The 62,957-nt window shown below is 32.1% G+C and overlaps 1 long non-coding RNA gene across 1 annotated transcript; it reads left to right on the plus strand.

Moving 5' to 3' along the window:
• Positions 1–2,407: 2,407 nt before the first annotated feature.
• On the plus strand, positions 2,408–11,504 carry LOC114331689 (uncharacterized). The gene is made up of 2 exons (XR_003652694.2): positions 2,408–2,726; positions 11,414–11,504. It is a non-coding gene; the product is annotated as an uncharacterized LOC114331689 (long non-coding RNA).
• Positions 11,505–62,957: the final 51,453 nt, after the last annotated feature.

Raw genomic sequence — 62,957 nt, forward strand, 5'->3', positions numbered from 1 at the left:
TACAGTATGTCTGCGTAACTTGGAACCTATTGATAACTTTTTTAATATCAGTTTTAGGAAAAAAAGTTATTCTTTATAAAATACTCTGCATCGTATATAACATAAGATGCAATCATCAAATATCAAATTTTGTTAATTTTGTACGAGGTATATTAAAAAATATGAATTTCACTTTATATTTCACAATATCGAAAAATTTTATAAAGAAAAGTTGTTTAGAATTAAAAACTATGTTCCAATATGTAATTATATCCTTCTAATCGAAAATATCTTTTTTTTTAATATTCTTTCTAATAAATTTTAATTTTTGATATTATTGTAAAAATTATTTGTTAATCTTTTTTTTAAGAATGAAATTCCATATTTGTTTGATTGGATTCTACTTGTTTTTCATTTAAATATCCGCCATTTTGGATCCCATTTTGAAATTTAAATTTTTAATCTTTAATTCAGATTCAACAACCTGTTAAAAATAAAGACCATAAATGTTTTAGAAAAATGTTCTTTTTTATGTTCTTTTTAGAAAATCCGCATTTTGGATCCGCCATTTTACAGTTTATAATGTTAACATTTAAGTTAGGTTTATCAAAGCTCTCAAAAATAAATATATCTAGAAATAAATACATTTTGTAAAGAAATTATGATTTTACAACTATTTTTTAAGTTATCCGCCATTTTGGATCTGCCATTTTATAATTTAAATTATCAAAATTTGATTCAGGTTCAGCAACCTCCCAAAAATATTTACATTTATGTAAACAAACACGTTTTATAAAAAAATTCGGATTTTACAACTACTTTTTAAGGATTTTTAGGAAAAATCCGCCATTTTGAATCCGCCATTTTGAATTTGCAAATTGTAATGTCAGATTCGGGTTCTGCATAATCAAAACTAAAATAAAAACATTTTTTATATAAAATGTTGAATTCACCCATATTCTTAACATTATTTTTTACAAAACAATTGTTATTGTTTAAACAATTAATAAACAATTAGCGGCGAAATTTGTGAGTAGAACTTTTTACTTTAACATATTTATAAACTAACAAAAAAAGTTTTAGAAAAATATAACTTTGTTTGATTTTTTCCGAAACATTGTATCTTTTCGTTCTAATTGCACTCCCCTATTATTATTGTCTACAATCTGCTCGACCGATTGGTAGCATCAAATCTTTTGCACACATACTACAGTCGAACCGGCTTACTAGAGTACCGGTTATAGGAATATCCCGGTTTATGGAATATAAATTCGAGGTCCCGAAACGTTTCCATTTACCCTTTAATAAATTTATCCGTTTATTGGAATATGGTTAGTAACCTAATACCGCTTTTTAGAATAATTTTTTCAGGTCAAAAAATAAATTTTTTTATGTAAAATCTCCTTAAAATTTTAAATTTGCCTGTTTGTCGGTAAGAGCTTCGAAAGCCTGCTGTTTTGTATATTATTACGGTTTGTCAGGTAGGTACCTAATAAACACTTTATTACTGCGTTATGACTAAACTCTCCTTTTCCACAGAAAATTCATTCGTATGCCGACAATATCATAAAATAATTCCATTTGTTTACAAATTTCTATAGGTACATTGCCACACACTTGGCTGTTTTTAGAAACAGCATTTTTCTATAAGAGTATTTTTATTACCAATAGTTGATCGTTTGTTCGGAAGTCTTTTCTAAAACCCAATTCCAGTTTATTGTCTAATCGTTTCATGATTATTTTTGTAAATATATTATAAATTTTAATTGACATAAAAAGACCTAAAACCATATGCATATACATATTGACATTGTATGTACTATTATAACGTATATTCGGTACACTTATTTCAGCTAGCCACCAATGATCGATTATTAGAATATCCCGCTTATAGGAATATTTTTGCTTGGCACGAAGGCTATTCTAATAAGCGGGTTCGACTGTATAGCAAAACGTGTTTTAAAAATTAGTTTTAAATGTTTTTATTGTTTTTTGTATAAAATTATCATCCATTGAAAAAAGTGCGTAATTTTTTCTATATAACCATTTTTTAATTTATAACAATTTTAAGTACATTTTCAAGAAAGTCGTCTGTTAGACGATTCCACCTTGAGAACGTAGTTTTTCACGATATTGAAAAGAATTTAAAAAATCGCTTTTTGCTTAAATGTGAATAAAAAACAATGACGCAGTAAAAAGTGTGATTCCCACGAGTTGATTCGTCTTTTTTTTGACCAGCTCCAGGTACTCCATTTAAAAAATTGCAGCCAGCAATTTTTCAATTTTTTTGCTTTGTTTCTTGGTGTACCTAATACTGGATTCATTTCAGATAAACTGTAATAATATATTAAATCGTCTACGCCACTGCTAGTCTTTTCTTTTCGATAAGATGTAAACTATTTAAGAAGAAACTCAATGTTCGAAGGCAACAGTTCATTATGAGTCGTTTAATATTTCAGTCGTTGTTGGTTATCTTCGTGTTGTTCCAAATAATTTCGGCGCAACCCTACCTTTCCCAATATTTGAAAAGAGCAGCAAATGATGTAGGCGAAAATCATGGTTTGGATAAGCGACAATCAAATATAATAATAGGAGATATTCGTCCTTTACTCAAAGCAGTAGACAAGCGAGATGCCAATATTAGACTAGAAGGAAGACGTGTGGTCAAGAGAAGTCCGTTGGTCCTCTATAGTAGTTTTCCAGTAGTTGATGGTCTCATTAATGGGCTGCAACACTAAAAATTGCAAGTATATTATTTATACTTATTTTTATATTTACTATTTTTACTAGGAATAACCCACGAGAGTTTAACCAATTTTAATTTTTAATACGTTTATTTTGACGCTTAGCATTCAATTTCGGAATCTTTCATAAATTTTACTATTTCTTATAATTATGCGCCGTTTATTTTATTATTTTTGGCCTTTATTTTTTAGAGGTACTTTATTATTTTAAGACCTATTTCTTTTCTTATTTAAACTGAGGTGCAAAATTAATAGGGCACTTTAAAAATGGGTCATTTTTTATGTCCCGAATTTCCTAAACGTCCAGAATTTCCTACACCTGTTTCGGTAATCTTTCATAAAATTCACTATTTCTTATAAGTATGCGCCATTTATTTTATTATTTTATGGCCTTTATTTTTTAGAGGTACTTTATGATTCTAGAGCTATTTCTTTTCTTATTTAAACTGGGGTGCAAAATTAACCAGGCACGTTAAAAATGCGTCATTTTTTATGTCCCGAATTTCCTAAACCTGTTGTCCGATTTAAGTGATTTCTTAATATCTTATAGCCTTATTCTTTAGCAATATCACGTTAAGAATATTGGGCTAAATAGGTAAATTTTCATTTTATACCGTGTGTACCAACCAACGAAATTGTGTTTTTTTCTCAAACTTCGCATCACCCTGTGGAATATTCTAGTATTTATAAAATACTCAAATTAAAACCCAACTATAATAGCCTCGTGTTTTTTTAACATTCTTTTTTTTACTAATTCACTTATGTTGGACCATAAAAAAGTTCGGTACTTTAACAATTAGCCATGTTTTTCATCAATACAGGGCTTTTTAAAATAAGTATGGCAAATTTCAAGAGATTGAAGTGTGCCATACATGAAAAAATAGTGACAGTTCGCTTTAAAAACCTATATCCGCAGATGCTTCGTTTCCGGGATAGAGGGTGTTGAAATTTTTTTTTTTCAAGCTGACGAATTATTTATCGCTTTAAAACCGGTTGAGATATGAAAAAGGAATTTGGTGGGTTTTAAGACGTAGTTATTGTACAGTTTTTGATATACAATTAGAAATTTAATATTCACCATTGGTGTGCATACGGGTAATATGAGCCGTCACATTATCCGTATGCGCGCCAATGGGGAATATTAATTTCTTAATTGTACGTCAAAAACTACGTCTTAAAACCCGCCAAATTTGATTTGCATATCTTAACCGGTTTTAAAGCAATAAATAAATTTTTGTTCTATTTTCTTTTAAGACGTTTTCGTACTAGTATTTTCAGTCTACTATTGAATTCAGGTTCATTTCTTCAGTATTTCTATGTAGTTCTGAAGCTATTTTCTTGTGGCATTTTTATAATCAAGTATATTCAAATGGGAAATAAGCCACAATTTTACCTAAAAATTATTTTATTAACGTTTCGACGCCCAAGTCAGGTGTCGTTGTCAAAATACAAAATAATACTAAATAAACAAAAATGTTGTTGCTTAGTAAAAAATTCTTCTAATAATTTATTTAATCTGACTCATTTATATCGGCAATTCAGACACGTATTATACATTTTAAAGTAGACGACTTTAAAATGATATTGCCAATATTGATGAGTTGCGTTCCTGGGACGACTTTACTAAAAGATAGTTCATTCGATTACATGAAATCAATCCCAACTCAAGAATATCCGCCACAAAAAATCATAGCATGTGATCTGTCTTTAAAAAGACAACCAAATGCAACGGTGGCACTGAAATTCTCGCGTTAGAGATTCCATAGTAAATCACGAGGGAAAACCAGGAAAAACCTCGTGATACTATCCCGAGATCGCAAATATTTGGGTTTACATTTAGTTTACTCTCAAAACCAATACCAAATTCTGACTTGATATTTTAAATTTTAAATAATACTAAAATACTAAATATGTACTAACTCGATATGTTACTGATTTACTAATTGTGGTATTTTCTTTCTATTGACTTCCTCCTTTAATATGGGTAACCACATTCTACTGCATTCTACCGAGGAATTTGCGACACAATTGGTTTCATTTAGCATAATTAGAGCCGCTTCTTTGATTTTTCTCTTTTTACTATCTGCTTCTTTTCGGACTATACTTGAATCTCTCCACTGAACTCTATGTTCATTATCCCATGCGTGTTGACATATTTGAGATCTATCAAATTCTCTGTTTTTTATATAAGACTGATGTTCATTTACTCTAACGTCTAATGGTCTTGACGTTTCACCTATATAAAATTTTAGAAGAAAAACAATTGTTAACATCTGTTTTATTAAAAAAATGATTATCCCATATCGTTTATAAATAAGGAATTGTCAAGATTGGATCGAATGGAACAGAACAACTTAGAACGGGATCCTACAACATTCAGAAGAAATAATACGAGGAAAATATCAATACCATATGTAAAAGGACTATCCGAGAAACTTAAAACAATAGGAAATAAATTCAACATATCAACAACATTCAAAACAACAAACACATTGAGATCTATTCTATCTAAAACTAAACCTAACAGTGAACAAGAAAGAAAAAAGAATTGTATTTATAAAATACCTTGTGAATGCGAACAATTTTATATAGGTGAAACGTCAAGACCATTAGACGTTAGAGTAAATGAACATCAGTCTTATATAAAAAACAGAGAATTTGATAGATCTCAAATATATCAACACGCATGGGATAATGAACATAGAGTTCAGTGGAGAGATTCAAGTATAGTCCTAAAAGAAGCAGATAGTAAAAAGAGAAAAATCAAAGAAGCGGCTCTAATTATGCTAAATGAAACCAATTGTGTCGCAAATTCCTCGGTAGAATGCAGTAGGATGTGGTTACCCATATTAAAGGAGGAAGTCAATAGAAAGAAAATACCACAATTAGTAAATCAGTAACATATCGAGTTAGTACATATTTAGTATTTTAGTATTATTTAAAATTTAAAATATCAAGTCAGAATTTGGTATTGGTTTTGAGAGTAAACTAAATGTAAACCCAAATACTTGCGATATCGGGATAGTATCACGAGGTTTTTCCTGGTTTTCCCTCGTGATTTACTATGGAATCTCTAACGCGAGAATTTCAGTGCCACCGTTGCATTTGGTTGTCTTTTTAAAGACAGATCACATGCTATGATTTTTTGTGGCGGATATTCTTGAGTTGGGATTGATTTCATGTAATCGAATGAACTATCTTTTAGTAAAGTCGTCCCAGGAACGCAACTCATCAATATTGGCAATATCATTTTAAAGTCGTCTACTTTAAAATGTATAATACGTGTCTGAATTACCGATATAAATGAGTCAGATTAAATAAATTATTAGAAGAATTTTTTACTAAGCCACAACATTTTTGTTTATTTAGTATTATTTTGTATTTTGACAACGACACCCGACTTGGGCGTCGAAACGTTAATAAAATCATTTTTAGGTAAAATTTTGGCTTATTTCCCATTTGAATATACTTGATTATTTCTATGTAGTTTTCACATTCCCCCGATCACCTTTATGCCTTTTATTTTCATCCTTGTGTTCCCTACTTCTAAGACGATTTGTTGACATCTTTCGTCAAAATACTTATTTTGAAGAGAATACTTATTTTTTACTCTTTTTATATATTTCCGTATACTTGTTTTCTTGCCGTTATTAGCCCGATCAGGGAACGCAAAATTTTACGAAAACCTCCAAAAAAATAGAGGAAGGATGAAAATTTGGGAATAGGAAGTTGAAATCGTCTATTATTATACATATAAGAAAAAGTTTACAATTCTACATTCCCTCCATTTTACAAAAATTGGAAAATACGGGGTGAAGCATTTTTCTCGGGGTGAAAAAATATACGTTCAAAATAAGTCCGGAATTGGATAAAATGACTGATTCTAAGTAACTTTTGTTCTATAGAGTTTTTTTTACTTTTCAAGTCAATACTTTTAAAGTTATATGCGAGTGAATGTGTTCATTTTTTCACAAAAAGTAAGTATTTTAGCGAAAAAAATATTCTTAGTAAAAATATAGCTTATAAAAATTGAAAAAAATGGTGTAAGCGTGAGGTCTGCAGACCCAGTAGAAGCAGAGTTGCAGCTAATGAAATGTAGGTTCTTTTTCGTCAAATTACAAATCGAATAATTCAATGTGAAATAACCAAAATCGGAGCACTTTTCAGGGAAAATTCATTAGAACTTTTTTAAAGTGTTTAAAAAAAGGTTTATTTTTGTTTTATAAAAAACTTCTAACAGTAAAGTAAGTGAGTTACGCTCAAAATAGTGTTGGTCCCTTTTATTTTTTTGGTAAAAAATGGCGAAAATCACCTCTTAATTAGCTTATCAAATAAAGTTAATCGTAACCGCTTTACAAGTTATTTTACTTATGTATTGTTTATATTATCTATAAGTTTCATTGGTTCATAGTGCTCAGTTTTGAAAAAAATTGGGTTTAAAATAAAACATTTTTTTTATTTGAAAAAAATCGTAATTGTTTATGGAATTAACTTAAAAATAATTAGGAATACCAAAAATCTCAAAGAGTAATAAAATGTACGTTTTGCTTTTCTGAATATTTTTGATTTTTTGTTTTCTTTTTAGACAAAAATTGGTTATGCTATGCCTGTTAAAAATTTGCCTAAACTCATGATAAGTTACTCGTTGAAGCTATTTTAACTACAGCTTCTTCAAAACGAAGCACTTTGAAACTATGAAACTCACAGATCATATAAATAATACATACACAAAGTAGCTGGTAAAGTGGTAATATTAAAATGTATATGTGATGCTAATTAGGGGGTGATTTTCGCGATTTTTTTACCAAAAAATAAAAGGGACCAACAATATTTTGAGCGTAATTCACTTACTTTTAATAGTAAAAGTTTTTTTTTTAAACAAAAACAAACCTTTTTTTAAAGACTTTAAAAAAGTTAGAATGAATTTTCCCCTAAAAGGGCTCAGTTTTTGGGTTATTTTACATTGAAATATTCGATTTGGAATTTGACGAAGAAGAACATACTTTTCATTAGCTGCAACTATGCTTCTGCTGAGTCTACAGACCTAAGATGTACACAATTTTTTCAATATTTTAGGGGCTATATTTTTGCTAAAAATATTTTTTCGCTAAAATACTTACTTTTTGAGTTATCTCCGAAAAACCGTCTAAAACATGTTTCATTTTATTAAACATGAATATATTCACTCGCAAATAACTCGAGAAATATTGACTTAGTGAAAAAATTCTATAGAAGAAAAGTTGTTTAGCATTAGTCATTTTATCCAATTCTGGTCTTATTTTGAATGTATTTTTTTCATCTTTGAGAGGGGGGTATATCCCCTCCATTTTACAAAAATGTAGAATTGTAAACTTTTCTTATATAATAAGAGACAATTATTTCATCTACCTATTCCCAAATTTTCATCTTTCCTTTATTTTTTTTGGGGTCAGATTTTTCTTTAATCGGGCTGTATAGACTATTCTATCCCCAATAGGTTTTTTCTTATCTATATTTTGTATACAATTTTCTTTTCATCTATAAATTGTCACACTCTTCATTTTGTACAAGTCTTTAGATTTGCGTACCATATATTTGGTTATCGTTCTCTCATTCTCTGTAATTTCGTGGCTAGTCTCATCTTGTTTATGAATTTCCAAAAGTCATTTCTCATCCTCTCCATATTATATATTTGATGGTTTTCGTTGAGGTTCCATTTTCCTTAGCTAATCTACTTTTGTATTTTCGTTTACCGTTGTCTTTTATAGTAGACCGGGAGATATTTACATAGGTAAAACGTGGGGCAAGGAGAGGATCATAATTTAAAAATATTTTCCAATATACAGGGCTACCCGTATTGACAGGGTGACACAAAATTATGTTATTTTTTTAAATGGAACAACCTATATATAATTTTAAGATTCCTAAGATAATTTTAAGACAATTTAACACAATTCACAAAATTCACATAATCCAAAAATGTTTCCTAAGGGAGCTAGAGCTCTTTGAAGATGGCGCCTTGTAATTAGATTTTTTTATCTCCAGAACGCTTCCATTTCGATAGACAAAAACTGGTCCGCCTTTTTATCTTCCAGAGATAAATCGATTTCATCAATTGCGAATCTCTAGTACCGGTCATAGAAGTCCGTTTTGGGTAGGGCAACGGTTATATTATCGCATAACTTTTTTGTCTTCTTTTGGGCATTTTTGACACTATATTTTAGATTGTGAAGTATTCTAGTACTAAACGGTACTCTTGATTTAAGTCGGTAGGATGCACCGTTTTCTAGAAAACACAAATTTAAAATTTTTCGTGTTTTGAATTTAAGAAAAATTTGAAAAAAACCGTGTATTTGCCGACTTAAAGCAAGAGTAACTTTTATTACTAGAATACCTCATAATTTAATATTCTACTGTCAAAAATGCTTAACAATTAAAGCAGGTTATGAGATTTCGTTGATCTACCCAAGACGGACGCCTATGACCAATACTAGAAATTGACAATTGATAAAATATTCATCTCTCGAAGAGAAATAAAGGTACCAGTTTTCGTTTTTCTAAATAGTTTTTTTTATTTTTTTTTTCAAATTCAAAAACCGAAAAATTTTTCAAATCGATTTTTCTAGAACACGGCCTATCCTACCGACTTAAAGCAAGAGTACCTTTTAGTACAAGAATACCCCATAGTTTAATAATCCAGTGTCAAAAATGCTTAAAAGTTAAACACAGAAAAGTTATACTATAAAATATCCGTTTCCCTACCCTAAACGGACGCCTACGACCGGTACTAAAAATTAACAAATGATGGAATCGATTTATCTCTGGAAGAAAAATAGGTCTACTAGTTTTCGTTTTTTCTTAATAGAAGGTTTCTGGAGCTATTTAAAAAAAACTAATTAGAATACGCCACCTTTAAAGAGCTCTAGCTTCCTTGGGAAGCATTTTCGGACTATGTGAATTGACTTAAATTTTCTTAAAATTATCTGAGGAATCTCCGGGCTTTGATTGTTATAAAAGTTTCTGGACACCCTATATAATCCTGTATAATAGGTACAATCCCTACTATAACCAATTATTTGTACAATTATTGATTTTCTTCCTATTACTTTTACTACGTTTACTTAGATACAAATATGATCTAATCGCTTAAAATAAATAGGTTACAGTTTGGTATTAGATTTGAAAGGTGTGTAAAAATCCGAGACATTATTCAGGAAAATAATATTTAATACCGTACGATTCTTTTCACGATATAAAAATTAATTTTTATGTATTAAATATCTTTGCGGTTATCCTGCCACGTTGTAAACGGTTTTAGATTAGTGTTTTTAAGCATACTTGACATGGCATCACTCAGAAATTTGTGGTGGTATGAATATGTTTGTATAACAACCTGCAATAATTTTGCTGACTTAAAATTTTATTTTTATATACGAAATAACTACACAACCAACGTTCCCTCTTTGTAAACAGCTTTATGTTAACATTCTTGAGATATTTCCAAAATGGCGTGACTCAGAAAATCGCGTAACTTTCCACGAATTTCCTTACACATTTTTAACTATGTGTAGTGAATAAGGTGTAACTAAACATCCTGCCATTTTGAATAATGTCTTCTTAAATTATTTATTTCATAATGCAATTTATTTTATGACTCAGAAAATCACGGAACCAGGGTGAAAATTTTCCACAGAATTTTCCAAGGGACAAGTGCAGTTAAACATTAGGAGACGTCATGCCAACATTTTTTTCGATCATTCTCAAATAATTACGTTTAATTTATTAAGTTGGCAGGACTCAGAAAATTATGAAAATTTCATTATTTTCAATACATGTTCAAATACCTATATACACTCTTAGTCCTTTTGCAACCCTCCTGCCCAAAAAATTTTCTTCATAAAATTGATAGTATCCTGTCATTCTATGGATATGGCAGGGCTCAGAAATTCATCGCAACTCCCCATTTTTTTCCTCATGGAAAATCTAATTTTCACAGGAAAATGTCACAGGAAACCCGTGGATTTTTCCATAAATTTTAAGTATTTTTTCTATCCTTCCAGTATTGCAAAGGGCAGCAGAAAATCGTGGTTGAAGTTCTGTTAATATCTCCCTGTTTATAGAGCTAATATATCCATATAAAATGGAATATTTCACATAAATTTTCGTAGAGATATTTTAATTGTTGGTGTTGGTCTTATTTTCTAATTGTCTATATCCGAGGCTTTGCTGAAACATTTTGGGATATTGTTTTTTTTTTACAAGTGATGAGCTGTTGACTGAAGGCTTCAATCCCAAACCTCATATCTTTTAATCAAGGTACTATTTCTACAGTCTTTAACGAACCCACGCCAAAAAATAAAGTAGCATCTTCAATTGTTCCCTAGATAGAACTTTGGTTTTTAAAAAAACGAAGGTTTTGACGATGTTTTGGCTAGCTCATACTTTTCATTCTCATGTCAAATTAGTTCTGCGCTTTCCAGATGTTTTAATCAGTGCCCTTCATCCTCTTTTTATTCCTATTTCTATACAGATGTACTATACTATCACACACACGGTGTATAAAATGTGCTTTATAATTTGAAATAATCTTTGACTATTGAACTATGGCTAAACCATATGTCATTGAGGCAACATATAGGCGAATAAATTTATTAAGTCTGTATTTTAATTATTTGTTGTAGATTTTAAGTACACCTTTTCATTTGTTTCAGGTTTATGGAAATTTCTGTAAATTTAGATAAACATATTATACAATAAAAATCCTGTTACTTTTTATATAAAAATATAAAAATATTTTGCTTATTTGCGACTATTATTTATTGTATTTCCCACATTATTGACCCGTGTTAAGCTGCCCCCAACTTGCAAAAATTAAAAGACAAATAGCACTGATTTATAGCTTTCACATATTCCGCACATCAAAAATTTTGAGCTCGTTACACTGAGCAGGAATTTAATATTTTAGTGGGGTGGGCGGTGGGGGCTGATCTTTGCGATAGAATTAGGAGCTATTTATGAGCTCTTGAAATGATATAGTTTCAATTTTTGAGCTCATCCCCTTCACCTCCAGACAACCCTTTAATTGATTTAACTTAGGAGAAACCTGCTGAAAAAAATTAAGGTATATCGTATCGGGGATATAATTCTTACAGCTTATTTATTCTAAGATTAAACTATTAAATCACGCGCATTTCGATTTTTGAGCTACAACCTCTTTCTCAAGAAAACCACCCCATCTTCCCGGCTTAAGAAAGAGTTGTACTTAAAATGCATTAAATTAATTATTTGGCGACTACATATCAATTAATAATTTATGAGCTCCCAAAATACACGCATTTAGATCATTAAATTGCAATTCCTTTTGTACAGTGCAGTCAGTTTCGATTTTTGAGCTCATCGCCTTCACCACCAGACAACCCTTTAATTGATTTAACTTAAGAGAAACATGCTGAAAAAAAATTAAAATATATCGGATCGCGGATATAATTCCTATAGTATATATTCTAAGAATAAACTCTTAAATCACGCGCATTTCGATTTTAAAGCTACAACCCCTTTCGCAAGAAAACCACCCCATCTTCCCGGCTTAAGAAGTAGTTGTACTTAAAATGCATTAAATTAATTATTTGGCGACTACATATCATGTAATAATTTATGAGCTCCCAAAATACGCGCATTTAGATCATTAAATTGCAATTCCTTTTGTATAGGGCAGTCACTGAAGGTAAAAATCAACTATTACCTTCAGTTTCGGTGAACCTTCATCGATTTTCACGAAAATTGGTGAGTGGTTATAGGGTACCTCAAGAAACAAAAGTAGCATGGTGCTACATTGCGCCTTTACCCGGAGGGTGGATACCGCGCATTCTCGGGGGTGAAAATTATTTTATTATAAATAAATCCACAAATCTATAAAAGGACAAAGCATAATTTGTTATATAAAGTTAATACTTTTTGAGATATTAAAGTTCAAAAATTTTAATTATTCGTGGAAACAATGCTTGTTTTAAAGCGGTTTTTCGTGAGTCACTGAAAAACTGTAGGTTTTTCCCACATAGCTAATAGTAGTTTAATTCGTACAGCTTATGTTCTAAGAATAAACTCTTAAATCACGCGCATTTCGATTATTAAGCTGCAACCCCCTCGCAAGAAAATTACCCAATCTTCTCGGTTTAATAGAGAATTGTACTTAATAGTTATTTATGATATAGGTGTTAAAAGTACACGTTTAAGGCACGCATGTAAAAGTTTGTAGAATGAGCGATAGCGAGTTCTGCAATTCAAATGAGTGCCTTAAAAATGTACTTTTTAACACGCATATCATACAATATTTTTTCTACAAACATAATTACAGGACAATATCTACAAAAGCTTTTACTTGAACTTGACTGACATTCCATTTTTATATTTTTTTGACATAACATCAAAATTGCCTATACGGTCAATACGAACTGCAGTCCCTTAAAAATATTTTTTCTACGAAAATGGAATGTCAGTCACGTTCAGGTAAAAGTTTTTGTAGCTTTGTGCTGTAATTTCGTTTGTAGAAAAAAATATTGTATGATATGCGTGTTAAAAAGTACATTTTTAAGACACTCATGTGCTTTCACATGCGTGTACTTTAAAAGTAACTATTAAAGCACTAGTGCCTTAAAGTAGCATTTTTAACGCTCGTATGGAGTGATAAAAATTTCATTTTTAACACGGTTGTAGAAAAAATGAATTTAACTAATTTGGCGACCACATACCGTTTAATAATTTATGGGCTCGCAAAATACACGAATTTCAATTATACTCTGGGCTAATTAGCAAAATTCATGGAAAAGTTATTTACCAGCAATTTTATTGCTGGAATCGAATTATAAGATCCTATATATTAATAATATAGGCATGCAAAGTCCGCAGATAGTGTGCTACTTTTTTTATAAACAAAATGGCGCCGACAAATCGTATTTTTTTCAATTATTGCTTTATAACTCCGAAGATTTTAACTTTACAACAAAAACACCCAAATAAAAATTCACCGCAATTAAATTCTGCATAGAGATATGTTTTTTCCGGTTTGATCCGACGAAAATTTTCCTCAGAAAATGCGGGTTTTCCCAACAAAATCTTTAATTTTCAAATAAAGTTTTAGGTAAGTAATTATTAATCAATAATTAAATAACTTAGTGACGTCAATGCTTTCTTAGTATAGATTGTAATTCCAGAAGCCGGTGAAAATTAAACGAATATTTTAGCAACAATTCAATTGTTACTTAACAATTTACGATCGCAATAATAACCAAAATAATCATGATACATTGATCAAACTTATAAATATTATAAAGATGAGATGCTTATTTAATATTTTATCGACAAAATATAAATTTTTCGTTTTTTTGCACAATCTTTAAATTTTAAATAAAAAATAGTTATAATACGCTGGTCTAATTAGTAAAGTACAAAGAAAAGTTATTTACCAGCAATTTTATTGCTGGAATCGAATATTATGATCCTATATATTAATAACATAGGTATGCAAAGTCCGCAGATAGTGTGCTATTTTTTTTATTAACAAAATGGCGCCCCAATTCGTGTTTTTTTTTCAATTATTGGTCTATAACTCCGAAGATTTTAACTTTACACCAAAAACACTCAAATAAAAATTCACCCCAATTTAATTCTACATAGAGGCATGTCTTTTCCAAATTGCGCCGACGAAAATTTTCCTCGGAAAATGCGGGTTTTCCCAACAAAATCTCTAATTTTCAAATAAATTTTTTGGGCAAGTAATTATTTATCAATAATTAAATAACTTGGTGAAATAAAACTTTCTTGGTATTGGGACCGTGCAAGTTCGGCAAAGCGACCTCTATTTCTACGCTCTGTACTTTTATTCGCACTTTTAATTATATTGGCCAATTATATTAGTCCTGGTTGCTGGATAATTGTCAAGACCATAGTCCAAAAAAATAATAAGAAGAAAAAAAATAAGATGCAGGTTATGTTTAGCAAACGTAAACAATTGTATGTAGTAAATAAAATCCGTTATTAAAATGCAGTACTGCATGCAAAATACAATTAATTAAATTTACCTTTATATAATAATTGCATATCATATCAATATTGTGGAGCAATATATAATTTTTCTGAGTCAATGACAGAAGGTATGAAATATACGTCAATTTGACAATTTCAATTGACAATATGAATTATTTAAGATAGTTGCAATATTTCTCCGCGACTCGCGCACGGTCGTTTCTCGTTTCCCTTTCCAAGTACTTGCACACCGCGAATAGATTATAACTGCACAAGCCGGTGAAAATTAAACGAATATTTTAGCAACAATTCAATTGTTAATTAACAATTTACAGTCGCAATAACAACCAAAATAATCATGAGACATTTATCAAATTTAGAAAGATTATAAAGATGTGATGCCTATTTAATATTTTGTCGACAAAATATAAATTTTTCATTTTTTTGCATAATCTTTAAATGTTTAAAAAAAATAGTTATTAACAAATTAACATTTCTCAGAAATTGTTTATTATATTATAATTTAAAAAAATATATTTAAAATGCGTATTTCAAAGGTCTTGAAAATGAATGCTTTAAAAATTTTTTCCAACCATTTGCAAAAAAGTTATGAAATAGCAAAGTAAACATACGATTATTCCGTTGTTTATAATTTGTTTTCATTGTTTCAAAGCTTAAAAGTGAGTCTATGGTACAAACTAATTACTCTCAAAAAATATCAAATATTAGTTCAATGGTTATAATATAATCAAAGATTAAAATTGTTTTTTTTTGTAATTTTTAGCGCGAAAGTAGGCTTGATACAGAGCCGGAGATAAAATGTTCACTCGAAGCGACTGACACGATTTGAACTCGCGCGAGTTGTGTATGTGGACGGGTTGCTACGGTACTGTATTATTCTACCTTCGCGCGTGTAAATTACAAAAAAATATATTTATAATCTTTAATTAAAATATAACCGTTAAACTAATAATCAATATTTTTTGTAAGTAATTAGCTTGTACTTTAAACTCACTTTTACGCTTTGAAAAAATTTAAAAAAATTATAAACAACGCAATAATCGTATGTTTAGTTTGTTGTTTCATAACTTTTTTGCAATTGGCTACAAAAAAATTCTAAAGCATTCACTTTAAAGATCTTTGAAATACGCATTTTACTTATTTTTTTAAAATTAGAATATAATAAAAACTTTCTGAGAAACGTTAATTTGTTTATAACTATTTTTTTTAACATTTAAAGATTAATCAAAAAAATTAAAAATTTATATTTTGTCGACAAAATATTAAATAGGCATCTCATCTTTATAAGATTTCAAAGTGTGATCAGTGCATTGGAATTATTTTGGTTATTATTGCGACCGTAAATTATTAATAAACAATTGAATTGTTGCTAAAATATTCGTTTAATTTTCACCGGCTTCTGAAACTATAATCTAAACCAAGAAAGCTTTTATGTCAACGAGTTATTTAATTATTGGTAGATAATTACTTATCTAAAACTTTATTTGAAATTTAATGATTTTGTTGGGAAAACCCGCATTTTCCGAGGAAAATTTTCGTCGGAGCAGATCAGGAAAAACATATCTTTATGCAGAACTTAATTTCGGTGAATTTTTATTTGGGTGTTTTTGGTGTAAATTTAAAATCTTTCGAGTTATAGAGCAAAAATTAAAAAAAACACGATTTTCGGGCGCCATTTTGTTTATAAAAAAAGTAGCACACTATCTGCGAACTTTGCATACCTATTGTTACGTTTTTAGGAAATATTACGCGAATTGACTTTTAATTATTATTAAATAAATAAACGACTTACTTGAAATTGTTTATTTATAACACTTACAATTAACACTTATTTAACAACAATATCTAATTTATTTTACACTTTCTAACATTTAATTTATTTACAAATACGACTTATCTACTTTAAAAATACATACATTTCAGCAACCCGATCAAACAATAAAACAATATATCGCGTCGAATATATTAACTGACTCCTAATTCTAAAAATGTCTGTTTATATAGTTACATACAATTTCTACTGAGTTCCAGAAACATCAAAAAAAGGTAAACATTAGTTGGAAAGCAATTGTTACGTTGAAATGGAATATACCAGAAAAGGATGGAACATCATAAATCAAATTAGGTAGACACGCTTCTCTCACCCGCAGACAGTTCGTCGCGACAGCTTCTGTTGTGGACAGAGCCGGCCTGGGACCGTGACATTGCCCCCTCCTCAAAAGATGGTTCCTCCTGGAACCTTGTCGGGACTGGAACTGGATGCTGGTATCTGCAACTGGACCCTCTTTTACAACTCCCAGTTGTATAAAAGTGACAGGGGACGGTCTTCGCTCCGCACCAGTAACTATGCGGATTGCAACAGACTAACACCCGGACCTCGGTGTCTTTAAAAATTTCTTCTACCATATTTCGGATAACTCTCCAGTCTAATTGGCGGCATTCTAACTTTGGCATGGCTAACTTTTGCACGTCGGACTCCAACACGTGCTCTCTCAATTGAATTAATGCATCCCATACATCTTGGTAGGTAGATTGGTCATGGACAGTGTCTTCTGTTACCAGATAGAATAGGTAACGTGATGCATCTTGGAGTTTCAATGCTTTGCCAGGAGCTGGCAGTTGGCATTGAAGTTCTGCAACTCGACCAAACTTCCTTCGGAAGGCGAATGCCAACCCTCGTGCGTCTTTGATACTGGCCGGGATGGTATGGGCCAGCGAATAGTCATCGGGAAGTGCGAGAAGATCTCGCTTTTCTTCAGTGGTAACACCATGTCTTGCTTTACCGGTACCTCCGTAGGCACCCATGAACTCTTCAAAGGTAAGGTCAGGTATTCCTCGAATTTGGTTGACTTCCACTTCTTCATCTACGTCGTGGTCTCCCTCGTACGGCGCCAACCGGTTATGGTGGACTATCATCGGCTTTCCCCTAGGAATCTTGCTTATTCGGTAGATAACGTCATTGATTTTCTTGACAATGAGGTACGGACCTTCCCAGAACTGCTGCAACTTGGGAGAACAACCTGTTCGCTTCTTTGGATTATAAAGCCAGACTTTGTCGTTCTCCTTGAAACATCCCCTCTCGGCTTGGGTATCGTATCGTTTCTTCATTCGGTCACTAGCGATCTGAAGATTAGAACGGACCAACTCATGTATATCGTCCATTCTTCTTCGTAATTCATTCACGTAATCCTCACCAGCAACATCTTCTCCAGGTCGACATCCAAACTCTAGATCACAGGGTAGACGCATCTCACGTCCAAATAGAACTTTTGTTGGTGTTTGCCCAGTTGATTCATTAACAGCAGATCTATAGGCCATTGCGAAGAACGGAAGGTACTGGTCCCAGTCTCGTTGATGATTGGACACTATCTTTGTCAAATACTTGCCGACTGTCCTATTCATACGCTCCACCATTCCATCCGATTGCGGGTGATAGGCCGTGGTTCTCGTCTTCTTCATGCCTAGTTTATCACAGATTCCTTGAAATAGATCGCTCTCAAAGTTCCTTCCTTGGTCACTATGGATCTCCAGAGGTACTCCAAATCGGCTGATGCAGTCTTTGATTAACACATCTGCAATAGTGGCGGCCTTCTGGTCTGGAATTGCGTAGATCTCCACCCACTTCGTGAAGTAATCCATTATCACCAACATGTATTTGCATCCATTGTCACTTTCTGGAAATGGCCCGGCAATATCCAAAGCTATTCTTTCAAACGGACTTCCAACATTGTACTGTCTCATAGGAGCCTTTCTTTTCCGGTAGGGCCCGTTACTTGTAGCACAGGTAGTACATTTCTTACACCAGTCCTTCACATCGTCGGAACTATTCATCCAATAAAATCGTTCCCGAATTCTCTGAAGGGTCTTCTTTACACCAAAATGCCCTCCTGATGGACTGTCGTGTAACTGACGAAGTACTTCGGCTACTCTGCTCTTTGGAATCACCAACTGTGTTCTCCTCACCGAACCATCATCATTTTCTATTACTCGTTTAAGCAAGCTGTCTTCCAAGATAAATGAGTCCCACTGGGCCCAATACGTCTTAACTACTGAGCCTAGGCTTGATATTTCTTGCCAAGATGGTCGACGATTTTCTTCTTTCCATTTTCGAATCTTCTGTAAAACTGGATCTTTTTCTTGTTCTTCCTTGATCTTGGTAGGCGTCCACTCGTCGTTGACCACTGTTGTTCTTAGTACTGCTGCTTCCTTCGACTCTGTTTTGTTGCAATGGGAACATTCTGCTGGACACGGTCTTCTAGATAGAGAATCAGCGTTTCTGTGGCTAACTCCGGCCCGATGCTCGATCTTGAAATCATATTCTTGAAGTCGTTCAATCCATCTGGCTATCTGACCCTCTGGATTCTTAAACTGCATTAACCATTTAAGGGCGGCATTGTCGGTTCGGATTAGAAACTTCCTTCCGTAGAGGTATTGATAGAAGTGTTCCACTGATTTTACTACTGCTAGAAGTTCTCTTCTAGTGACGCAATAATTTCGTTCAGGTTTTGAAAGCACTTTACTAAAATATCCAAGGACTCGTTCCTGTCCTCCTTGGATCTGCGACAGCACTCCTCCAATTCCCACATTGCTTGCATCCGTATCTAAGATGAACTCTCCTTCTGGCAGTGGATACCCTAATATTGGCGCTGTAATTAAATGCCTCTTCAAAGTTTCAAAGGCCGTTTGGCAGTCTCCATCCCAGCAATAATCCCTTGCTTCCTCTGTAAGTCGCGTTAATGGCTTAGCGATATCTGCAAACTTCTTAATGAATCTCCGGTAGTAAGTACATAGTCCCAGAAAACTTCTCACTTGATGTTTATCAGTTGGTTCCGGCCATTCCTTAATGGAATCGATTTTTCCTTTATCCACGGCCACTCCTTCTTTGCTGACTATATGATCTAAATAATTGACTTTACTTTGAAATAACTGGCATTTCTTGGGATTTAACATTAACTGGGCAGCTTTAAGTCGATTAAAGACGTCTTCTAAATTCTTCAGGTGGTCTTCAAACGTCTCCCCCTAAACGATTATGTCGTCTAAATACACCAGGCACGTCTTCCAAGATAACCCTCTCAACACATTTTCCATAAGCCTCTCAAATGTCGCAGGAGCGTTACAGAGTCCAAACGGCATAACGTTGAATTCCCATAATCCAGATCCTGTCGTAAAGGCCGTCTTCTCTTTGTCCACTGGATCCATTTCTACCTGCCAATATCCAGACTTCAAGTCCAACGTAGAAAACAATTTACTTCCAGCCAATGTGTCCAACGTGTCGTCGATCCGAGGCAGAGGATAACTATCTTTCTTGGTAACATTGTTCAACAAACGGTAGTCCACACAGAACCACGTAGTTCCATCTTTCTTCTTGACCAGGACCACCGGAGAGACCCATGGGCTCGTAGAAGTTTCTATCACCCCGTCTGTCTTCATTTCTTGAACAATCCTTTCAGCTTCCTCTCTCTTCGCCTGTGGTAATCGTCGAGCTGATTGACGAATTGGCCTAGCGGTACCAGTGTCAATTTTATGTTTGACAACTGTCGTTCTTCCTGTCTTTCCTCCTTTCGGTACGAATATGTCACGATATTGCCTAAGAAATTCCCTTAATTTCCTTTTTTCCATTTGATTTAGAGATTGGCCTGCAACTGCAACCATTTGGTCGAACTTGTCGTTGGAATTATCTGATGTTGTCGTCTGACGGATTATGGACGTCACGGGTACACAAGTTCCTACTTTTGTCTCCTTCTTGATGGTCACTGGGTAGTCATTGACATTAATCAATCTCACGGGAATTTCTTTAGCAGAAGTAACCAATTCCTTTCCAATTATGATTCCTCGGCCAACCTCCTCGTCGTGGTTCCATGGCTCCATCATAATAGGTGTTCCTTCTTCCACAATTCCCTGTAGCCGCGCTACGATGATCGTTTCACTCCTCGCAGGCACAACTGTATCTTCTTTAATGGCTGCTAGCACAGTGATGTCATCATGTGGATGAAGAAATACCTCCTCGTTGCCAACTTTGATTACCCGGTTCTTAAAATCCAACTGAAATCCATGCAAATTCATTACGTCCATTCCTAATATAACATCTTCTTCGATGTCTGCAACTATGACAGTATGGACGAATTTTTCTGCTCCAATCCCTAATTGTATCTGGATTTCTCCGTGGATGTTGGCATTTTCACCGGTGGCAGTCCGCAGTCGCAACCGCGTTGGTAAGAGCTTCTTATGACTGTTTATAACTGATGGTCGTATAATGGTCCTGGTCGCTCCGGTATCCACCAACAATGTATACTTTTTACCATTTATTTCTCCATCTACATATACACTATCTTCACGACATTTCAAAGAAGCTATTAGTATGAGAGGGTCTTTGGAAAAGTTGCGGGTCGAAGCTGCCCCCCTAAGGCCGACCCGTTCTAGTTTTCCTGCTGGTGAGTCTCTTGACTGTTATTGTACCTAGGGTACTTACATGAACTCCGTACGTGTCCCATTTGCCCACAATTCCAGCACCTTATGGTCTTTGTTTTCTTGTATGAAATGCCCTTTATCATATTGACAATCTGGTCCAGTTTGTCTTCATCCTCTTCCTCTTTCACAGTCCTAACTTTACTGTACCCGCCAGAGGCCTGGGTAGCTGATTCGTATTCGAGAGCGGCAGACAAGACATCAACCAGCGTCTTGTGACGAGCTAATCGCAGTGTTCTTTGCATTTCATGATCACGAAGGCCATCAATGAATGTTTGAACAGCCAACTTTTCCATCATGTCTTCGGGAGCTGTTGGATATGCATATCGTACCAACCTGGCAATATCGACCTCGTATTCTTGAAGAGCTTCATCTTTCTTTTGTCTTCGATTTTTAAACTGCGACTGATAGACATGCTCTAAATGTTCGTGTCCGTATCGCATATTCAGTCTCTTTTTAAGCTGCTCGAAGTCATCTGTCTCCTCTACGGCTATGGTCTGGAGGACATCCAAAGCGTCGCCTCGAAGAGCAATAGTGAGGTTTACAGCTTTTTCTTTTTCGGACCATCCGTTCGCTCTGGCCGCCGATTCGAACTGTTTCATGTAGTTGTTCCATGATGACTTTCCGTCGAAATTTGGCACCTTAACACGAGCATGACCTACACTCCCTTCAACTATCGACCGTGGCTCCAACTTGTATTTGGTTTCATCATCTTTAATATCTGTTAAGATGGGTTCCACCACTTTGTCCACTTTTTCCGTTTCCTCCAGTTTCTTTTCTATTTCCTTGATCTTTTCTTCAAAGGTAGATTTTATGGACGATATCTTGTCGTCAAAATCCGAAGTGACTTTAGAGATCTCGTTAGTCATTTTGCTGTCAAGGGATGAAATATCACCCGAAACTTTCTTCTCTAATGATGCAATGTCTCTCGAAACCTTCAAAACATCCGAGGAAACTTGGGAAATTTCACTAGAAACCTTTTTCTCTAACGATGTGATCTCTGTTGAAACTTGGGAGATTTCACTAGAAACTTTGCTCTCTAACGATGTAATGTCTGTCGAAACTTTAGAAACATCGGAGGAAACTTGGGAGATTTCGCTAGAAACTTTGTTCTCTAACAATGTAATGTCTGTCGAAACCTTCGAAATCGACGAGATCACAGCAGCATGCTTGTCTTCAAACAAATAGGTTTCTCGATCTTGACCCTCTTCTTGAAGAGCGTTCTTTAGACGTTCGACTAGATCAGCCTTTTTCCCAGTAGTGTCCATGTCTCTCTCTTCTAACTAGTTGCGGAGCTCCTTAACGATCAATTCAGTGATTTTCTTATGTTGTGAACACATTGTCACACACTTTATTTATTACGATTTATATTTTATTTATTTTTAAAAGTTCCACACTCTATTTAAACCGAAAATTTACGTTAAATTTATGTATTTCAAGTATCCTCACTTCTGCACCATTTTGTTACGTTTTTAGGAAATATTACGCGAATTGACTTTTAATTATTATTAAATAAATAAACGACTTACTTGAAATTGTTTATTTATAACACTTACAATTAACACTTATTTAACAACAATATCTAATTTATTTTACACTTTCTAACATTTAATTTATTTACAAATACGACTTATCTACTTTAAAAATACATACATTTCAGCAACCCGATCAAACAATAAAACAATATATCGCGTCGAATATATTAACTGACTCCTAATTCTAAAAATGTCTGTTTATATAGTTACATACAATTTCTACTGAGTTCCAGAAACATCAAAAAAAGGTAAACATTAGTTGGAAAGCAATTGTTACGTTGAAATGGAATATACCAGAAAAGGATGGAACATCATAAATCAAATTAGGTAGACACGCTTCTCTCACCCGCAGACAGTTCGTCGCGACAGCTTCTGTTGTGGACAGAGCCGGCCTGGGACCGTGACACTATATTATTAATATATATAATCGCAAGCTTCGATTCCAGCAATAAAATTGCTGGTAAATAACTTTTCCCAAAAATGGCCTATTCTCCGATAATCAGCCCAGACTATTATTCAATTCCAATTTTGTTTCTATATTGCAGTCACTGAAGGTAAAAATCAACTGCGACCTTCGATTTCGGTGAACCATTAATTTTCACGAAAATTGGTGAGTGGATAGAGCATACCTTAAGAAACAAAAATAACATGGTACCAGCTTGCAGTTTTTGCCTAGGGTAGATGTCACCCCTTCTCGGGTGTGAAAATTACTTTATTAAAATAACTTCACAAATCGATATTAAATAAATCAATACCTGTTGAGTTATTAAAGATCAAATGTTTTAATTTTTGTTAAAAAATGCATGCTTTAATGCGAGTTTTCATAAATAACTCAAAAACTGTAAGTTTTTACAAAATACTTTTAAATACTTAAAATCCTGTATTTTGGATATGTGTGGGCAATTTTTTAGCTAAATCGGAAGAAAAATAATTTTAGGAATTGAGGGACATGTAAAAAACTTCTACCTTCTATTGAAACATTATTTTTTCCGTTTATCCTTTATGCTAAAATATACAAATTTATTTAAATAAATACCAAATTACGGTAAAATTGCTGAAAATTATATTTAAAATACTCAAGAAAAGCAATAAAGTAGGAAAAAGAAGAAGAGAAAGAAAAAAACGACTGTTCGCGCTTAAATGTCTTATTTTTTATGTTAAACAGAAGCTATACCAATTTCAAAATAATCTGGGTATCAAGAGTTTTTTGGATCCAAAATTTAGTGGTTTGAAATGGAATTTCTTCCCCATATGCATCTTGATTCCATATAACAAAATCCTTGTAGGTATTTTTTTTAAACAATATTTCAAAAATTGTACGCACTAGGGCGTTTACCTGGTTTTCTCTTATCTAGATTTCGTGCTAGTTTTAACGATAATTTTATATTTTTAAACAAGAAAAGGAAACGTGAGAACTAAATTAGTTAAGAGGAAACAGTAGCGATCAACAGGTAGCGAAAACGCGTTCCAAGATTGCGGCTGTAATTTTGAATATTTTTTCGAGATATGTGGCACACGTATTCGTAATATAATAAAGAATGGCGGTACAGAGCCCAATTTAAAAAATATATTAATATGTGGAAATTACTCTGTAATTAAATACAATATTAAAAAAACGAGCCTGTACCGCCACTAAGAAGAACAAAAAAATACATTTTCTTCAAATAAACTTTTTTATCCGATGCCTAGATTTTGTGTCATTTTGGAACTACTAAAATTTTTTATTTCATTAGTAGTTCCAAAATGACACAAAATCTAGGCATCTGATAAAAAAGTTTATTTGAAGAAAGTGTATTTTTTTGTTCTTCTTAATGGCGGTACAGACTCGTTTTTTTAATATTGTATTTATTTACAGAGTAATTTCCACATATTAATATATTTTTCAAATTGGGCTCTGTACCGCCATTCTTTATTATATTACAAATACGTGTGCCAAATATCTCGAAAAAATATTCAAAATTACAGCCTCAATCTTGTAACGCGTTTTGGCTACCTGTTGATCGCTACTGTATCACCTTAAGAAAATTGATAAAGATTTTGCAACTTATAATCTGGCAGATAATATTATATGTTGTATAACTATATAATTAAACATTACCAATGTAATTTAGGATATCAATTAGAACCACTGTCGCACTAAAAATCGTTATTTATTTCATTTTATATATATATATATATATATATATATATATATATATATAATTTATACACACTAAAAACACTTATACACACTTTAAAAGAGACTAAAAGCCTATCTACATTACCAAATACCTCAGGAACAAGAGGGGTTTTTAAAGGGTAAAAGTACAAGGCAACAAATCCTGAAACTGAGACAACTCATTGAAAAGTCTAGATAATTTCAAGTACCTATGATTATATGCTTCGTTGACTACCAAAAGGCATTTGATTGTGTAATCTGGATAAATCTGTGGTCAATTTTATAGGGGAGTGCAATTAGAACGATTATTTCATTCATAGGAGATTCTGACCAATAGAAAGCTACAGAAATCTGAATTAAATCGATAATTTTTGATAATCTCCCGTCGTTAAGTATATTACGTCAGATGCCCTTCGTTGCTACGAAAAAATACATTCAGTGATATTAATGACAATTAATGTTTTAAAAATTATAAAAGTGATGACTTTCAATCGTCAAATATTTATAAAAACTGTGTGTTTAATGGTACTTACATAAATAAATTGCAATAAAATTTTGGTTTTGAACAGTTTTATTCATGAAATAATCGCAACAAAATGCACTCGACCTTTTTTGAATATAATTTCGACAAATTAAAACTGTCAAAATGTCACTCGGGAAAAATCCAATAATTTTAGAGCTCTTGTGCAATTATTACTGAAAACATGAATTTTTTCTGAAAAATTCAAACAAGCTTATATTTTTCTAAAACTTTTTTTGTTAGTTTATATATACATGTTAAAGTAAAAAGTTCTACTCGCAGATTTGGCCGCTAATTGTTTATTAATTGTTTAAACAATAACAATTGTTTTGTATAAATAATTTTAAAAATATCGTTGAATTCATCATTTTACTTTAATAAAATATGTTTCTATTTTGTTTTTGATTATGCTGAATCCGAATATGACATTGCAATTTAAAAATTCTTATACAAAAGCTCTTATACAGTATATCTGCGTAGCTAGGAACCAGATATGGAAAACTTTTTTATTATCAATTTAACGAAAAAAAGTTTTTCTTCATAAAATGCTCTGAATAATCAAAAATTTAAAACTCAACCGGCATATATCAAATTTTATCAATTTTATACGAGTTATGTCAAAAATATAAATTTCGTTAAAGAATAAAGTACCTTCATATTCCAGAATATCAAAAAATGCTATTATGAAATGTTGTTTGAAATTAAAAACTATATTTTAATATACAATTACATTATTCTAATCGAAAAAAAAAATATTTCAATTTTTTCTCAAATTACGGATAGGTACCCATCATCATTTTATTACAATCATGATAACTAGTGTATTATCAAATTTACGAAAAAAAGTTATTCTTCATAAAATGCTCTACCTGGTTTCAAATCTAAGATAAAACTACAGATATCAAACTTTTGAAATTTTATACGATGTATGTAAAAAACATGAATTTTATTGACCTTAATATTTATGTTAAATGCCTTTATTATTCACAATATTTTAATTAGAAGGATTTAATTGAACACTGAAATATATTTTTTAATTCCAAATAACTTTTCTTAAGAGGAAACAGTAGCGATCAACAGGTAGCGAAAACGCGTTCCAAGATTGCGGCTGTAATTTTGAATATTTTTTCGAGGTATTTGGCACACGTATTCGTAATATATTAAAGAATGGCGGTACAGAGCCCAATTTGAAAAATATATTAATATATGGAAATTACTCTGTAACTAAATACAATATTAAAAAAACGAGCCTGTACCGCCATTAAGAAGAACAATAAAATACACTTTCTTCAAATAAATTTTTTATCCGATGCCTAGATTTTGTGTCATTTTGGAACTACTAAAATTTTTTATTTCATTAGTAGTTCCAAAATGACACAATATTTAGACATCGGATAATAGCTATTTGTATAACAAGGGAGAATGACCAGGAAAAACCTACGCTTGACCGTTGGTTTTTTAACTGGCCATTGTGAACTAAGAAAACACCTCCACACACTGGGGCTAGTAGACACATCTCTATGCAGGAGGTGTGAACGAGATGACGAAACTGTCGAGCATGTCCTATGTGAATGTTCGGAGTTATCGTCAATACGAGAGTATACGTTCGGCGAGCCTTGGCCTACACCTGCCGATATAAAGGAGATGTCACCAGGTGATTTGTCCACCTTCCTGGAAATGGCAGGATGGATAATGAACTAAGGACGACAACCCCCTGGGAGGATGTACAATGGGTCAATTGTGGCCTAAGTGCTGTGGGACTTGACTCACACTCCCTACTCTATAGACAGAACAAGGGAGGAAAGTGTTACTTTTCCTCCCGAGAAGGAAGTTTACTGCCCGACGCGTAGCGGAGGGCAGTAATAATTCAAGGGAGGAAAAGGCACTTTACTCCCATGTTACACATATGGTTTTTTCACCTTCCTCAAATAACAAGTCATTTTTTCATTTTACTTAATTTATTTATGTAACTAACCAACAAAATTTATTAGAACTAAAACTAACAAGTAGGTACAATATAACTGTCAACTGTCAAATATAAGTCAAATTATTAATGTAAACATTGTTAAATCAAAATAACAATTTATTGTTTTTTACCATTCTGCAAAATACAGGATGTTTTATAAATAAACGTTAAAATGTATAGATACTTCGTAATAGAAAATAGATATTGTACAGGGCGTCAATAAGTTATATTTCATGAATGAAATACTATGACGTCACTTTTACTTTTCCTCCCTAGGGAGGAAAAGTACAACTTTGCTCCCTACAATCAGGTCCGGAAAAGTATACTTTCGGTAAAGGTAGGTGGAAAAAAGTTTATTTGAAGAAAGTGTATTTTTTTGTTCTTCTTAATGGCGGTACAGGCTCCTTTTTTTAATATTGTAATTAATTTTTTAACTTCTATGGTAAAATTGCGATTTTGACCAACTTGATTTTTTAATAAAAAATTAAGTAATCGTGTGGGGAAAAAATAAATACGCCATTTTAATTGCCTATTTGTCTAATTTGCAAAATTCATATTAGAGTTTTCAAAAAGCGTATACAGGGTGAAATTTTTTCTAGGACCAAAACGAACTATTTTTTTTTAAATCCGGGCCTGATTTTTTTCTAGTTTGAATAAATCAGTTGATTGGGTGGTAATATAAATTAAATATTTGTTCAAAAAATTAATTTTTGTAATAAAAATTAACTTTTATTACCGGATTGATAATCAGTCGTCAATTGTCAATTCAGTCATGGCTTAATTAAAATTTAGATTAATTTATACATCTAAAATAATTTGCTCTGAAAAATGAAAATAAATAAATAAAACTACTTTTTTATGTAAATGTAGTAAATAAAGAAAGAAAATTAGTAATAAATTTTATAAAAAAACACACAAACACAAAATACAACATTTTGTGAAGACAATTAAACATTACTTTTGTATGTAAATGTAACAATGTAACAAATAAAGAACGAAAAATAATTTATCAGTAATACATTTTGCAAAAATACATGTTTGAAAAAATTAGAAGCTACTTTTAATAAAATATTTTTAATATTTAATTACATAAGGTGTTCAAAATTACCTCCTAACATATTTATGCACGCCTAAAAACGACCATTGAATGAGCTACTTACTCTACGAAGCATTTGTAAATTAACACATCGAAATACACTTTTTATTCTATTTTTCGTCTCATCCCTTGCTGTTGGAGGTGTTTTATAAACTTCATTATTAACGTAACTCCAAAAAAATCAGTCCAGTTTATTAAATTCTGGTGATTTGGGTGGACACGCTACCTACTTATCAATTGAAAAATGAAAATATCACGAAAACTAATAAATTCAGACATAGGGAATGTTATAGAGAATATAATGTACTTGCGTTTTGACTCACCATGTATTTGATATAAAGAAAATTAGCAATATCAATCATTCTTGAAAATTTTGACAATACGTAAAAAAATATGACATTAATAAACCATTGCTGTTTTGTTTATTTCTATTTATACAGGGAGTTGAACTTGTTACGATTTTCATTGGTAAATTGGTTATAACTTTGTAAATGCCCTGTATAACATAACAAACCTTTATATTTTTGTAATGAAAAAGTCAACAGGATTTCGAATTTAAAATAAAATATAGGGTGTTCCATTTGAAAAAAACAAAAGTTTGGTCTGCCACTGTGTTATCGAACACCCTGTAACATTCTAGCTAATTTTGTAATCTGGAGGTCAAAGGTGGCTAAAATTTTTGTTATTAACTTTTATTGCTATCTATTACTATAGCGGATCTATTGAGCTTTACCCTACAAATCAACCACCCTGTTTTAGTAATTTTTTATTACATAATTATATGTATGTTATCGGCCAGATTGTAAGTTGCAAAATCTTTATCAATTTTGTTAACTACTTTATATTTTAGGTCTAACGTTTCCTTTTGTTAATTTTAAAAATATAAATATATCTTTTAAATTATCATGAAATCTAGATAATTTAAAATAAGGTAAATGCCCTATATTACTAGTACCTACGTGTAATTTTTCATTTTTCAAAAAATATATTTTACAGAGAAAATGTACAAAATGATTTTATTTTAAAAATTATAATATTCATGTGGATGAGAAATTCTCCCCTAAAACTCGTGGGAAAATTCAATTTAGCAATATATTTTTTATTATTTTTATATTATAATAGGGGAGCCCAATTGGGGAATTTTACAGTTACTCGAGCGCGTCAGATTAGTACATGGGGAGAAACCTTTTACCCTGAAAATATACCCCTACCATATATTGCCTCTTAATGCAGGGGAGTTCGTTAAGAGGGCCGAAAAAAAATCTATCTTTAGAAAAACTCGAAATTGTCAGATTAAGATAAGGTAAAACCGCATCCCTGAAAAAGTAGAGTGCACAGCACATGAGGAAATGACATATTTCTCCCTTGCTTGATTTGCGGCCCTCACCTCGTGCCTAGGCTCGTGCCAACACACTTCTGCGCTCGTGAGAAATATCGATAAATATCGAAAGAAGCTCGTGAGAAATATCGATCGAATATACTCCCTAGGGAGTAAAAGTAAAAGTGACGTCATGGTATGTCATTGATGAAATAATTCATTATACGCACTATACAATATTCTATTATCTATTACGTAAGTATGTAGGTATATGTTACGGTCAATGATGTAAATTGGACATTGACGTTAATGGCCGGGTATTGTCGTGAATGTCCATTTTCCTTGGTTATTAACGACAATGCCCGGCCATTAACGACAATAACCTTAGCTATTGGCCAATGTTGTAAAAGCTTAACGTAAAATTAGATTTTTCATCAATAACCGGTCAATAACGAGAGTGGCCAGAAGCAAATGGCCAATGTTTATAAATCGATGCCTCAGAAGATAGTAAGTGTGAGTCAATAAGTGTTTAAAATGAGATACTAATGTGGTTCTGAACGTAGTTGCAGAAGTAGAAGTAAATATTAAAAATAAATAAAACGTCTTTATATATATATATATATATATATATATATATATATATATATATATATATATATATATATATATATTGATACATGTATCCATGTGACTTCCAAAGTAGATTCTCGTAATACGTTGTTACTTCATATATACCGTTATGACTTCCGATTTCGGAAGTCACAACGTTTTGCCTATATTTTTACGAATTTGGCTACTAGATGGTATCAGAAGGCTTATATTAAAAATTTCGCTGGAAGTCATATCGTATCTAACATACTCATAAGATCAGATTTTAGTTCGACGGTATATCACCAGCGCTAGTGTCGCTCCCGTGCTACTATACAGGTTATGTACACAACGCGTAGCGTCTTCCGTATACCACACCGCTCGGTGTGACTTCCGTTTTTTGGCAACCCTGTGTAACGGTTTCCAGACATGCATTTGTTGTAGATTCGCGGTCCTAATCGTATTTAGTATTTTGTGTATGAAACATGAATAATTTCATACTTTTGTGTTAACATTAATAATAGCTTTCTTTTAAATCTGCTTTACTTTTAAAGTTAGCCTTAAATGAAGCCAATTATATCTCTATAAATATATATTATCTGTACTTATTTTAGTCTATAATATTTACTTACCTCTTTATTTATAGAAATTCATCTTTCTCGTGTTTTTGTTTACTTTCTTTTTTACAATGAACTTCTAATTCAATCTACACTAACCGGCACGAAAAACGGGCAACCAAAAAATTGGTAATTTTTGATGTCTCGTATCTCCTAAATTTGTTGTCCGATTTAAGTAATTTTTTAATATGTTATAGCCTTATTCTTTAACAATATCGCTATAATAATATTGTTGATAGGCATGTAAATTTTATTGTATACCAAGTGTACCCATCAAACTGGGTTTTTTTCTCAATTTTCACAACACCCTGTGGAATATTCTAGCCTTTTTAAAATGTTGAAATTAAAACCCAACTATAGCCCCAGGTTTTCTTAACATTCTGTTTTTTTTTATTTATTAGCTTACGTTGGATAATAAAAAAGTTATGGACTTTAGACTTTAACAACTGGCCATGTTCTTTATCAATACAAGGTGTTTCTAAATAAGTGCGACTGACTTTAAGGGGTAATTCTGCATGAAAAAATAATGATTGTTTGGCAAAAGAATTTTATTTTTGCTATCATTATTTTTTCATGCAGAATTACCCCTTAAAGTTTGTCGCATTTATTTAGAAACACCATGTATCGATAAAGAACATGGCTAGTTGTTAAAGTAACTAACTTTTTTATTATCCAACATAAACGAATGAATAAAAAAACAGAATGTTAAGAAAACTTGGGGCTATAGCTGGGTTTTAATTTCAATATTGTATAAAGGCTAGAATATTCCACAGGCTGTTGTGGAAATTGAGAAAAAAACCCCGTTTGATTGGTACGCCTGGTATTCGGTATATAATGATAACTTACATGTCTAGAAATAATATTATTACAGCGATATTGTTAAAGAATAAGGCTATAATATATTAAAAAAATACTTAAATCGGACAATAGGTTTAGAAGAAACGAGCCATCAAAATGACCCATTTTTTGGGGTGCCCGTTTTTCGTGCCGGTGAGTATATCTATTAAATATTCTAAATTAATTTTAAAAATCTTATTAAAAGCTTAAGGTGATACAGTAGCGATCAACAGGTAACCAAAACGCCTTCCAAGATTGCGGCTGTAATTTTGAATATTTATTCGACGTATTTGGCACACGTATTCGTAATATAATAAAGAATGGCGGTACAGAGCCCAGTTTGGGAAATATTTTAGTATCTGGAAATTACTCTATAATTAAATACAATATTAAAAAAACGAGCCCGTACCGCCATTAACAAGAAAAAAAAATACACTTTCTTTAAATAAACTTTTTTATCCGATGCCTACATCTTGTGTCATTTTGGAACTGCTAATGGAATAAAAAATTTTAGTAGTTCCAAAATGACACAAAATCTAGGCATCGGATAAAAGTTTATTTTCTTGTTCTTCTTAATTGCGGTATAGGCTCGTTTTTTTAATATTGTACTTAATAACAGAGTAATTTCCACATATTAATATATTTTTCAAATTGGGGTCTGTACCGCCATTCTTTATTATATTACGAATACGTGTGCCAAATATCTCGAAAAATATTCAAGATTACAGCCGCAATCTTGGAACGCGTTTTCGCTACCTGTTAATCGCTACTGTTTAATCATAAATAGAAGAAATGTAGGTAAATGTTCTCATTTAACGAAATTTCCGAAAATTGTGTATTTTTTTGGACCCAAGTAGGCTGAAAAATAGATTTTATAGTTATTGTTATTTCGAAAGTAATAAAACGTGTAAAAATATACAAAAAAATTGAATGTACAATTACAATTGAATGTAATTAAATACACGATAAAATGAATCAAGAGCGATAAAAAGTTTAAAGTAATAAATTCTAGTAATAATATAAAATACAGTAAACTCTCTCTTAAGGGGGTGGGCGCAAAATCTCTGTCCAATGCTATTTAAATACATTTATTTTTTTCGAATCCTGAGAAAACTAATAAATATTTTTTAAAACATACACTCAGAATGAAAGATAACATTATTACGGAGGACCGAAAGTCCCTTAGAATAAACAAAAAGTTTCTTTTGAATGAAATATTCGAAATTAAAAATCACACTAACTTTTCTCTTGTTTTTTCATCCCATTATCTTTATTAAAATAAACATATATTAGGTATATAAGTTATTAAAATAAACATTATATAAGTTTTCAGGGACTTTCTGCCCTCGGTAATAATGTAAGCTTCCATTCTGCGTTTAAATTTTTCAAAAATACTTATTAGTTTTCTCAGAATTCGAAAAAAATTAATGCATTTAATTAGCACTGGACCAAGATTTTGCGCCTATCCCCAACGAACACCTCCTCTATACGGACGGTATTTAAAACAAAATTCATTTGCCGATATATTGAGCCTGTACTCTTCCGGACAATCCCTTAAAATGATGTGTATCTAAATGAAAAAAATACATAGGTATTTTTTCCAAATATTTTAGAATACAAAATTACAATATTTATATTTTATTATTTCAAATTAAAACAGAGATGACAACGAATGTTATTTGATAACTCTTTACCTTATCAGCAGTATGTAATAAAAATCTGGTTCTTGTGTGGGATCCGTCATTAAAATATTTTGTGTCGGTCATTAAAAGAAATGTGACACCATACCGCGTTGCTCTAATAATACTTTAACATTGATATCTTGTGACTAAAAATGTTAACGGAATGTCTGCTTGATTGAACATATCCAATAAAAATTGTATTTTCTTTTAAAAATGTTTGGGATTGAAGGGAGACTTTGACTGTATGAATTAATAGAGATCGGTAAATATGCACTTAAAAAAACCTTAAATTATGCAAAAAACAGTTGAATTGAAATATGTACTAAAATATTATGCTTTTATGCATTTATAAAAAACGCAATAATAATTATTATTGGTGTATTGAAAGTAGGTATTCCAGGTTGTATCTTAGTCGATAGGAAAAATATTCTGATTCGCTTTTTACGATCTTACGGAGATAGTATTGTTCATTAACGGTTTTTGCTCCAAATTTTAAAGAACGGATTGACGTGAAATTTAGCTTACACATAGGTAACATGTAAAAGAAAAAAGTGAAAAGAAAACTTTGCCCTGGGGGTTGAGTTTCTCCTCTTCTCAGAGGGGAAAAATATACGTTCAAAATAAGTTCGGAAATGGATAAACACACTAATTCTAAGCAACTTCTGTTATATAGAATGTTTCACTAAGTTAATACTTTTTGAGTTATTTGCTAGTCAATATGTCAATTTTTCAACAAAAAACACTTTTATACGGTTTTTTGCCAATAACTCAAAAAGTAAGTAGGTATGTTATCGGGAAAAACATTAAAAATATAGCTTATAAAGTAACAAAATTGATGTACGTATAACTTTTTAGAATCAGTAGAAGCAAAGTTGTAGCTAATGTAAAACAGGAAACAGGTTCATATTCGTCAAATTTAAAAATGAATAATTTCACCTGAAATAACCAAAAAATGATAGCAACTAAAAAATGATGCACTGTTGTGAGAAAACTTATTACAACTTATTTAAAGTTTTAAAAAAATCTTTTTTATGTTTTCTAAAAAAGTTTCTAGCGTTAAAATTAAGAAAGATACTTTCAAAATAAAGTAGGTCCTATTTTTCTTAAAAAACTCCGAAAATCACCCCTTAATTCGGGTTAAGTAAAGGGCTAATTTTTGAAAAAATTGGGTTTTAAAGTAAAATTGTTTAAATTTTGAAAGAGATGTTTTTTTTTCCAAATGACATAAAATTTATTAGTGCTACCAAAAATTACGAAGAGTAAAAAATGTAGGTTTTGCTTTTCTGAATATTTAGGATTATGTTTTTTTTTTTGAGACAAATATTGGTTAAGATATGGCTGTTCAAAATTGGCATACACAGTTGGTTAGTGACTAGTTCAATCCCTTTCAATTGCATCCCCTTCAAAAATAAGCACTTTGAACCAATGAAGCTTACAGATCATATTTATAAACAATACATACACGAGTAAATCAACTTCTGAAGTGGTGACGATAAATTTTATTTGCTAACTTCCTTAATTTAATGCTAAAAACTTTTTAACCTTTTTTTAAACACTACAAAAATGTTGTAATGAGTGTTCCCCAAAAAGTGCTTTAGTTTTTGACACTTCACGTTGGAATATTCAATTTGAAATTTGACGTGTATGAACCTATTTGTCATTAGTTACAACTCTTCTTTTACTGGGTCTAGGGATCTCATACATAAGTACACCATTTTTTCACTTTTTTATGGGCTATATTTTTCTTAAGAATGTTTTTTTCGATAAAATACTTACTTTTTGAGTTAATTGCAAAAAAAAACCGTTAAAATGTGTTTTTTTTTGTTGAAAAATGAACAAAAAGGAACAATAGTTCCTTAGAATTAGTCAGTTAATCCATTTCCGGACTTATTTTGAACGTATATTTTTTCAACCCTAGACGAGGTGAAAGTCACCCCCATGGCAAAAGGAAACATCGGCACAATATCAATTTTCTTCTTTGATATGTTACCTATGTGTATGCCAAATTTCATGTCAATCTTAAGTGGTTTTTTAAAATTTATGGGTTTTGCAATATTTTACCGTCAGCGAACTGACTAATAGAAGAGGATCCGATATAAGGCCGATCTGCATCGATCTATTTAATAGATAACAATAATTATTGGATATGTAATTTAGTATGTTAACAATTATAAAAAACAATGATAAAATAGATATAATATAATAAAATAAATATAGAACAAAAATAGCATGATCTAATTTTCTTCTGACTATAATCAATTAATAATTAATAAATTACTTTTATCTACTCTATGTCATATTATGTATAAATTTTTAGTTTGTGAAAACTGTCATTATAGATAGCAGTGCTTTAAAGTAAGCATGAAGTAACAATGTATTTTAAATGGGATTTACTTTTTTTCACTGTTTTTGACACACTTTCATATAATCAATAGTATATTGTACAACAAGAGAGAAAAAAGACATATTTCTCACGAGCGCAGAAGTTTGTTGGCACGAGCCGAGGCACGAGGCGAGTGCCGCAAATCAAGCGAGAGAGAAATATGTCATTTTCTCTCGTGTTGTACACTGTACTTTTTCTATGGATGCGTTTTTGTCAAGAGTTCAAACTTCAAAATTAAATAATTTAGGTGCTTTTAGGTATATTATATGCCTAAATTGAAATAAAATACATATATACACATAGGTATTTACTATTCTTAATATTTATATACTCTATTTATTTAAAATTATAATTCACAGTTGAACAGTCTTAAAAGGTAATTTTTGATAAGTTTTGACAAGTTGTTTGACATTTTTTTGACAAAAATAATAATTGTATTTGTATTGTGCATGTTACCATGGAAATGGCGATCATATGTATGTAAACCGGCGGTGAACCCGTGAGAAAAAATATTTCTCACTGCAATGGCCGACTTTTCTCACTGCCTGAGAAATTGTTCGTTTTGAATATATGTAAGTAGTGAGATAAGTTGCACATTTTATAGCATCCATAGAAAAATATTCTTTCTTAACTTTCGCGTTGTCATGGTGATGACATAATGAGCAATAAATTACAAAAAAAATTTTGACAGTTTTGTGGTTTGAAAGAAATTAGAATTTTTATATGTCAAAGTTCTAAAAATTGTAGAATAGAAATGAATTCCAGTGACGAAGAGTTACAGTATTTTTATTTGTTTATCGTAGATAAAATATTGTATGAAATTGTGCGTGAAGTACTTTTTGCGAACTTACGCGATGTATAGCACTCGCTCCGTTTCATAAATAACTATTTTCATATATTAAAAAAAAATGTTTCGACCCGGGTAGATATTATTCCAGATTTTCAGATTTGGGCACAGAGTTGGATTGTTGGGGCATATATGGAGAGCAGGTAGCGCAACAACTATAAACTCAATTTTACAATGGAAACCCGGAGTTAGAAGGAGACGCGGAGGAACTAGAATAAATGGTTACAGGAATTAAAGGAAGATTTATATAGGGCAGGAATTAGAGTCTAGCAGAAAAAGAAAGAGGATAGAAAGAAATGGAGAAGCATAGTCAATAGTATCGAGTAGCAGACTGGGAAAAATCTGCTCGAAAAAGATGGATCTAGATAGCTTTTTAGTGGCTAATCCCCACCTGGAGTGTTTAGCCATTTAATTTCTTTATTACATATTATTATTGGTACATCAAAAATTAAAAGGACGGTGCCTGTAATAAAATCTAAAATATTAAAATTTTCTATAAGTTCAAATTTATTTATTAACATTTTTGATATAATTTTCATAAATAAATGACTTACTATTAACACTTTTTTAATTAATTCCAATAAATCCATTTTACAGCAATAATAATATATTAGTATTTTTGTAAAATAAATATCAATCATATTATCATAAATAACACAGGTTTACAAAAAAAAAACTAAATTTCGGACAATTTGACGAAACCATATGACAAGGGGGTTTTTGGAGTGGCTGATCACAAATCCGGGGTCTGCTCACCTCTATCGCGTCAGGTAAAGGTCATTTCAAGGTCAAATCAAGATAAATCGACAGTCGCTCTGAAAAAGTATATTAGGGGGTTCTTGGGGTCGCTGAAGACGAATCCGGAGTCCGCTGACCTCTATCACGTCTAGTTCAACGTCATTTTAAGGTCAAATCAACATAAATCGACACAATCGCTCTGAAAGTATAGGGAGTTTTGGGGTCGCTGATCATGAAAACTGCGGTCCGTTGAGCTCTACCACGTCATGTAAAGGTCATTTCAAGTTCAAATCAGGAGGTGTTAACAAAACTGATTTGACCTTGAAATGGCCTTTACCTGACGTGGTTGAGCTTAACGGGCCCCAGTTTTGTGATCAGGGACCCCAAAAACACCCTAATATACTTTTTCACAGCGATTGTGTTGATTTATCTTGATTTGACCTCGAAATGACCTTCAGCTAGACGTGATAGAGGTCAACGGATCCTGGATTCGTTATAAGCGACCCCAAAAACCTCCTAATATACTCTTTCAGAGCGACTGTCGATTTATCTTGATTTGTCCTTGAAATGACCTTTACCTGACGTGATAGAGGTTAGCGGACCCCGGATTCGTAACCAGCGACCCCAAAAACCCCCCTAGTCATATGGTTTTGTCAAATAGTCCGAAATGTATTTTTTTGTAAACCTGTATAATCAGAAGAATATCAATCTTTTAATTTAAATAGACAACTTTAAAACACAGACAACTGTATTCACAGTAAAAGTTTCAAAAGATCACACATTACGCTGAAAATAGGAGGTAAATCTAGCAGACGAGTCGTTGTGACTTCCAAAATATGACAACACCGCTGGAAGTGACAACGCGCCTTGAACTACCCTATATATGGAAGCCATAACGTATGCTGTACGTTTCGGTATATACGTATATATATACAAAATTTATTTTGGTAAATCCTTTCCCCTCAATAGGTAGACCCATTTTATAAGCCCCCCTTTTACCAAATACACAATTTTTAAAAAATAATTCCTAGTAGAAAAGGTGGAAGTCGGACAGCCTGTTCTGTATACCGGAAGTCACAACTTAACGTGCATCAATATATATATATATATATATATATATATATATATATATATATATATATATATATATATATATATATATATATATATATAGGATGAGGCAGATAACTGGCCTATTAGAAATATCTCGAGAACTAAAGGCAACAGAATCATGAAAATTGGAATAAAGGGGTTTTGAAGGATGGTCTATTAAATGAAAATATTTTCATCTCTTTGCAACTTCCGGTTATACCGGAAGTTGCTTATAAATTTGTTTTTTTTAATGGGACATCCTGTATATTTTTACATTTTTGGATTCTCTTCGATGTCTTCTTTCTTAAAATATAAGGTTTTGTAATATTATACAGGGTATTTTAAAAGATAATTACGTTTTCTTATTAATTTCGTAGCAATATTCACACCCTGTAGAATTGTAGTAGTTTGACATCTAAAACTCTACTTACGTTCAAATGACTTTTAATATACTCTACTATTGTTAAGAATCATTAGTATTGCTAAATTTTTAATTTTAGTATACAGTGTTGGTCGAAACTCGGAAAGACTATTTTCTGAGTTTTCTTAAATGGAACACCCTGTATTTTTGTATTGTAGTGAAATGATATTTTATAGTACTTTTTTATTTCTTAAGCATTCCCTATACCTAACTGCTTTAATTTGTGAGTTATTGGTGATTCAAGCTAAACATTAATTGCAACAAAAAATACGTAAAATTTTATTAGGTTGGCCGTGAAAATACTCAATCCCAAATAATTTTTCAGAAATAAATACATATTAATCCAGACTGGTCCTTAAAATTACCAATAATGGTTTAGCTATCGAAATACCTACTTAGTTAAGATTGTTGGTGCGATTAACAATTAAGCACAAATTAAAGCAGTTAGGTATAGGGAATGCTTAAGAAATCAAAAAGTACCATAAAATATCATTTCATTACAATACTAAAATACAGGGTGTTCCATTTAAGAAAACTCAGAAAATACTCATTCCGAGTTTCGACCAAACCTGTATACTAAAATTAAAAATTTAGCTATACTAATGATTCTTAACAATAGTAGAGTATATTAAAAATCATTTGAACGTAAGTAGAGTTTTAGATGTCAAACTACTACAATTCTACAGGGTGTGAATGTTGCTACGAAATTAATAAAAAAACGTAATTATCTTTTAAAATACCCTGTATAATATTACAAAACCTTATATTTTAAGAAGGAAGACATCGAAGAGAATCCAAAAATGTAAAAATATACAGGGTGTCCCATTTAAAAAAACGAAATTATAAGCAACTTCCGGTATAACCGAAAGTTGCAAAGAGATGAAAATATTTTCATTTAATAGATCATCCTTCAAAACCCCCTTTTTCCAATTTTCATGATTCTGTTGCATTTAGTTCTCGAGATATTTCTAATAGGCCAGTTATCTGCCTCACCCTGTATATATATATATATATATATATATATATATACGTATAGGTAACATATTCATAAATACAAACAAGGAAATAATAATATTTTTATAATATACAGTTGTAGCATAATATAATACTTTAGACTGGGTGTTTTCGTCAACTGGCATAATCAGTCGCTCTTTACCACTTATTGTAATTGCATCATATTTACAAACCATTCTATAGTGCTTTGTTGTTTTTTTAGCACCCGGTGTTCTCAAAATATTTTTCGCTTCTTTAATTTCACTTAGTCGGCTATTGTATTGGTCACATTTTAAAAATGATTTATTGTCATCACGTTTTTGACTTGACTATTGCGTTTATATAATTATTAAAAGGAGTGCGTACGATATCCATTAACATTTATTAAATAAATTTACGAGTAATTTCAGCACGAAAACAAGACACAATATACACACATGAAGTAAACAATAGTAAACCTACACATAACCTATCGTTTAGTCAAAATTTCAACATTGACCGATTAACAACGTGCATTGTCGACTAGGGTGGACCGAAAAAAACTTTTTATTTTATTTCGTGTTGCTATACCGCGGACAAGTTGCTACTAGGATAGAGTTTTAAATTACAAAAAGGATTTTTCAAATTGGTTGATATCTTCCGATCGCGCATTGGTCGTATAACTTAAAAAAATTGGTTGTTTTTGAAATTTTTATTGCAATTTTATTGCAATTCAGTTGTTTTTTTTTTTTATTTAAGTCTTGTGCCTGGCACATGAAAAGTAGGGCCGTTAGCTTGGTTGTATATTGTTAAAAGCGTTGTATTTTCAAAGAAGAAAATAGCAAATAACAATATTTTTTAGTATTTATGGACGATGCGCGACCGGAATATGTCAATATATCTTTTTTTCTTTGCCTTATTTTAATCCTGACACAAGGAAAGATGTACGCGGTGTAGCAAAAAGGGATAAAACAGTTTTGTGTTTTTAAAAAAATTTCAAAAACAACAAATTTTTCAAACTTTACGACCAATGCGCGACCGGTAGGTATCAACCAATTTGAAAAATTATTTTTTTAATTTAAAACTCTATACTAGTAGCAACGTTTCCGCGGTATAGCAACACGAAATAAAAAAAAAAGTTTTTTTCGGCCCACCCTATTGTCGACATTGGCCGGACAATGATAGAAATAATATCAAGAATTTAAAATTATCATCAATGTCCAGTTTCTATGGACAATAACGTTAATATCCGGCCATTGTCGACAATGACCAATTCAACCGGCCATTGTCGTTATTGGCCGGATTTGCGTCATTGTTCGTAACATATACATTTTAACGTACCTACAGTTATAGAACACCCTGTATTTTGCAAAATGGCAAACGGTTATTTCGATTTACATTAACAATGTTACTCCGCTACGCGTAGGGCAGTAAAATTCATTCTCGGGAGGGAAAGTAGCACTTTCCTCCCTTGTTATACAAATAGCTATTAATTATGTACTAGTTCGCTCCGAAAACAGTACACTAGTTCGATACCATGGTTAAGCGGATTAAGTATACCCAGTGGCGGCCCGTGAGGTAGTGCCATAGAGCCATGGCACTACCTTGCTAACTATGCAGAAACATATTTTTTATCTTCAAAACTATTTAATTCCTGTTAATTTTTTTGTGTGTATTTCTATTGATCTTCATAAATTATATAAAATATGGCAACTATGGACGTAATACAATCCCTGCTGACAGCGGAGAGTATTCGACAGGAGAATCTCCTTCGTGCCGAAGTCAGTACTGGCACGACTAAAGAGAGAAAGATTTTACGAGCATTCTATGTAAGTGACAGAGAAAGAGCTATATTGGACTATTAGTATACCTTAAAATTAGAATCTCTGTGTCAGGCACGAGGGTATGATGTCAGGTCTATTTATTTTGAGTTTCTTTACGTGCTGGTTTGTCGCTTTTTTTATGTATATTTTCTGTTAAAAAGTTTTTTATTTATAATTAAACTTTTAGTGCATCATGATCGTGGGTATTTTGATAATATTTTGATTATTTCTCAAGTTTAATTTATTATTTGACAATGAAGATTAGTATCTTAAAAAAATTTTTTGGTGGTTTTTCGCTAGAAAAAAAACTACAAATGTTATAAGGTGTTGTGGAGCTTTCGAGTTAGCTTTAAGAGGTCACGACGAAAAAGAAAATTCAGAAACTAGAGGCATATTTAAGGAGTTGGTCAATTTTAGCGCCGAATTAGACAACGAATTAAAGGTTCATATTATTCAAAGTACCAGATCTTTCAAAGGTCTACCTTCTCCGGACATTTAGTTTCTTCTAATTTATTTATGTCGGAGAAGTTTTCTGCGTATAAGCATAAGTTTTTCGAATCATTTCTTAATAAAACATGGAGACAATTTTAATTTTTAAGCAAAACTCGGTTTAAAACTGAATTAGAAGTAGGTACTGTATTAGCGAGAGTATTACTGGGGCTGTTTCGCTATCGGTTTTATTGTAGAGGGAAGGTTTAAAAAGCACATTTGAAGAAACTATTAAACTTTTAAGTATTTTAGTTACCATTCCTATATCAACATCTGAAGCAGAACGCTGTTTTTCGATGTTAAAACATAGTACTTTAGGTATGCTATCTGCAGAAATGCATTTTGTAAATTGTATTGATAATTTTAATTATAAAGTCATTGAAAACTTTGCAACCAAAAATAGAAGAATGAACTTCATATATCGTAAACTTTAAAAGTGACATTACAAAAATTTGTGCATGTGTGTGAATAATGAAATATTATTTTTATAAATTGGTAAATAGAGACTAAATCCTAATAACAATTTTCTATCACTATCAGCAGTAAATGCTGGTAGTAGGTTAAGAGGTTTTTATTATTAATTAATTTACGGAACGGTTTTGATCAATGTTGGACAATTGCTTGGCACCTTAGATCAATAAACTTAAGATACATAAGATAAAAGTATCCGCGCATATTTTTTTTTAGTTTTTGTTGTCAGTATACCTTTCTTTGACAATATCGTGAATCCGTCACTAAAGATTTTGGCGGCTGCCCGAGTTCTGGCACTACCTTCTTAAAGTGGTACGAGCTGCCACTGAGTATACCTCGTCCCATTTACTTACCGTTGCACGTCATCCGCGCCATAGCCTGTGACACGATACCAACACGAAATATCTAGGCGGTAGGTGTGTTCCCCTTTAGAATCATTTTGATTCTAAAAAAGAACACACCCACCGCCTAAATATTTCGTGTTGGTATCGTGTCACAGGCTATGGCGCGGATGACGTGCAACGGTAAGTAAATTGGACGAGGTATATTTATCTACTAAGTTCTAGGAAAATTAATATCGGTGAAAATGGCACTGTAATTTTTATATTAATTTGGCATAGAAAATACATACATAATATAATATCGGTAGTTACGTATACACGAGGGAGAGGATTTTTTTAGATAATATTCACTTAATTTTTGTCCCTATTTTGAAAAATTTTAGAGATTGGTTTAAAAATTTTATTAGAAATTTTTATCTGGTTTAGGAATTTTGTTATATAGCAATACATATTCATATTAATTCTGTTTTTAAAAATGGCTTAAGAGTCCAAATAATGAAGCTTAAAATAGGACAAATCTTCGCAATTTTTACAGAATTGATCGATTTGCTTAAAAATTTGAGAATAAGTATTGGATAGTCCAAGGATCAAAACCTATATGATGCCGAAAGGCGCTTTTACCATGGGGGTGGTTATCACCCCATCTGGAAGGAGGAAATTTTTTATTATATTTCGACTACAAGAATAGGTAAAAACATTATTTATTCTAAGCAAAATAGGTTCTATACATCTTTTTGATAAAACTGATACTTTTCGCTTTATTCGCTATTGAAAGTGTTAGTTTTATATAAAAAAATCACTGTTTTTAATAATTTTTCTGCTAATAACTCCAAACGTTTTATCGAAACAACTTTACTAAAAAAATGTACCTTTTAAAAAAGTAAACAAAACCGTTTTTTTTTTTTAATTTTCTTTAACCTTCGGAGTACGAAGACTGGGTCAAGCGTGACCCGAAATTTAGTTATTTCTTAATATTTTATGAAATAATTTTTTTACAAATCCGATTGATCGTAAGTTCTCCTTATTTGTTTCAATCTATTTTTTCGTATATAATTCGTGAACATGCAAATTACAGTTTTTCCTCTACGTAACATCTATAATGCCGGGTCAGTCCTGACCCGGTCTTCGGATTTCGAAGAATATTTTCAATATGTTTGTAGGTACACGTAAATCGCAGCCGTCTCTGTTTACGGGTATACGTACAGTGGAACCCCGATAAGTCGGCCTCCGATAACCCGGAAGTCCGGCTAACCCGAACCGATTTTCATCAGACAAAACAAACATTTTTTCACTTTGACCAAGTTTTTTACCAAGAAATAAACAATACTGTATACGTAATTAAGATGTATTGTGCATATTTTATGTATTTCATGTTTTTGCAATTATAATGGAGTTTATCTGTAAGTATTTTATTAATTTTTACCATATTCTCCGGCTAACTCGGATTTTCGATAACTCGGATCGGCCGCAGTCTCGATTAATCCGACTTCTCGAGGTTCCAATTTATTCAAATATATGGCCGGAGCAAATTTACCTATGCCCGTTTTCTGTAAGGTATTAAAATCTGGCCGCCGGAGCGAACTAGTATATGCCCATGGGTAACCATCTTAAAAAATTTAAATACAATAATTTAGGATTTTGTTTGTTTTTTGTTGAATTAAAGATACTGTTTTATAATACTGACTATTTAAAACATCCTTATAAATAAAATGAAAATGGGTCACGCTTGACCCATCATCGTAATCTAAGTAAGTCAAATAATCTCCGTACTCCGAAGGTTAAGGTCAATAGTAATCGAGCTATAGTCCAGAAAGCCACTGCGCATCCGCTAGGAAAAATATTCTGATTCGGATTTTTTGCACAATCTTACTCAAAAAGGACCCCTTTTAACAAATTTGCATGTTGCCAGGACAAAAAGTGGGTCAAAAATTTTTTGTTTTTTTCCTAAAATTATTTTTTTTGCATGGAACAAAGTTTTTTAGGTTTTTTGAATCATTCCAAATAGAAAAGGTTTTTAGTAACTTTTCTCTAAAGTTGATAGTTTTTGACATATAAGCGATTAAAAATTGAAAAATTGCGAAATCGGCTTTTTTTAACATTCAAAAACTATGTGAAAAACTTAAAATTTTAATGTTGTCAAAGTAGGTAGATATTCTTTAAACATCTATTGATGAAATCCCGAAGAGTTTTTTGCAATACAATATTCAGAACTCCTTTGGTTTTTAATTTCTAATCACGCGTGCGCGACACTATTTTGCGCGAAGGAAAAAACCCAAAACAGGTCGATTTTCATTTTTAAGGTATTATATTGTGGCATATTATATGGTATACTAGTGACGTCATCCGTCTGGGCGTGATGACGTAATCGATGATTTTTTTAAATGAGAATAGGGGTCGTGTGGCAGCTCATTTGAAAGGTTCTTCAATTATCTATTCAGTAATGTAAACAATTACATAATTATTTATACAGGGTGTCCAAAAAATTTTTATTAAATTAAATTATTTGACAAAAAAGGAGTAGAAGGACAACCTGTATAAATAATTATATAAATGTTTATATTACTGAATATAGAATTGAGGAACCTTTCAAATGAGCTAGCACACGACCCCCCTTCCCGTTAAAAAAAAATCATCCATTACGTCATCACGCCCAGACGGATGACGTCACTAGTATACCATATATGCCACAATATCATAACCTATAAATAAAAATCGACCTGTTTTGGGTTTTTTTCTTAAAGTCGCCGGTTTACGAAATAACGAATTTATTCCTTTCATTTGCACCATACTGTCGGTGGAAAATAGTGTCGCGCACGCTTGATTAACAATTAAAAAACGAAGGAGTTTTGAATATTGTATTGCAAAAAACTCTTCGGAATTTCATCAATCGATGTTTAAGAAATATCTACTTACCTTGGCAACATTCAAATTTTCAGTTTTTCACATAGTTTTTGAGGGTTAAAGATGGCCGATTTCGCAATTTTTCAATTTTTAATCGCTTATATTATGTCAAAAACTATCAACTCGGAGAAATGTCACTACAGACCTTTTCTGTTTGGAATGATCCAAAAAAGCTAAAAAAAACTTTGTTCCATGCAAAAAAATAATTTTAGAAAAAAAAAACAAAAAAAAATTTTGACCCACTTTTGGTCCTGGCAACATGCAAATTTGTTAAACGGGGTCCTTTTTGAGTAAGATTGTGCAAAAAATCCGAATCGGAATATTTTCCTAGCGGATGCGTAGTGGCTTTCTGGACTACTATATTTTATTATATGTTAGCTGTTCTTCGTCAAATGCTAAATATTGTAGTTTCAAAGTCAAAATGCGGAAAACTATGCATTTTTCGAGGATAACTTGTTTAAACTAATTTAAAGTGTTTAAAAATATATATATCTACAGAAATAAAAAAGTCTCTAGCTCAAAATTTAAGTGAATTCTAATGAAGGAACCCAATATTTACGACCCTAGTTAAAATTAGTCATTTTACCTTATTTGGTCTGCTTCATTTTTGTATTGTTAATAGGTTCTAGAAGTTTGGCCGGTTTAGATTAATTAGTTTTTAAAAAAATGGAGTTAAAGTCGAATAACCAATTTCTGTAACTTGTAAAAAAATGCCTTTTCTTCAGAATAGAAAGATTAGCATCAGAGATGAGAAAAAATATTTAAACATGAACTTGTAGCTTATTTAATTCCGAAGAACCTAGTTTTCAAAAATCGTTTCTAGGCTAAAAATTGAGTGAGTTATTGACAATTATTAAAATTTGTAATAGCATGCAAAAGCCACCTTTATCAACCCATACAAAGTCACCTCTTTTTTCGACTGGGGATTTTAAAAAGATTTAACACTAATAGGCTTATAGATCTTGTAAAAATAAAAAAAATATTTTTTAAAAAACATTCTAAGATAAAAATGAAAAAGTTACGGTCAAAAAATTAGAGGAAAGGCTGCAAATATGGGCTGGTCTTGTAATATGGGCTAGGTGGGTTTCACAGCTATTCGTTGCAGATTTCTACATTTTGACTATTGCAAACGGTATTTGACGAAGTTAAACTATCACCGTAGCGATGGCGCCACTGTGGTAGATACTTCCCAGTTTATAATAATTGTTTGTCGGTTGGTGTGAGTGTCAAAACTTTTTCGGGTAAGTTGATAAATTCCAGTATTTAAAAATAAACACGAATTTTAAAAAAACATCTGTGTCACGTTGAAGCTCTATTATTAGTCTTTGATATATGCTAATGAGTTTTCTTCAAATTGTCTGCTTTTAGATATAACTTCTTTTGTTGTGGAAAGCAAGCGTGTTTACAATATGGGCTAGTGGCCCATATTTAGAACAATGTAGCAATGTAGGCAAAACGAAGTAGGAAAAGGCAAAGAAAAAAGGAAAGGAAAAGAAATAAAAAAAGGAAAACGTAAGCAGGTTACCAAAGTCACAAAGGACCAAAAAAAGAAATCGGGTTCTAGTAGCGAGGATGAGGAGGAATATGTGCCTGCAGATGATGAGAGCGATTACAATGAGTTTCCTTCTACACAGCCTCCACAAGACGCAGCTGACGTAACGTGTATGTTTTGCGAAGCACTTTTTTCAGAGGATAATCTTGGTGAAATATCGGTCAAGTGCTTCATGTGTCATTTTTGGGCACATAACGAGTGCGCTGGGGCCGAAAAAGAAGAATACCTATGTGTGTGACTTTTGCAAATAGTTTTAGCCTATGAGTTATTTAATGGACTTTTTGTATTTTAGATATTAAAATATATTTGTCACGCATTTATCTCACTGCACACAAATTTAAGACATATTTTTCGGGGTAGCCCATATTTAGGATCATTATTCAAACGGCGCAAAAGTACAATTTTTCATTATTTGTACATTTAAAACAGTTGTATATTTTTTAATCAATTTGGACTTTGGGCAGGTTATAAGTAACTAAATGTAGGTATTCTTACGTACCTTTGGAAATAAAATAGAACTTTTATTCTTTTTTTACAAAGAAAAACAAAATGGGTAGCCCATATTTGCATCCTTTCCTCTAATATATTTTTTCATTATCTATACTTCTTTATTTATGTATTATTAAGAGATTTTAAAAGTTTGACTGGCTTAGAATGATTAGTTTAAAAAATCTGTAGTTAAAAGCGAATAACGAATTTCTGTAGTTTGGTAAAAAAATGTCATTTTCTTCAGAATAGAAAGATTAGCATCAGAGATATGGAAAACTCTTTAAATATGAAATTGTAGGTTATTTAATTCTCAAGGACTTGATTTGAAAAAAAAAATTTTACTACAAAAATTGAGTTAATCGTAAATGAGTATATCGAAAAACATTGATTTTTTCGGTATAAACAGTTTCGATAGCGAATAAATCGAAAACTATTAACTTTATCAAAAAATGTATAGAACATTTTATGCTTAGAATGAGCGTTTTTATCAACTATTGCAGTCAAAATATAATAAAAAATTTCCACGCACGAGATGGGGTGGCAGCCACCCCCATGGTAAACAGACCTTTCGGCATCATATAAATTTTGATCCCTGGACTATCCACTACTTATTCTCAAATTTTCAAGCAAATCGATTTATCCTGTAAAAATTGCGAGGTGAAAAGCTTCGGTTTCTGGACTATAAATAATTTGTGCAAATGTAGGAGACACAATAAACAAATATAAATTTTAAAAAAACGCATTTATTTTGCTGTAAATCTATACTAAATTCTATACTAAAATCTATACTAAATTAACATTAACAATTTTCAAGAATGGTCGATATTGCTAATTTTCTTTATATCAAATACAGGGTGAGTCAAAACGCAAGTACACTATTTTCTCAGTAGTTTTAAATGGAACACCCTGTATTTTATATCACTATTGAAAAGCACCATTACCGTACTTTCATTTTTAGATAATATTCCCTATGTCTAAATTTATTAGATTTCGAGATATTTTCATTTTTCAATGGACCAGTAGCGTGGCCACCCAAATCACCAGAATTTAATAAACTGGACTGATTTTTTTGGGGTTACATTAATAATGAAGTTTATAAAATACCTCCAACAGCAAGGGATGAGATGAAAAATAGAATACAAAGTGTCCTTCGATGTGTTAATTTACAAATGCTCCGTATAGTAAGTAGCTCATTCAATGATCGTTTTTAGGCGTACATAAATGTATTAGGAGATAATTCTGAACACCTTATGTAATTAAATATTAAAAATGTTTTATCAAAAGTAGCTTCTAATTTTTTCAGACCTGTTTTTTGCAAAATGTATTACTGATTCATTTATGTTTCGTTCTTTATTTGTTACATTGTTACATTTACATACAAAAGTAGTGTTTAATTGTCTTCAAAAAATATTGTATTTTGTGTTGGTGTAATTTTTTGTACAATTTATTACTAATTTTTTTTGTTTATTTGTTGAATTTACATAAAAAGATAGTTTTTAATTGTTTCAAAAATGTTGCATATAGTGGTTGTGTTTTTGTTTGTAAAATGTATTACTAATAAATTATTTTTATTTCTTTATGTGCTACAGTGTTACATCGATTACCGGATTGATAATCGGTAATCTTCAATTATCAATTCAGTCATGGCTTACTTAAAATTTAGATAAATTTAAACACATAAAATAATTTGCTTTGCAAAATGAAAATATCTCGAAAACTAATGAATTTGGGCATAGGGAATGTTATATAAAAATTAAAGTACGTTAACGTTACTTTTCAATAATAATATAAAATAGAGGGTGTTCCAATTAACATCACTGAGAAAATAATGTACTTGCGTTTTGACTCAACCTGTAGCAATATCAATAATTCTTCAAAATTTTGACAATAAATAAAAAAATATGGCATTAATAAACCATTGCTGTTGTGCTTATTTTTATTTATACAGGGAGTTGAACTTGTTACGATTTTCATACAAAATTGGTTATAACTTTGTAAATACCCTATATAACATTACAAACCTTTATATTTTTGTGATGGAGAAGTTAACAGGATTTCGAATATAAAATAAAATATAGAGTGTTCCATTTAAAAAAACAAAAGTTAGGTCTGCCACTGTGTTATCGAACACCATGTAACATTCGAACTAATTTTGTAATGTGAAGCTCAAAGTTGGCTACAATTTTTGTTATCAACTTTTATTGCTATCTATTACTATAGCGGAGCTATTGAGCTTTACCCTACTAATCAATCACCATGTATTTGAAAACACTTTTATACAGGGTATTTCATTGGTATAGTAACAGTATAATAATATATATTACTGTATAATAATATACAGTAAGATCTCGTTTTATGCGGTGGATACGTTCTACAGAAAAGCGCATAAAAAAGACTTTACTCGCATTGAAAAAGTAGGGATACGTTCCGTAGTTTTCTAAAATCACATAAAATGGTGGACGTTTGTCCACCAAAAATTGTAAGTGTTTGATGTTTTTTCTCCATCAGGCCAAATAAAATATTAAAGAAGGAATTAAAAACACAAAGTAATGATATTTAAATTGGAAAAACCTCTTCTAATGAAACATAAAACTTTATGACACTTAATTAAATGTTTCAATCCAGAAATCAAAATGTGCTGTTTATTATACTGCAACTTGAAATCAGCAACATTTACGCCCGGTTTCATAATCAACTTAAAGTGAACATTAACAACTAAAGTTCGCTTTAACGTTGACATTTACCGATAAGAATTGCATTGATAAAAGTTCCAACTTAAAATTTAAAGTCCACTTTAACTTATTATGAAACCGAGCGTTAAACTCTTAAATACTTAAATATTTAAATTTAATTTCAAAAGAATTACAGGTTATACCTTGCAATGCAAAACTCAGAAAGATGTAATAGCTAAATACATGCTACATCATGGAACAAGGGGAATACCCGAATTGCAAACTAGGGATGGCGGTTTTTGACAAAACACCGGTTTTCGGTTATACCGGTTTTTTTGCTTAAGCTTTAACCTGGCGGTTATAACCGGCCAAAAAAAACCGGTTTTTGGAAATACCGCGTTTCGGTTTTTTTAATCCAATAGGTTACGAAGTTATATTTACAATACATTTTGTTTGCGATACTCCATTCGACTCGATATCCATATGATCAAAATTAGTAGTATCGAAAGAACATGTACTACTTTTAACACGTTTGTATATTTGTAGAATATTAAGAAAAAATCAAACATACTGCTGGATAAAAACGGCAAAATAATTATAGACGTCGGTGAAAGGCTTAAAAGATGGCAGGAATATATTCAAGAGCTATTTAAAGACGAACGGTCTGAGATAGTACTAGAGCAGGAAAAGTTCGACAACGGCCCAAACATCACAGAAGATGAGGTATTAGAGGCGATAAAGCGAACAAAGAACAACAAGGCAACAGGTCCTGACCAAATACCTGTAGACATAATACGGTTAATAGAAGAACAGCAAATTGGAATATTGGTCGACTTATTTAATACAATATACAGTACAGGAATCATTCCCAGAGATTAGCTGCTGTCAACGTTCATAACACTGCCAAAAAAACCAAACGCAAAAGAATGCCAAGACCACCGGATAATAAGTTTATTGAGTCATACACTCAAAATATTTTTAAATATTATACACCGGAGAATACATAACAAACTTGAGCAGGACATAAGCGACACGCAATTTGGATTTAGAAATGCAATGGGAACGAGGGAAGCCCTGTTCGCTGTAAATGTACTTGTGCAAAGGTGCATGGATGTTAATGAGCCAGTATATATGTGTTTCTTGGATTACAACAAAGCCTTCGATAAGGTCAGACATAACCGCCTTATCGAATTACTTGAAAAGAAAAACTTAGATATGAGGGACATCAGGATCATTAGTGCTATCTATTATAATCAGATCGCTGTGGTAAAAGAGAACAACGCCTTTTCAAATGAAATACAGATTGAGAGGGGCGTCAGACAGGGCTGTGTCCTGTCTCCTACTTTGTTCAATTTGTATTCAGAGGAAATAATCCAGGAAGCACTAGAAGACCTAACCACGGGAATAAAAGTAAATGGCCGACCAATCAATAATATACGGTTTGCCGACGACACTATTTTATTAGCCGAATGTCTTGAAGATTTACAACAAATGGTTGACAGAGTGGTAGAAGTCAGCCAAGAAAACGGATTGTCGCTAAACACAAAAAAGACACAATTTATGGTAATCACAAAAGCTCAACAGCGCCAAGAAAGCATAACAATACATGGAGAACAAATTAAAAAGGTTGAAAAATATAAATATTTGGGTACAATAATTAATGAAACTAATGAGTACACAGAAGAGATTAAAGCAAGAATACGACAGGCAAGAAATGCTTTCAACAAACTGAAAAAAGTACTCTGCAGCAGGGACATTACAATTTCTTTAAAGATAAGACTTCTGAGGTGCTACATGTTCTCCCTATTATTCTATGGGTTGGAGGCTTGGACATTAAAGAAGGATGTTTCGGACAGATTAGAAGCCTTCGAGTTATGGGCCAACAGACGAATATTAAGAATAAGTTGGGTGGATAGAGTCACGAACATCGAGGTGTTGAGAAGAATGGGAAAATATAAAGAGGTTTTAAATACAGTTAAAGTCAGAAAACTACAATATCTGGGACATGTTATGAGGGGCGAGCGTTATAACTTTTTACAATTAATAATGCAAGGAAGAATACAGGGTAGAAGGAGTCGCGGAAGAAGAAGCATCTCCTGGTTAAACAATTTGAGAGCTTGGTTTAATTGCACTTCTGCTGATCTCTTTAGAGCAGCGGTATCGAAAGTGCGAATTGCCGTGATAGTTGCCAACCTTCTTAGAGGAGATGGTACATGAAGAAGATATTTGTAGAATAGGTAGAATTGGAATCGGTAGAAGTAGGTAGATTTGGAATCCTAATCACCGTAAAAACCTAAAAACCGGTTTTTACTTTAAAAAGAAAAAACCGGTTATAACCAGGACAAAAAACAACCGGTAAAACCGGTTATTGCGTAGTAAAAAACCGGTTTTAAGTTTAAACCGGTAGGTTTTTCCCATCCCTATTGCAAACCCTCAGATTAATGACATCTGGAGGGGAATAGTTAATATTACTTATACTCTAGTTATTAATAATAGAAATTTTTGGATGAAATACAAACCGCATAATTTCCAAATCGCATAAAAAAATCCGCATAAAAAGAGACCTTACTGTACTTACAATTTTTATTGATTCCAATGCATATGACTCATAAATTTTTAAATCCCATCTGCGGCAATACGAAATGTTTGTAATGATTGTCGCTTGTTTAAACCATGACTTCCGCCTACATCTGCTGCTCTTTTAATCAGATATCCTGAATCACCCCACCAATCATCTTGCTTTTGTAAACCATAATTTTCGTCTGCTGCTCTTTTAATCTGATATGGTGCCTCATCACGCCACCATGCATCTCGATTTTCTAAACCATGATTTTCGCCTACACCATTTGATGCTCTTTTCCAATGTGCGCGCATGCGGTTAAAGTGGTCAATTTCCGCCGAAATTGTTTGGAACAACAAGAAGATAACGAGCAACGACTGAAGTATTAAACGACTCATGATAAATTGTTGCTTTCGAACATTGAGTTTCTTCTTAAATAGTTTACATCTTATCAAAAAGGAAAGACAAAACAGTGGCGTAGGCGGTTTAATAAATTACCGTTTATCTGAATTGAAAAAGCCCTAGAGTTCGGCGTCGACACCCATCACATATTCGTGGACTTCAAAGCCGCATATGAGTCAGTTAATTGAGGTAAACTTCTACTTGCTATGGTACAATTTCAAATACCGCTTCATCTTAATTAATTAAACTTACACTCACATGAGCAGAGAGCATGAAGCACGACAAATCAGATAAACATAACGATATACATAGATGTGACAAAATTCGTGCTACATAACTTTTTTATACCTCGGTAGCTCTAGTCTCAGAGAATTGAGGAAGTAAGTTCTTACAATAATATTTAAGATAAGGAAAAGAAATTATTAATTTTTGGGCGCCATTAATAGATCAAACATCTATTACTATATATTTATATAAGATTTACAAAAAATTACTTAAAATGGTATCCCTTTGTATAGTAACGGTATTTACCCTTGGTATCTGAGGTAGTTTGCATGTCCTTTTACAATATGGATCAGAGATGGATTGTGCAAAGATAATAAAAAGACATAAGTTTAAAACATAATTTTCATTTATTCAGGTAGATAATTGTTAAAAAAACTGATCTGGTTAGAAAAATAAAAAAATTAAGTCTTTCGCGTTCGTTTAAAAGTTCGAAAAAAAGGAATTATAAAGTTTATCACAAATACCTGGTAACGATCTGTTGTTGCTGTACTGCTGGATCTGGTGACGATCTGTTGTTGCTGCACTGCTGGATTTGGTTAGCTCGTTAGAGCTCTGGTGGTTGCGGCGAACTCACTTTAACTTTACATTTTTAGATTTAAAGTACCATTACATAACTGTTATTTATTATATGAAAAATAAAAATTCCATAGTCTTGTTTAATGAAAAGAAAGTAACTGCGTGTTTAATTATTAGTGATACATTTCACTGACTTGATGATAAAACATACTTTGTTTAGACAATTGTCTTTAGTCAAAAGACCGGGAACCACGTTCCGCGAAGATTGAATTAAGTTAATTTGCAGAAGGCATACTAGACGAGAACTACGTCCGCGAAGGTTGAATTAAGTTCTTTTTGTACAAGACATACCAAACGGCGTACTAGGAAGACTATTCCATTATTGTACCGGACACAACACAAAAAAAAAATATACCGGTATGGTATTTACGACAACATATCGCACTTGCGACTTTCACTGCGGAATTCTCAAGATTCCATTCTGAGCCTAACTCGGCACAGACAAAAAAAAATGCACGTCTTTAGTGCATGTCTTCTGAAACTTAATTGTCTTTCCTCAAAACTTCGACTTTCTGTCCCAAGCTCTGTTCCCTCTCCTTTCAGTCACCTAATTATCTTTTTTGACCAATAAAGAAATATCTAAGCCTCCTACACTTATTTATTAACCAATAGGAAAATCGAAACACATTCTAAATCTAACCTTTTCGGTAGGGAATTATACTCTTTGACCAATAGAGTCATTTAGCCATGTCAGCGATCCTTACTTAGCTCCAACATTTTGAAAAAAGGTTTTGCTGAATCCTCAATTAACACCCGCGCTTTCTGACATTGATATGAGCACGTATTTGTATCTAGCTACCAGGAAAACCGGAGCCAAAACGGTCATCAGCTACATTGTAACTATTTTTTGTACATCACAAACGGAACACAGGGAATCGAGTATATGACCGTAAAATACAATCACGTCTTTCTGTAACAAGACAGATAAACTTCAAATTCTCACGTTTAAATAAATTCCTTACTTTCGATTGGCATATGAAGCTATACTTTTTATGGCTACAGGGTGAGACAAAAAATATGTTACGATAAATTTACAATTTTTTGGTTACTGCATAAGGCAAAATAATTGCGTTCTTTTGAACCGTTTCAAGCATGGTAAAAATTCAGAACGATTATTTAACCTGGCATTAGCAAAAATAATTCGAGAGTCCCAAATTAATACGAATAGTACTATATTTAACAAATCAGTGCAAATTGTTGGATACGCAGATGACATAAACATCATAGGTAGATCCACAGAATCTCTGACCGAAGCATTTCGGTCGCTAAGAGCATCAGCACAGAAAATGAGACTAAATATAAATGTTCAAAAGACCAAATATATGTGTTGCACTAGGTCAAGCAACCCGACACCTACAAGAATAATAATTTACGACCTAGAACTGGAAGGTGTCGACACCTTCATATACTTAGGCTCGCTGCTACACTGCTCGCCTTTTATACATGAAATTTCAACTGCCCAAGCCGAAATAAGAATCCAGCTGGGTGAAGGTGTTACCATCTTATCTAGCTATAGCATTTATAACAAAAATTAAAACCAACAAAATCTAGCTATAGCATTTATAACAAAAATTAAAACCAACACAAACATATATGCACTAAAAACTTAGACTAATTAATAAAATAAAACTTCTTAAAAAAACAAAGTATAAAATACATAAAATAAATTATGTAAATATTAATTATGAATTATTGTAAAACGATTCCCGAAATTGTAAGCTACACGTCAAAGTAAACATATTTTAAAGTAAAATTGGTTAAACAAGCGGCTTACTTACAGTTTATCAAAATAGAAAGATAAAGCAGTGGCGTAGGCGGTTTAATAAATTACCGTTTATCTGAATTGAAAAAAACCCTAGAGTTCGGCGTCGACACCCATCATATTTTCGTGGACTTCAAAGCCGCATATGGCTCAGATAATTGAGGTAAACTTCTACTTGCTATGGTAGAATTTCAAATACCGCTTCATCTTAATTAATTGAATTTACACTCACAGGAGCAGAGAGCATGGTAAAAATTCAGAACCATTTCTCAAGACCCTTCCAATGCAAAAATGGACTAATACGGGGTGATGGACTATCGTGTCTCTTATTTAACCAGGCATTAGCAAAAATAATTTGAGAATCCCAAAACTAATACGAATGATACTATCTTTAACAAATCAGTACAAATTGTCGGATACGGAGATCAAATAGACATCATAGGTAGATCCACAGAATATCTAACTGAAGCATTTCGGTCGCTAAGAGCATCTTCGCAGAGAATGCGACTAAATATAAATTTTCAAAAGACCAAATAATATGTGTTGCACTAGGTGAAGCAACTTGACACGTACAAGAATAATAATTGACGACCTAGAACTGGAAGGTGCCGACACCTTCATATACTTAGGCTCGCTGCTAACTAAAGATAACTAGAAAAATTTAATTATATATATATATATATATATATATATATATATATATATATATATATATATATATATATATATATATATATATATATATTGTCATGATTTTAAGATACCAAATTGATAGAATAAGTTAAATAATAAATAATTTAATGATTTTGCACTGCCAAAGCAGTTAAGTAAGTATTTTGATATAGGTTTTGTTCGAGAGACGTGATTGGTTTGGAGAGTTGAATAGAATGAGAGTACTAAAGGGAACTGAAGTTAAAGTTGCATTTTAATTGATTTAATAGTTATAGAATGAATTTATTTAGAGTTATACAGTTTAAGTAACAAGAAAGTTTGAAATAGACCGTACTATATAAAGGAAGCTATTTAAAAGGCATAGAATGTATGAATTTGTTGCTAAACATGCAATAGTTTGAAATTTAGTCTTACCAAAAGAATTTCCATGATGCCTTTGTTTCTGTTGAATAATCATAAAAATTTACTTTTTTCTAAAGATCACTTGGAGAAAATGTTCATTGATGTACTACGGTCTCCATGATTTGGTTAAGTTTGTAAATTTATGAAAGTATCTTAGAAGAGGCTCCAATCTAAAAATTTAGAATAATAGTTAGATCAATTTTAGATTTTATTAATGTTAATTTGACCAAAATGTTGAAAATAGCTCATTAAAGTTGTAGGTTTGGGAAATGTCAGAATTCGATATCAATTTTAACAAAGAAAAATGATTTTCTGAGATATGGCTAATGCACTATCGATTGGTAATTTATTTCTGAATAATATGAAAGTTATTTCAGTACTTTATATGTATTAATAGTGAAAATATTTGGACTTTAATTTGTAGAGGTAGTGATGAAAGGTATAGAAAGTGTACGGACAGTGTTCGCTTAAAGTAGCTATAAAAACTTATTGGGAGTATCCTCAGATATGCAAAATATATGAAAAGAATCTATAAAGTTCAATGAATTCAATTCTTTAATTCAATTTTACTCAAATAAGAGAATAAAATCACCATTTAGGCATATATTTCCAAATTTTAGATAAAAAATACCATTTTGACTAAATGTCATAATTTGTAAAATTATCTTATTGGTTCATTTAAATTTCCAAAGCATGAATTATTAATTTATTTAAATATGATTGGCTGTAAAAACGACGCCAAGCTTAAAAAATTGAATTCAGAAGAAGGTTCGAGATTTTCAGAGGGAACAGACGCTTTGTGAAGCTATTCCCAAAAGATTTGGATTTTAAAATATAAATTTTCGGAAAATGTAATCAAAAAGTAGTGAAAAACAAACATTAAGATTTACTTGTCGTATGGAAAGTGTTTCCAAGCAGATTTGACTTTAGAAAGTTACTAAAAATAAGATTGTAAGCTGAATGGACCTGGGGAGATCCGGAATTTCAACGTATAGCAGCATCTGGGAGTGTTGAAACAGTTCGAACATCTTCGATGGACAATAATCAGGTGACATTACAAAACTTTAACATGATATCATGATTAACAAAAAATTTAAAGAGAAAAGCATGCATAATAAAAATAAAAATTTAATAAGTTTAGTATCATTTACCGCTTCGGTAAGATAAATTTAAGAGAGAAATATTCCTTACTTACATAAATTGGTTTATATTCCATAATCACACAAATTTTCAGAGTCATTGAACTTCCATTTTGTTTTCATATCCTTTCATGTGGCGAATTAAAAATATATAAACCAGAGTATGTATCATATACATGTTATAATATTAAACATTTAACACTATTCTATGTATTTACTGAGATTGATGTTGCATTAAGCGTATTTTTTTTCATTTAAATATATTTACGAAATTTTTCATCACAGTGTGCTCTTCAATTGTTTTTGGTTACATATTTTTACAGTTTTGTCCTTAATGCCTCTTATAGAATTAATTTCAACCCACACCTCTAAAGAAAAGAGTTTCCTGCAATATATGGATTCGGACATTGACTGAGCTGGTAGGTACAATAATTTCTCAATAGATGGCGCCCAATAGATTCGATACAAATCAATAAATAAAAATTTCAATAATGATATAACAAAAAGTGTTTAATTATAATAAATAATAATAAAGATTATAAAAATAAAATATTTAAAATATTTAATTAAATAGTAAAATATATAATTGCCTATTGTTGTATAAATATTAAAAATATATAATAATTGGCTCAACCAACGTGGAATAAATAATAAAAAATAATAAATAATAAATTATTATCATCAAAAATATATAATAATATATATATATATATATATATATATATATATATATATCAATCAAATGAAATAGAGAATGTGGAGAAATCCCCTTACGAATAATTCACACATCCACCATTTTGGGTTGGGAAAATTTTTTGAATAGAATTAAAAATCCAAACACTAGTTCTTAGAAATGTGTTTCGCCCTCTTCAACCTCTCTGGACTCATCGGTAAGGATGAGAGGTTGAATATCCTTAGACACATTCCACTCAAAAAACAACATATTACTCAAAAAACAACACATTATATATATATATATATATATATAATCGGTTCATAACGTTCTACGACGTCTTCCGATTCCCAATCGCCATTGCTCTCGATCGTAGCACATGTCTTCGTTCAAGCCTCTTTCTCCGATTTCCCTATGGATTCCTTCTATCCAGCTTTTCCTAGGTCTTCCTCTCTTCCGCCGTCCTTTTGATGCCCATCGTAGCACTTGCTTGGGTAATCTGTCTTCTTCCATACGTTGTACGTGGCCAAACCATCTTAGTTGCTTTGTTTTTATATCGTCCATTATTGTATGCTTTACATCCATTATCTCCAATATTCTTGTATTTCTGATTTTTTGTATTCTTGATATACCAGCAGATCTTATCCAGAAGTCCATTTCAGTTGTTCTGAGCATATTTTCGGGTTTTTCTTTAAGTGGCCAAACTTCGCTGCTGTATGTTATAATGCTCTTAACAATGCTGTTATAGATGTTACGTTTATTTTCTTTGGAGATACTTTGGTCCCATAGGATTTTGTTCAATAATGCGATAGCTTTCCTTCCTTGTGTGCACCTTTCTTGGATATTCTTGTCCAATGTTCCATCTTGTGTAATTGTAAGACCCAAGTATTTATATTCCTGACAGTGATTAATAGTTATTTCATTTTCCAACGCTAGATCCTGCTGTATACCTCCAACGCACATATATTCCGTTTTCTTGGTATTCACTTCTAAACCCCAGTTCCGGTACTCTTCTATGATTTTTCGGGTCATATATTCAATATCGTGATAATCCTGGGCCATAAGAATCTGATCATCCGCAAAACGTAGAGTGTATAGCATGTTATCATCATTTAGCGGTATACCCATATTCTTACATTTCCTTTTCCAGGATTTCAAAACTTGCTCTAAATATATTTTAAATAGTGTCGGCGATAGACAGCAGCCCTGTTTAAGACCCTTATTCACTTCAAATCCTGACGAGATTTCCTTGCCTAGCTTAACTTTTGCTATATTATGTTGGTATAGATTTTTTACAGCTTTAATGAAGTTCAGACTGATGTTAGTTTTTTCGAGGGCTTCCCAAAGTTTACTTTGTGGTACAGTATCGTATGCTTTTTTTAAGTCTATATACACTAAATGCAGTTCTTGATTGTAGGCTATTTGTTTGTCTATTAACTCTGTTACACATTATAGGTGGTCAGTGGTGGATCTGCCAGCGCGGAAACCGGCTTGCTCTTCGGCCTCTAAGTCCTTGTATTCTTCTTCTATTTTATTTTTGATAATTTTTCCGTAAACTCTGCTGATGGTGCTTGTGACAGATATTCCCCGGTAATTATCGCATATATTTTTACTGCCTTTCTTGTGTATTGTAGAAATTACAGACAATTGCCATTCTTTTGGTAGGACTTCGCCATTCATACATCTATTAAATAGATCTCTTAGGTATTCATACAGGGTGTTGCTACCGTATTTGAGCAGTTCTGGTGCTATGTCTCCAGGCCCTGACGCTTTTCTATTTTTTAGGGATTTGCATGCATTTCGTACTTCTTCCAGTCTTAACCGAATCGGTGAGCCACTGACAATTACATTGAAACTTTCGTGATCTTCGTTTTTAATAAAATCTTCTCTATTTTCTACTAGTAACTGCTTGAAATAGCCATCCCACTTTTCCAGAGTAATCGGTGTTATTATACCCCTTTTGGTATCTGTTCTCAACGTTTTAAGGAATTTCCAGCTCTCTGTGTTTCTTGTCCCCCCTATATAGGCGTTAAGTTGATTGCATTTGTTTGTCCACGTTTCGTTTTTCTTCTGTGTGATTTTTTTCCGCACTCTTGCTTGTGCTTCTTTGTATAAAACCTTAATCTACTTTTTAAGTAATTTAAGTAGAAAAATTTAATTAACTGTCTACAAAACACTAATAAGACCAGCGCTAACATATGGTTTGGAAACTTAGTCACTTACACAGAATGACCAAGACCTGCTCAAACATTTTGAGCGAAAAATCCTAAGACTAATATATGGAGGCATAAATAAACAAGGTTTGTGACGCAGGCGTTACAACTTTGAGTTGTGTAGAAGTCTTGGAGAACCTAACGTTATAAAATTCATTTTTATTCATACAATTTCTATGCTATTATTAATATATTTTTGACTATTTCACTAGACTGTTTTTAACTGATAAAACTTCATAGCAACGTATCTTTTCCTACTGACAAAACTCCTTAGCGACGTGATTTCTCAGCGACAAAATTATGACAGATCCGTCACGAAAGTATCTGGTAATAACAAATAAATAAAAATTATATTTCGTTAATATGGTGCATTAATTGTCTCGTTAAATAGTCTTCTTCTTCTTCTTTTTGTAATAGGACTATGTCCTGTTTCTTCTGTTGCAGTCTTTGCTGCGATCCGGACCTCCAACTCTCGTACCATCGTTTTTTGGGTCTTCCTATGGGTCGCTTGGTGTTGGGCTTCTGTGTTTTCGCCCAATGCGCCATACGTTCAGGGTCCATCCGATCTACGTGGTCCCTCCACATGCGTCGTCGCGCTCTTGTCCATCTCACTACGTCCTGAACGCCTAGCTCTCTCAATGTGTCTTCGTTTCGTACTCTATCTCTGAGTGTGATACCTCTTATGGATCTTAGGGTTTTCATCTCTGTTGTTCTCATTATCTGTTTGGTCTTTGTTGTCTCGGCCCTTGTCTCAGCTGCGTATGTCAGTACGGGTCTAACACATGTCTTATAAATGCGGACTTTGCTTTCGGTGCTCATATATTTATTTCGCCAGATTATATCCCTCAGGAAACCAGATATTCTCGCTGCTTTCATTGCCTGCTGTTTCGATTCTTGCCACAGATGCCTGTCGCTAGATATTTCCACATCTAAGTATCTGCAATCCATTACCTGTTCGATTATATGGTCGTCCACTACTAACTTACATCTAATTGGGTTCCTGGATATTACCATCGATTGGGTTTTCTCTTTGGATAGTGTCAGGTTATACTTTTCGGCGGTTATTTTGAATTTTTTAGTAGGCGTTGTAAGTCATCTTCGTTTTCGGCTATTAAGATTGCATCATCTGCGTGGCAAAGTATTCTCATGGTTCGGTTACCCATTTTGTATCCCTGATTCATTATGTTAACACTACCTATAACTTCATCCATTATTAAATTAAATAGGCATGGACTGAGGCTGTCCCCTTGTCTAATGCCTGCATTGATTTTGATTTCTTCCGTGAGCCCGTGTGTGGTTTTAATTCGTGTTTTGTTGGATCTATTGAGCTCTTTGATTATGTTTCTATACTTCTGACCTATGTTTTTCTTTTCAAGGATACTGAGCACGTCCTTTAATCGTACTCTGTCGAATGCTTGTTTCAGATCTACAAAGCATGTGAACATGGGCTTGTCGTTAAATAGTCTTGTCGAATATCATTCGAGAGAAAATTATTTACCGGCAAAATTTTCTCCTGGTTTCATTCAAGTTCGTTGCCTTTTGGTAATTTTCGCTTA

This window comes from Diabrotica virgifera, chromosome 4 (genome assembly GCF_917563875.1).
Source record: "Diabrotica virgifera virgifera chromosome 4, PGI_DIABVI_V3a".
NCBI lineage: Eukaryota > Metazoa > Arthropoda > Insecta > Coleoptera > Chrysomelidae > Diabrotica > Diabrotica virgifera.